At 37.0% G+C, this 72,089-nt stretch overlaps 4 protein-coding genes across 5 annotated transcripts in view; 2 read left to right on the forward strand and 2 right to left on the reverse strand.

Annotated features, from left to right (window-relative positions):
- The window catches only part of LOC110442945 (signal peptidase complex subunit 1-like), a 10,726-nt gene extending 3,160 nt beyond the window's left edge, over positions 1-7,566 (forward strand). The window contains exons 3-4 of the mRNA XM_021486836.1: positions 1,107-1,193; positions 4,377-7,566. Of these exons, the coding sequence (XP_021342511.1) occupies positions 1,107-1,193; positions 4,377-4,511 (222 nt within the window). The 3' untranslated portion in view covers positions 4,512-7,566. The remainder of the gene's footprint in view (positions 1-1,106; positions 1,194-4,376) is intronic.
- Positions 7,567-9,389: 1,823 nt separating this feature from the next.
- LOC110442944 lies at positions 9,390-26,562 on the reverse strand. Of its 2 annotated transcripts, XR_002462056.1 has the most exons (5): positions 26,488-26,562; positions 21,965-22,519; positions 17,321-17,437; positions 10,223-16,938; positions 9,390-10,182 (listed from the first exon to the last, which is right to left on the reverse strand). XR_002462056.1 is itself a non-coding variant. In XM_021486835.1 (4 exons), exons 2-4 carry the CDS (start codon positions 22,451-22,453, stop codon positions 16,399-16,401), a joined length of 1,146 nt encoding a protein of 381 aa, XP_021342510.1. In that variant the 5' UTR covers positions 22,454-22,519; positions 26,488-26,562; the 3' UTR covers positions 9,390-16,398. The 2 variants fall into 2 exon arrangements, 1 of the variants encoding a protein (XP_021342510.1); XM_021486835.1 differs by having other exon boundaries at positions 9,390-16,938.
- Positions 26,563-36,653: 10,091 nt separating this feature from the next.
- LOC110442946 (tetratricopeptide repeat protein 36 homolog) lies at positions 36,654-50,957 on the reverse strand. Its single transcript, XM_021486837.1, has 4 exons — positions 50,807-50,957; positions 44,051-44,236; positions 41,617-41,718; positions 36,654-37,164 (listed from the first exon to the last, which is right to left on the reverse strand). Exons 1-4 carry the CDS (start codon positions 50,922-50,924, stop codon positions 37,010-37,012), a joined length of 561 nt encoding a protein of 186 aa, XP_021342512.1. The 5' UTR covers positions 50,925-50,957; the 3' UTR covers positions 36,654-37,009.
- Positions 50,958-66,310: 15,353 nt separating this feature from the next.
- The window catches only part of LOC110442952, a 14,768-nt gene continuing 8,989 nt past the window's right edge, over positions 66,311-72,089 (forward strand). Inside the window, exons 1-4 of the mRNA XM_021486846.1 lie at positions 66,311-66,824; positions 70,112-70,251; positions 71,388-71,685; positions 71,929-72,089. The exon at positions 71,929-72,089 is cut by the window's right edge and continues 7 nt beyond it. Of these exons, the coding sequence (XP_021342521.1) occupies positions 66,375-66,824; positions 70,112-70,251; positions 71,388-71,685; positions 71,929-72,089 (1,049 nt within the window). The 5' untranslated portion in view covers positions 66,311-66,374. The remainder of the gene's footprint in view (positions 66,825-70,111; positions 70,252-71,387; positions 71,686-71,928) is intronic.

The following is a 72,089-nucleotide window of genomic DNA, read 5'->3' on the forward strand; positions in this document are numbered from 1 at the left end:
AGGGACTGAAACTCTGCAGACTGTTAAAAAGATTAAAAGTAAATAGGATACCTATAAATTGCCCAATGCTCAATACATTGAAATACATATAATATGCCTCATTGGATTCGACAGCATTCTGTAAAACTTAAATAAACTATTGGTACATCATAGTTTTGTTTTGGGTCGTAGATAAACTATTGGTACATCATAGATTTGTTTTGGGTCGTAGATAAACTATTGGTACATCATAGATTTGTTTTGGGTCGTAGATAAACTATTGGTACATCATAGATTTGTTTTGGGTCGTAGATAAACTATTGGTACATCATAGATTTGTTTTGGGTCGTAGATAAACTATTGGTACATCATAGATTTGTTTTGGGTCGTAGATAAACTATTGGTACATCATAGATTTGTTTTGGGTCGTAGATAAACTATTGGTACATCATAGATTTGTTTTGGGTCGTAGATAAACTATTGGTACATCATAGATTTGTTTTGGGTCGTAGATAAACTATTGGTACATCATAGATTTGTTTTGGGTCGTAGATAAACTATTGGTACATCATAGATTTGTTTTGGGTCGTAGATAAACTATTGGTACATCATAGATTTGTTTTGGGTCGTAGATAAACTATTGGTACATCATAGATTTGTTTTGGGTCGTAGATAAACTATTGGTACATCATAGATTTGTTTTGGGTCGTAGATAAACTATTGGAACATCATAGATTTGTTTTGGGTCGTAGTTAATCAGGATAATGAATTCATCTAGAACAAAGAATAGACAATATTTTTTGAAAATTCATTTACGGCCCTAAATCAAAGATGCAGATGCCTACCGTGTACTAATCCGTTCACACTTTCCTTTTTGAAATTATCTCTGAATCAGGAAGTCTGAGGTTTCCTAAATTTTCCCTGGTGGATTGACTGTTGTAATATAGGTTTAAGAAGTTCCTAAGATCAAGGGAAATTAAAATGGGGAAAAAATCACCTAGTCTTTAAAAATAGCTTAGCTTACACATAAAAATAACAATCCATGTGAATGCTACAGGCTTTTTGGGCAATTGTTGTAATATCATATTAAGTTATTAACAAATAAAAGCTACATTGTTTTTTTACAGGTGGTTGGCTTCATTTGGGGATATATCTGCCAGCAGTTTTCACAGACCATGTACATTCTCATAGCAGGGTTTGTTATCTCCTGTTTTGTAAGTATGGTTCTATGTCACAATTCAGAGAACTGTATAGCGCTTTAAATTTTCGAGGACAATATTTCACGGGTTTCGTATTCAGTACATATTTGTGGGGGTTAAATCTCGCTGTGCACTCAAATCCCATATGTCTGGCAAACCTCGAAATGCAGGTTAACTGTTTGAAAATACTGATCCCAACGTTGTCATCTGCCAGTGACTTCACTCAAAAGAAAATCAAATGTGTATGTACCTTTGTAGCCTAGAGTAAACTGCAATCAATTAATCACCTACCGTGTACACAAAGATATGGTGTGCCCACTTATAGGTTAGTGTTGTTTTTACATGGACTGCCCAGTTGTCCGGTGATAAATCTGATTTTAGTTCATTTAAGCTTGCATAACAGCATTGGTTATAAGTATTTTTAACATGTTGTGATAAGGTCCGTAAAAGTGGTTAACATTTTCGATAATTTCGGTGGTGTTTAGAATTTGCGGCAGTCGTTTGGGCATATGATTGGTTGAATATGCATGTTTACAGAATTTGTGAACATTTGGTACGTAGCTAGGTGTAAAATGGGCCTTGGAACGCTACTGTCACGCTATTGGCATCATTTGCGACTGTGAGGGTAGGTTTGGGGACTTTTGTAAAACGAGATCTTTTATTCCACTGATCTGATACTCTACATTCCAGTCAAAGGACTTCCAGTCAGAGGTCCTTTGACTGGTGAACTTAGAGTATTGGAGTGGAATAAAAAACTTGTTTTAATTAAGATTGCTTTTGTAATTGCCCTATTTACAATCAGCATTTGTGTCTGTTGTGATTTGAAGCTATTTGGATTGTTTTTTGGTACATATACTACCGTAAAAACCCATGTAATTTGCGCACCTGTCTGAATAAAAAAAAAATATATATATTTCTATGAATTTTTTTTCATTGATGTAAAATGATATTTAAAACCAAGAAGAACTACGTAAAATGTGTATTTTGTTGCTTGTTTTCTTTGAATTATCTGATCACACATGACACACACGTGTGCGCATATCGGCATACATCAATTCATTTTAGCAATATTTTACATAAAACATTTACTTGCTTACAAAAACATATCAATTCATAAGTAATTCGATGTTTAATAACCGCTAGTGCATATCTCCTGGTGAAAGACATAATTAGATACCTTTTATTGATCATAATTACGATCAGTGAGAAGGGCTCATCATGGCGGCTTGGGTTACGTCACTTCAAACCAGGTCATGTCACAGATCAGTTTGGCCACGGAATTCAAATTCATTTTCATTTATTGACTTTGAGCTTTACAGCTCATCAGTATGTACACAATACATATAAATACAGTGGCAGACACTGCAATAACGCAGTGGAGAATGGACAAAAAATGCATGTAGTTACATATATTTTAACATTATATCATGCTATTCCTCAACTGGGTGGCATCATATATATATTTACTTAACATAGTTAATTCTTTAACGTTCGTTGTGCTTAATAATTGAATCAGCTTGAAGACAGATGGTTTTTTCTAGTAGTACAATTTTATACGTCTTTCTCTTAAAACTTGATAAAATGGACAAATGAACAAAAAATGGTATTCGTCTTCAATATCTTCAGAGTTACAAATTCTGCATATACGTTCATTTCTTACAATGTCTCGATATCTCCCGGTTTCAACATACAGCGTATGCGCTGATAAACGTAACCTAGTTAGAGCAATTCTATTTCGCTTTGGAATATATTTACATAAATATTGTTGTAATGTTAAATTATCAACTAAATGTCTATACAAAAAACATTTCGAGGAATTCTCTAATAATTCAAACAATTCTTGCCGTGCGTTATCAAAGATTCTCTGTTTAATAATTATTAGATTATCTAAGTCCGTGGTTTGGCGATATTTTTTACAAATTACAATGCAGTAATTAGCTAACACTATCTCTGTGATTACCCGTTAACAATAGCTCTACTAATTGAAATGATTTGCAGTCGCGATCGACGGACCGTCTGGTTGTTTTTTCACTCGCCAACACGTGGCGTAAATTACGAAGCCCTGCATTGTCATAACAATAGACTGATTTGACTGATAAGGGATTATAGAAAATATGTTTATACTAGAAGCGTGGACAATCAATACATCCTCTTCTAATCTACTCCAAGGAAAAAAATAGTTAACGCAGACTATTTTTACGATGCTCCATTTGATAAATATTGAAATAATTCACGAGGTTATTATCAATCACGTGTTTACGTAATTTTAGACGCGAGATCAACATGAAAGTGAGCCGTAAAAAAACCATGCTATACGTTTACGCATAGGCGATTTTAAAAAACCTTACAGAACTTACATGGAACGGAGCTTAAATTGAACAACTACATTTTCGTAATAGTATGGGGAAACGCACCGAGATGTCGAAAAGTAATGTCGTAAGTTGATCGGCGATTCTCTGGCATAGGAATTGGGCTAAACTTTTTTTGTTAACGGTTACCTATTTAATAATACTTTTCACATAAACTCACATAACAACACATTATGTATCTTTTATTAATGTTTGACATAAATAAATTTGTTGACCGTCATTTGTCTAAGAGTTCCGGGTATAATAAATAAGGGAAATAATCCAAGATGGCGATCTCCCAGAATCGTCGATCTTTTCCTGAAAAAACTTGAAATTTTCTATACCTGTGTATTTTACGCACCCCCCACTTTGGGTATTAAATTTCTGAAAAAAAAGTGCGCAAATTACATGGGTTTTTACGGTAATAATATGCACAAACTTTCAAGGATATTATACCTTATAAAATCATGTTGAATTTATTTTCAAGGTTCCATAGCAACCAAAAATGATTGTACGCAACGAAAAAATAATGTTATGAAATTATATGACTTACTTTTTCCATTCATCAGTTCATCAATGTTTGTGTATAGTAGGTGGTTTTGTATTTATGACTAGCTCTGCCATCTATTGATAAAGCTGAAGTGGAATTAAATTAATTTCATATGTAACTGGATATTTCCCATGTATACATAAAGACAGCATTTATGATAAACACTTAAAGATACTGTTCTTTCACATTGAACACAATGGGGGTGGGGCGGTCCAGTTTAAATTTAATCAACAAAGCTCAAGATATTTAACATTTTTTGTATTTTTATATGAATTGAAAATTCTGTTCTACATTTCACAGTTGACTCTGCCACCCTGGCCTGTGTACAGAAGGAAACCACTGAAGTGGCTTAAAGTTAAACAGGAACCAGAATCAGATTCTACAAATAATGCCACGCCAAGTTCTGGATCATCGCACAAACGACGAGGGAAATAGACTCAATTCATAGAAACCAATAATTTGCATCACAGTTATGTAATTTATTTTTTCGAAATCTGAAATCTAAATTGAAAAAAATTGTCTGTGGTAAAGTATACTTGATATGTGTTCATTTGATGTTGGTTCGGTATAAAAGTTAATTCAGAGAGAGAAAAAAACAGAATTAAACAAAGTGAAAAATCTGGCCTGTATACATAGATTTGACGATGTGTCAATTTCATGCTGGGTTTTTTAAAGATGTGAAACAGTATTACATATACTATTTCTACAAATCATATTGATAGGGCCAACCTCAATCAGTTTTTGAGAAATTCAGGAAACAGAAAATCAATCAATTAACCCTTTAACCACTATAGACCGTAATGGACTTACCCAGACCAATGCATGGTAGAGTTTATTAAAGTTACATAGGGGTGAAAGGGTTAAAACCACCTCATAACGTTTCAATATTTACTTGTTGTGCCTCAACACACAATCATATACAATATACATGTGACTATTGACTTAACATCAGTTACTTACAAATTAAAAGATAAATAAAACCTTTGCTGCAAATATTAATGCTATATTTCCTGGTGTGTAAAGTGGGAGGTGTAGCAGTCAACATGTCTGTAAGTGTCACTACCATATAGAAACAAAAGTTTGAAAATTGCAGCATGGTTGTATATTAAACTTTATGATTTTAAATCTATCATAAAATGAAGTGTTACCATCAGTTCGGATCATAGGGATATCATCTGCTTATATAAATTATTATTCAATATGAAGGGTGTTGTAAATTTTCAGTGAAAATCGCTTATTTTTTGTGGGCTTGTTTATTTCATGGTGTATCTTGTGATCTCTCACTGTCTTCAGGAAATGAAAAAATCCTAATATAACACTTGTTGATATATTTGAACCAATGTTCAAGATGTAATATTTGTATTAACCACAGAAAAAATTGCTTATAAATGAATGTGAAAATAAATTGTACTGAAGATTTTTTCTACATTTACTCTTGGAATATAAGGGACCGCAGGTCGGCTGTGTCTTCATCAGATATGGTTGTGGCGACTGCGATGTGGTCAATGTCCAAAGTATCTCGGCGTCGTTACAGCTCTAACATTGCTGAAGTATCTTACTATGTACTAATTGTACAGACTTTGTGAAGTGTATCTGTGGGTATGTAATGATGAGAGAGCACCCGATTGTTTATAATACCAGTCCTGTACTCATATCTTAGTTTGAAAGGGTAAAGTCTCTCTGTATTCTTATGATTGTAATAGTCAGCAATTGTAGATTCACACATCATTGTAATCTATACGGATTTATATATGAAATCATGTGCTGATCAACGTTCTGGTATTTCTGATATTTGGAGTGATTAGTGTTATTGAAGAACCGTTTGACAGTTTGGTAACATATTGTGTGACAGACGTATGGCAGTGGATGATACCTGTGCAAATTTATTCAAATCCTGATTAGTTGAACTACAATTTAATGCAACGTTTAATATTCAAAAATGTAAATTTGAAACTTAAAACAGAAGTTGTATGTTTACAGATTAATAATATAATAAAAAACAGAATATTTGTAAAAAAACAACATATTTATCAAAAACCACATTTTGAAAACATGGGTTAACATCTCCTGAAGCTTTGCCTGATGTGAACAACCAGTCCCTAATGATATATGATAGTATAGTTTTCATTTCATTCTAAATCATCCTCGAAATCCCAGCGGTTACTTTCACTTACATTCTCAGCACACATGTATAATGCTATAATCAAAGGCTCTGTACACACCTTGTGAATGATATAAGTGGACTAGCTTGATCTTTTCATGAACATCAGAAGGTTTGACTGCTGTGTAATGGTAAACTTGACTGACGTTGTACGGGTGTCTCAGTGTAATGGTAAACTTGACTGACGTTGTACGGGTGTCACCGTGTAATGGTAAACTTGACTGACGTTGTACGGGTGTCACAGTGTAATGGTAAACTTGACTGACGTTGTATGGGTGTCACAGTGTAATGGTAAACTTGACTGAAGTTGTACGGGTGTCTCAGTGTAGTGGTAAACTTGACTGATGTTGTACGGGTGTCGCAGTGTAATGGTAAATTTGACCGACGTTGTACGGGTGTCACAGTGTAATGGTAGATTTGACTGACGTTGTACGGGTGTCACAGTGTAATGGTAGATTTGACTTACGTTGTACGGGTGTCGCAGTGTAATGGTAATCTTGACTGACATTGTACGGGTGTCGAAGTGTAATGGTAAATTTGACGTACGTTGTACGGGTGTCACAGTGTAATGGTAGATTTGACTGACGTTGTACGCGTGTCACAGTGTAATGGTAGATTTGACTTACGTTGTACGGGTGTCACAGTGTAATGGTAGATTTGACTGACGTTGTACGGGTGTCGCAGTGTAATGGTAGATTTGACGTACGTTGTACGGGTGTCACAGTGTAATGGTAAACTTGACTGACGTTGTACGGGTGTCACAGTGTAGTGGTAAATTTGACCGACGTTGTACGGGTGTCACCGTTTAATGGTAAATTTGACTGACGTTGTACGGGTGTCACAGTGTAGTGGTAAATTTGACTGACATTGTACGAGTGTCGCTCCTTTGTAGCCTTCAAATGACAGGTATCAGCCTAGCAATAGGTTATCTTTAAACCTGAAACAAATCAAATAGCTAGCCACAGAGAACATAAGTGAGCGTAGCCATCAGGAAATTTGAGGATGATGCTAAAAGTACATACCTTGTATTGAAACCTCCACTTCTGTATGGTTTACTTATCAAACCTTTATTGGCTATTTGGCTGTTTGGTGCATTGTTCACATGGTTCAGAAGATACGTTTTAGTGTATTAATGTTTAAACATCTGCTCAAGCAGAACCAGTACATATTTTATTTCAACACCATAGAATTTTTGAAACATAGCTTTGTTTTAAAAACTTCATCAGCTTTATTACATGATTGCATGGTTGGGATAAACAGGAAATGTGATCATGAAGAGACATACAAGTTTTGTGGGGAAAAATTGAATAAAAAGATGAAAAGTTTCTATTAATGTCTTTGATTATTTGTTTTGTTTGTTTTGCCAGGCTACACTACTCACAATACAACTAGACTTACCCAAAGGATGAAGGGACTTCTGTTTTGTAGTCACTCAATTAATGTCGGTGTTGGTAAAAGTTTTGGTGATGATGATTATAACAAAATGCCCAGAGGGCCTGTATCGCTTACCTGGATATTTATATGTAATCATGGTAATTTATTCTCATAAAATACAGTTTGGCAAATAAGTTCCCAGGGACAGGGACAGTCCCTGGAAATAATCCTGATAGCAAAGGCATATCCTAATTTTCATGCTCAGAAATTGTATATATCCTCAGACTAGGGATCTCAAATATTTCCATGTTATGGCTGAGTTACTAAGTCTCTAAGGGCAGAAGCAGACCCCAAGGCCAATATTTGTAGCATGATTGTGTCCATATTTTATGCCCAGCAACTTGAAAATATGATTATGGAGTGGGGATCTCTACAGTTTCAAAGTTATGACATAGGGACCAAGTCTTCAAGGGTAATGGGCCGGATCCCAGATCCATCCTGGTGGCATATATGTATTCCTCTTTCTATACTCCGCAATTGTATATGTGGTTATGGGATTGGAATCTCAACTATTTCAAAGTTATGTCCCAGGAATTAAGTCTCTAGGTATTGGGCCAGTTTCCAGAGTCAATTCTGATATCATGACTGTGTTTAGCTCTTTAAGCACAGCAATGATATACATGTATATGGTATAGGGTCGATATCTCAACTGTTTCAAATTTATGGTCCATGATTTAAGTCCCTAGGGGTGTAGACAGGCCCTCGAGTCAATTCTGAGAATGGTTCCAATACAACCTGGTTGATTATAAACCACCTCTAAGTCCCAGAGATGAAGCCACACCAAAAAATGACTTCTCAAGAACCATTAAAGTGATTGTCTCAATACTTGGTTCAAATGTTACTGAAGAGGTCCTCACTAACAGACCAAGCATTGTTACTCTTTGTACCGATCTAAGGATTCAAGATGGCCATTTTGGCCTCTAATTAGCCAAAACATGTTTGCTTCTTCTCAAGAACCACTGAAACGGACTCCAAACTTGGAACATGTGTTCCTTGTGACATCCTGACCAAATATTGTAACTTTTCATTCAAATTCAAAAATCAGAACAGCCACCCCAGCCTCTGGTCTTAAAAATACCTTTTTATGCCAAGCCGAAAATCCAAGATGGCCGTCATGGTCTATGATTGCTAAGATGTTTTCAAATATCTTTTCCAGAAAACTGAAGTGATGGACTCCAAATTAAACTCAGTACAAATTTTCCTTTCACCCCTGTTAGTATCCAACTTTTTGTATGGAACTGATAATCTAAGATTACCACTCTGGTCATTGATTCGTCGAGAAATTGTCCACTTCTTCTCAAAAATGACCAGAGCAATCTATTCCCAAATTGGTACAGATGTGGCTCCAAAGGCCAAATCTACTTGTTTTTTGAGACCAGCCTGAAAATCCTAAGATGGCCACCTTGGCCTCTGGTTGGCTGCGACATAAATATTTTTGACTTCAATTCAAGAAGGGTAGCAGAGATACACTGTAAACTATATATACTGGGGTTTCTGTAGGAGATCCCAGATCAATTTTATCATGCATTTTTCGTGTTGATGCAAATGAAGAATGGCCATCCTGGCATCTTCTGATTTGCCAATAAATACTTATTCTCTAGTTACATAATCTGTGATTGACTTCAAACTTGGTCCTAAAGCATAAAGCCCATGAAACTCGTCCAAGTGTTAATTAGGTTTAATTAACTTTCAAACCAACTTAAATCAGACAACATATCAATAAGACAGAGACAATCAGTATTTTATTTTAAACCACATTTCCATAGAAATGTACATCAATTCTCAACAAGTGGCATACAATTTTAGAAATTATTACGACAATAAGATACTGTATCAACAGATAACCTTCTCATTATTTGGAATTGGTACATGGGAGCTCAAAGAAAACCGTAGAAGCCAGATCAACTCCTCATTATCACCAGACTGGCATTGTAGTATATCTGTTATTTTCCTGTCATCTAAAAGATTATATTATCATAACAAAGAAAATTGTTTTCTTAGATGAAAATAAGTATGGACGTTTGTGCTTCAAGAATGTCACAAAAAAGACAGAAATTCTATAAGTTGATTTACCATCTGGAATGAATGAATGAGCTTCCACTGTCTGAATCATTGTTCATATACTTTCACTTTTAACTGAAGAAATTTGTGAACAGTTTGTTTAACTTGTTATGAAATCCCTGTAACCTTTACGATTAATGTTTTGTTTAATATCAACTCAATCATAAACCATACTAATATACTGCAATTCAAAACAAATCTGAAGCAATGAAAATGTACAGTAAAGATAAAAAGTTTGTTACAAATGAAAGTAAGAAATGAATTATAAAACAGTTTTTATACTGAAGCATGAACATGTATATACAGTTTGTTTCACAAATCTGAAACATGTACAATAAATACACACTTTGTGTTACATCATATTTGATTAAAAGCTTGGAAACATTATCACTTGTCAATATAATGACCTTTTTATGACTTTATGACAGGACAGTAATGGATTACACTGACCTATGACCTTTATGACAGGACAGTAATGGAGTACACTGACCTATGACCTTTATGACAGGACAGTAATGGAGTACACTGACCTATGACCTTTATGTGAACTTTGACAGGACAGTAAATGAGTACACTGACCCATGACCTTTATGTGAACTTCGACAGGACAGTAATGGAGTACACTGACCCATGACCTTTATGTGAACTTTGACAGGACAGTAATGGAGTACACTGACCTATGACCTTTATGTTAACTTTGACAGGACAGTGAATGAGTACACTGACCTATGACCTTCATGTGAACTTTGACAGGACAGTAATGGAGTACACTGACCTATGACCTTTATATTAACTTTGGCAGGACATGATTTCATTTACCTGGTAACAGGCAATTGTGGAATCGTGTTTAAACTATCAATCGAGAATAAAATACTTGACATATGAATCTAATTGTTTGTCAAATGTAACGACAAAGAAATATGCAAGGAAAATACTGCCTTACTGGCAATCTAGCTTTTCCACCAATAAGGTATAACCCTGGGACACCTTCACTAGTTCAGCAACAGTTAGCATGGTCAGAGGCTTGATGGATGCCCACTCGCACATTCCACAAATAACTTGTTAGTTATTTACAAGCACCTTGGTAACTCCATCTATTAAAAAAACATTGAAATTATAAAACTCACCGACTTGTCTAGAATGAAGACCAACTACCACAGTTTGGAGAACGTCTACAAAAAAGGTAAAATCTAAGAAAATAAAAATATGAGCAAAAAAAATCTAAACAGGAAATTTAAAACAAAAGTCTACTAAAATACCCGGCCTTTAAGTTGTCTGTATACTTGTTTATACATAAGCAGAAAAAGCAGGCAGGAAAATTGCTTGAAACATAATGTCACTGTTGCATTTGAGCAGAATTTTTTGTAGTTTAATTAACGGGCCCCTGTACTTTTGCTGTCCTTAAAAAGCTTGATGAATGATTTATTTATTGATTTTTCTGTAATATATATATATATACAATAGGGACAAATGGGAGATAACCCAATAGTGCATTATACTGAACCAATTATGATAATGTTTGATATATATGTTAGACTGTAAAATTAATCAATCATGGTATATAACTCATTAGCAAAGTATAAAAATTAAGGGAGAATTAATGTATCTGCATTAGGGGAGCTAACTCAGTAAAATAATTGTATGAAGCAGCAATTTATCTCAATCAGGGGAGATAATCCAGTAAAACAATTGTATGAAGCAGCAATTTATCTCAAGTAGGGGAGACAACTCAGAAAAATAATTGTATGGAGAAGTAAATTGAATAATGACCTCACCACCATCAAGTTTGTAAGCAATTTTCGAGAATACTTGCCTAGTGCTTAACATCTGAAACTTCGGGATTGAAAAAAAATATGGAATACATGCAGTCATTGTTAAAGTTTCTTCTATTGTTTGCTATTATTATGAACAAAAAAAGCATGTAATGATGTATTCCTAACTCTACATGGTTCACTAGGGATACCCATGCAGGATCCCACATACAAAATAGGGGCACCCAGTGATCTCTTGTTTGTAAACTACCATTCTCTAAATTCTAACAAAAAAGCAAATAATTTGAGTTAAAAATGTTCCGTGCCTTGGTGATATTTGTACTGAAATGTGACATCATCTCTTCAACAAAAATAAAAATCCGAATCAGAATTTCCATATCCCCAATACCTAACATGACTAATTTTTTTTTACATAAAGGGAGATAACTTGTTTAATATCATGTGGTAATATAGCAATCACAGTCTATGACACGAACCTTACATACATAATCTTCTGATTATTTCATTGTGGAAGATGATCAATGAATTGACAACAAGTTTTATGAAACACCACAGGACCACACTGTTAGTTAATTAAACACCATAGGAACTAAATACCGTAAAGTTGTTAAATTTTGCTGGTTTAAAAGTTCCTGATTTTGTGTCCAGAACTTATTCATGGGGGTTTAATCTCGCAAATCATAATTTCTGTAAGTCTACTTTGGAACTCCTCGCAAAGAGTTCCAAGTGCTTGTTACTACTAGCAACGAACAACACGAGGATCTCAAAATATTAACGAGGCTTCCAATTTCGTGAATTTAACACATTTGAAAAATATGCAAATTTAAAACCCTTATAAATATTAGCAACTATACAGTATTGCTATAATAAGCACCATAGGGTCCTATATGTTAGTTTGGACATTCTCTTTTACAAAATAACAGATAAAGTAACAATGATATATTAAATGTATGATTTCTATAGATTTCTGAATAAAACAGTATTCAGTTTAAATTTTAAATCATGATGGTAACAGCAAAACATTCAAAAGATACTGAACAGAAATTGCTATATCTCATATTAGCAAATTCTGCAGTAATCTTTAAACATCATATCCTCGACACCATACATACATACATTCTTGAATTTCAGGGGTTAGGCTTACTTACATGCTCTGCAATCCTGGAATATGTCATGACGATATCAGATGCTTTGTATGTGGCACCTTGTTGATGATACAAGAAGGTTAGTTAATCATCAGATGTACATTAAAGGATTTCACAGCAACATAATGCTAAAATTGACCCACTTTGAAGCTTCTGAAATATTCAAAGGACAAATAACATTGTGGTGATTGGCGAGATTTTGTTACCTGAAACCAACCAAATAGCTAGCCACATGTCTCCGATCTGGTCACAAGATATCCCAGGGGGCCCCAGAATGTAAGTGAGCTTAACCTCTGGAATATCAAGGATATGTGAGCTACTGATGCAATCAAGCCGGATATCTTGGATGGCTACATGAACAAGTCAACATGGCTTCAAATTACACTGTTTATAATCAATATTACCAAATATTAGATAATCAATGCTGAAAATTATACTTATAAACAATTCCTTTTAAAATCTGATAGTCTTGGTCTAGGTCACCAAAGACAACTGTGAATGGTTAAGAAACACTGGAATTATTTGGGGTATTACAATCACCTAGGAAACTATGTCATAATATGCCATGATATGTTTGCTTTACAGATAAATTATGTTAAGGGGAGATAACTTGTGGACACAATTTACAATACAGACTACTTTAGTACTGTACTAAGATCATTTTCAGAACACCCACACACAGTAACAATACTTACAGCATACATTGCTTTATGGTAGGTTTTGTTTGAGTGTAAACATGTCATTGGTATAATCATAACTACTGTTTGTAAAATATGCTTTTTATGGGCCTTTAGTTGAAAGTCAATATTTTGTATACTTCACTTAACTTTAGATCATCATATACTACCAAAACCATATTTGACCAATAGCAATCTAGAACTACATAATTACAAGCAGAGGTGAATCTTAAAACAGCTTTCTAGGAAAGATGTGAGTGTGTCTGTGTTGTAGGGGGATGGAGGGGGGGGGGGGGTTCCAATATTGTGCTGCTGATACATAAGAAGTGCAAAACAAAGGTTCAAAACTTCCCTCCACTCATGATCTGCCGAGGAGTTGCATTATAATGAACCTGCTAAGGAAGTCACTTTTGAAACCACTTTTATTGTTAAAGTGTTGGTTTCTCTGAACAGCTTCTACTGTAAAAACATGTGCTGATATCACAGTCTTCATGGACATTTTTCATTCAAAACAAACTTTTATTTTTGATAAAGTCTAATTTTACCACTAAACATGGCACCCACACCTCTATATTTACAACAAAAACCAGTGAGGAAGCCTTGTGTATAATGGCGAGAAAGGGGCGTTGATGTGTAAAACATAACGTGTTATTCAAGTATACTAAATAAACATCAGACGAATACATGCAAAGCCTAGATAAAAACCAAATAAGCTTTGGACAGTAACGATGAGTAATGCCTTTATTTATAACACACATAAAATAAATATGGGACGAATACACTTATGTAACACATTTGTGTAACACACCAGCACACATGCTAAACAATTGGTCAAAAGAGCCTGAAATCGCTCACCTGGCTATTTTGGAAATCAAGTTAATACAATTATATGAGGACATGAGTTTGGGAGGTCAGCTCCAGGAATGTTAAGGTCATTATAAGTTTTGATCCCCATGGGCTAAGGACACTACCCATGCTGCCACAACAATTTAGGTAAAAATTGTCCATTAGTTTGGGAAGAGATGCCATTTAAAGTAAATATTTCAAAACTACATCTTTTGCCTTAGCCCTCAGGAGGGTCAATCCCTTCATTTGTGAAACTTTAGATCCAAATGGGGATAAGCATGCTTACACTACCATTTGGTTTAAATCTGCTCAGTAGTTTTGGAGATGTAGTCATTTAAAGCAGATAAGAAAATGTGACCTTTTGCAGGGGTATACAATTGCCTATTTAGAGTACTTTAGAACTGCAGGAATATTTAGAAAATAATTCTAGCCCACCTACTGTTATAGTAAATATTGAAACTGTCACAAGTCCTGACATAGAATCTATCTGCCTGAGGCAGAGGGTTAATGGAATTGTTACCCTACCTTTACCCCCTCCATTTGTATCAATTCAGAGCCCCATGGGCTAAGCATGCTACCACTAAACTCTGGTTGAAATCCACTAGTGAGTACAAATGTACTTTGAAAAAAGATGTCAATTTTTGTTTATCAGCCGATCCGGTGACTTTTGACCCCACCCCTCTACCCAATGGATGGTCAACCCTTCTAATTGTATTACTTTACATCAAAATTTGGTTAAAATCTTCTCAGTAGTTCATGCAAAAATTTGAAGCACAACAGATGACAAACGGACAAAGCACCATTACATAAACTCACCCGATACCTTCTACAAACTCACCAAATAAATAATGGACAAATCTTAATTATCAACCTGTCTTTTATCATTATTTCAACAAGTGAAAACTCTTATTTTAGCGATGCATATCTTTCCCTCCTAAGCAGAACACGATAAAATGAACTGATGATTAAAAGAAATTCCTACTACGACTAAAAACAAATATGAAAACTGAAACATTTTCAATAAAAAAAATAAAGACAAAATACCATGTGAGATTTTTTATGAAATACATTTAACTAATGCAATTTAAGAGTTCATCTCAGTGCTCAAACTGATGTATAGCACTTAATTGTCATTTAATAATGGGGTTTTTTCATCTTTTTTATGGAAATAAATTTCTTCAATACATCCAAAATCAACAAAAAGCAGAAGTAAGAAAATCCAAGTCTATCTTTATATGAACACAGTTAATTCCTTTAAATGTAAATCTCATTTTTTCTTCTACTTTTTATTAAGAAAATTTGCAAAACAATTACTAACAATTTTGTTTTGTTTCATTCCAGTAAACATGATTCAATGACGATTTTTTTATGAAATTTAATGAGAATAATCAATGATGTAATTACCATTTTCAATTAAGGAAACTATAACAATGAATATCAACATAATAGGCTACAAACAAAGTGTGCGTTGTATGGGAGTTTCAATAATTGCATTGTTTTTCTTTCCTGATACTGTAAATAGTATGTTGTGTCCCCTATCTTACCATTATACTGATACAGACCGAGTTACCCGATACTGTACATTGTATGTTGTGTGCCCTATCTTACCATTATCCTGATACAGACAGAGTTACCTGATACTGTACATTGCATGTTGTGTGCCCTATCTTACCATTATACTGATCCAGACCGAGTTACCCGATACTGTACATTCTATGTTGTGTGCCCTATCTTACCATTATACTGATACAGACCGAGTTACCTGATACTGTACATTGTATGTTGTGTGCCCTATCTTACCATTATCCTGATACAGACCGATATACCTAAACGAGTTTTATTGATCTGATTGAATCAAAATACAAATTGTGTGATAATTCTTACCCATATACCTGTTTCCTCTACTCTACATGAGAAGTCTAAACCACAGGCATTAGCCTAACTTGTCTGTGAATAAACATATAGTTATAGGTGTATTGACAGACAAGCTAGTGTCAGTGGTTTTACCTGTCTGCTGGACTTAAAATTCCCTATTTGTTCTTTAAGATTAGTACTTTTCCCATTTTATGCCCAATTTTTTTTATAATTTGATAGGGTCTGCTTCAATTAGCATATTGTGAAAAGTAAAGCACAAACATCCTAGATATAATACATAACACCTGGCAATAAAATTAATTCACAGCTTGTTCCAACTTTTACCATTACATTGTGTTCTGTGGGTACTGACTAGCTAATCTGAGTGAGTTTGTCCCGGGTAACATATCGTGGAGAAGTTGAATTCCCATTCTGTTCCGTCACCAAAACACCAAAGATTTCCTCTTCCACTTCGTACGGCGACTCAGAAAAGTCAAACATTAATCCCAGAATAACATTAAGGGCGGCCATGTCATATTTATGACAGCCCATGTACCTAAAACGAGGTTTAAGATCATAATTACAGCCAAAATTCTGAGCACCTGTGGGATTTATGCATTCTTCTGTTAACGCACATTTAACCCATGGTAACATCAAATCTTGTCGTATTTTCTCTGTGTTGTAAATAATCAACTGGTTGGCTTTTGCTGCCCTTAAAAAGAAGTAATTATTCTGCTTGGTTTTGAAATATTTGAACATCTTTGGGTGGATAAGAGCAGAGGCAGGTTCCTGGATGGTCCAGGCCGCGATTCCCTCCTTTTGTGCCTGAGCTAATACCTTATTGAGCTTGCTGGTGGTGAAGTGTTCGGGCGGCTCCAGCCATATCACAGCTCCATATTCCTTAAGTGTCTCCTAAAACATCAATTCAATGACAGCTACACATTCTTCTAGCTAATTTGGAAAAGGCACTTTTAAACTTCTTTATTTTTAAAAAGTACATTTTTGCATTATTTAACAGTAAACATGGTATAAATATAGATTGTACATATATTCCAAGTTACAGGTTCAACAATAACACTAGTCTGTTAGTCCTGGACAAGTAAAAAATATGAAGGACTAGTAAATGTTTCCTGCAGACGTGTTAATTTTTTTCACATCCTCTCCCTCAAAGAAATCTATAATTTGTCATTTTAGCCTAGGTAAATGAAAGTTAGAGATGTTTTGGATAGCCACTGTCTTAGCCAAAGGACACCATTTATAATAGAGTTCAGACAGCACCTGTTTATTTACTCACCTGTACAGCCAAGGGCCGATAACTCTTGGTATCCAGGTATCTAACGTGTGATGGAAATTTATCAAACGGAAACACTTTTAGGCTACATGTCCTCGTCTTGTTGCAGAACTTAACCATCTGTACAGATACGGATGAAAATAATATGAAAATTGTATTGTAAATATGGATATTAACACTTTATGCAAAGAATCAACAACTATTCAAGACATATTCTGAAAGATCAGAATAATGTGATTGATGAATTGCCTGACAATACTGTTTACCAGGAATAAACCATATTCGCCCCATGTCAATGTTGTCTTTCACCTTTAATTACTATGTAATTATGTTGTTTACTACTAGTGCAATATTCGATTCACTGTAATGATAAATTTGACCTAGACAAAAAAGGCGAAAATTAAACAGCAGCCAAATTTCTTCCCTACACAGTAATCTCCCCTACACAGTAATCTCCCTTACACAGTAATCTCCCCTACACAGTAATCTCCCTTACACAGTAATCTCCTCTACACAGTAATCCCCCCCCCCCTACACAGTAATCTCCCCTTCACAGTAATCACCCCTACACAGTAATCTCCCTTACACAGTAATCTCCTCTACACAGTAATCCCCCCCCCCCCTACACAGTAATCTCCCCTACAAAGTAATCTCCCCTACACAGTAATCTCCCCTACACAGTAATAAGACCGTGTGTCATCCATCACATAGTCATCAATAGTTCCACTCTAGGTTATATTCAACATTTTAACAAGGTTGTATATCATACAGGTTTCCATTAGGTTTTGAACATTTTGCTATTCTGTGTCGGTAATAAAGCTAAGCCATTCAAATGAGCATTTTCTCAGGTAACCATGTAAGTAAAATCTAACAAAGCATGTAACTATGTAGCCAAAGCTACCTTTACATAGAAAGATACAGAGACCAGGTATTAACAGCATTTAACCCAATTCCCAGATGAGACATAAAGATAAAAAAGGGAAGTAACTCTTCTGTTTGTGATAATGAAAAAATGTTCTGAATTTTTAAGTTATCATGAACATAATTATCAAAATTTAAAAAAGCCTTATGCACAAGACTTAGCCTTACTATTTTGAACATTTAAAGTAAAGGTCAATGAACAGTTCAAAAATAAGACAAAGTATTTTGAGAAATCAATCATTCCTTGTACTTAAAAAAGTGGCCTCCCATCCCACCCGACACACAGTCATAAGTGAAACAAGAGGCCCAATGGGCCTGCATCGCTCACCTGGTATTAATCTCACAATTGTAATCTTAAAAGAGGACTAAAATACAGCTTCAGGCAGAATATCAGTGTTTGATTCATAAGAACCTATTAAAAGATTTAAACATATGACGCCTGTGACCTTGAATGTAGAACAAGGACATTAGGTTGAAAGTGGGTCAAGGTCATTCATTTGAACAAACTTGGGAGTTCTTCATCCCAGCATGCTACAGGCCCAATTTCAGTACCCTGGGCCTTTTTTTGACCCCTGTGACCTTGAAAGTGGGTCAAGGTCATTCATTTAAACAAACTTGGTAGCCCTTCATCCCAGCATGCTACAGGCCCAACTTCAGTACCCTGTGTCTTTTGGTTATTGAGAAGAAGTCGTTTGAAGATTTTACGACATTTGACCCCTGTGACCTTGAAAGTGGGTCAAAGTCAATTAATTGTACAAACTTGGTAGATGTTTATCCCAGCATGCTACAGGCCCAATTTCAGTACCCTGGGCCTTTTGGTTATTCAGAAGAAGTTGTTTACCTTCAGGCCAGGTGAGCTAAAAAGGTCTGTCACTCCTTTCAATATTATAGTGAAAAATCTAAATGACAATCTATATAATATATCTAAGTCTAATCATGCCTCCTCCTGGAAGGTGTTTTAAAAAATATGTTGGAAATATTGGCAAGAATGGACACAACCTCCCTCAACTTCCAAGACACCAAGCTTAAGAAAGACATAGGAAGTTTTGTGAGAAAAGATTTCCTTGAAATTCTAAAACCTATAGGATCACTCAACTGTTAACAATCAACATCACAAATATGGGATAGAATTATTGTTTTGTTTTGGCTCCTTTAACCATATGGTGTATATGGGGATGTCACTGTCACCAGTAATTATGGTGCATGTATGTACATCTCTCACCGTTTGCAAAAGACAGCTACGTACAATGAACATACCTGTTGAGACAGCTACGTACAATGAACATACCTGTTGAGACAGCTACGTACAATGAACATACCTGTTGAGACAGCTACGTACAATGAACATACCTGTTGAGACAGCTACGTACAATGAACATACCTGTTGAGACAGCTACGTACAATGAACATACCTGTTGAGACAGCTACGTACAATGAACATACCTGTTGAGACAGCTACGTACAATGAACATACCTGTTGAGACAGCTACGTACAATGAACATACCTGTTGAGATAGCTACGCACAATAACATACCTGTTGAGATAGCTACGTACAATAACATACCTGTAGAGATAGCTACGTACAATAACATACCTGTAGAGATAGCTACGTACAATGAACATACCTGTTGAGATAGCTACGTACAATAACATACCTGTTGAGATAGCTACGTACAATAACATACCTGTTGAGATAGCTACGTACAATAACATACCTGTTGAGATAGCTACGTACAATAACATACCTGTTGAGATAGCTACGTACAATAACATACCTGTTGAGATAGCTACGTACAATAACATACCTGTTGAGATAGCTACGTACAATAACATACCTGTTGAGATAGCTACGTACAATAACATACCTGTTGAGATAGCTACGTACAATAACATACCTGTTGAGATAGCTACGTACAATAACATACCTGTTGAGATAGCTACGTACAATAACATACCTGTTGAGATAGCTACGTACAATAACATACCTGTTGAGATAGCTACGTACAATAACATACCTGTTGAGATAGCTACGTACAATAACATACCTGTTGAGATAGCTACGTACAATAACATACCTGTTGAGATAGCTACGTACAATAACATACCTGTTGAGATAGCTACGTACAATAACATACCTGTTGAGATAGCTACGTACAATAACATACCTGTTGAGATAGCTACGTACAATAACATACCTGTTGAGATAGCTACGTACAATAACATACCTGTTGAGATAGCTACGTACAATAACATACCTGTTGAGATAGCTACGTACAATAACATACCTGTTGAGATAGCTACGTACAATAACATACCTGTTGAGATAGCTACGTACAATAACATACCTGTTGAGATAGCTACGTACAATAACATACCTGTTGAGATAGCTACGTACAATAACATACCTGTTGAGATAGCTACGTACAATAACATACCTGTTGAGATAGCTACGTACAATAACATACCTGTTGAGATAGCTACGTACAATAACATACCTGTTGAGATAGCTACGTACAATAACATACCTGTTGAGATAGCTACGTACAATAACATACCTGTTGAGATAGCTACGTACAATAACATACCTGTTGAGATAGCTACGTACAATAACATACCTGTTGAGATAGCTACGTACAATAACATACCTGTTGAGATAGCTACGTACAATAACATACCTGTTGAGATAGCTACGTACAATAACATACCTGTTGAGATAGCTACGTACAATAACATACCTGTTGAGATAGCTACGTACAATAACATACCTGTTGAGATAGCTACGTACAATAACATACCTGTTGAGATAGCTACGTACAATAACATACCTGTTGAGATAGCTACGTACAATAACATACCTGTTGAGATAGCTACGTACAATAACATACCTGTTGAGATAGCTACGTACAATAACATACCTGTTGAGATAGCTACGTACAATAACATACCTGTTGAGATAGCTACGTACAATAACATACCTGTTGAGATAGCTACGTACAATAACATACCTGTTGAGATAGCTACGTACAATAACATACCTGTTGAGATAGCTACGTACAATAACATACCTGTTGAGATAGCTACGTACAATAACATACCTGTTGAGATAGCTACGTACAATAACATACCTGTTGAGATAGCTACGTACAATAACATACCTGTTGAGATAGCTACGTACAATAACATACCTGTTGAGATAGCTACGTACAATAACATACCTGTTGAGATAGCTACGTACAATAACATACCTGTTGAGATAGCTACGTACAATAACATACCTGTTGAGATAGCTACGTACAATAACATACCTGTTGAGATAGCTACGTACAATAACATACCTGTTGAGATAGCTACGTACAATAACATACCTGTTGAGATAGCTACGTACAATAACATACCTGTTGAGATAGCTACGTACAATAACATACCTGTTGAGATAGCTACGTACAATAACATACCTGTTGAGATAGCTACGTACAATAACATACCTGTTGAGATAGCTACGTACAATAACATACCTGTTGAGATAGCTACGTACAATAACATACCTGTTGAGATAGCTACGTACAATAACATACCTGTTGAGATAGCTACGTACAATAACATACCTGTTGAGATAGCTACGTACAATAACATACCTGTTGAGATAGCTACGTACAATAACATACCTGTTGAGATAGCTACGTACAATAACATACCTGTTGAGATAGCTAAGTACAATAACATACCTGTTGAGATTCTGTCGTACTGATTCCCAGATCATAGATAAGAATTTTTTGTTGAGGAAGAATCTTTTGGGTAGATTTAACAAACTTGAGAGCTTCTTCATAGTGGCCTGGCAATGCTGAGGTCCCAATGATCGGCGTCTCCTTCATCTCACTGCTAACAACCTTAGCCTCCTTGTCGTAAAATCCAAGTCGTTCCAGGTACACATGATCCACTTTTAATTCCTCTTCATTAGAAGTCCTTATGTTAGTTGGGATGTTTTTGATGTTGTTGATTTGTTTGTGGGTCTGCGTGACGATGGTATGCAGGTTTGGGGAGGGATTGGACAGGAGCCATATAGAAGTGGAAGTAGCAGCAATGAATAGGAGACATATATAGAAATTTTTGGTCTTCATTTGGTCGCTAAAACTAAAACTTTTCCACTTTGGAAGCACTTCACTAAGAAATTGAGTCGCTCGCTTGATGAATGGGGTTTTCGAATTCACCATCATCTACCCCATGCTGTCCAATAAAGTCTCATTTTGTCACTGTGAAACTAAACACCAACCTTTGTTGATCTAAATAGAAGAAAAAAAATTAAAAAAAATGTACAAACTGATAATAGAAGCTTAATAAAACGTGTACAAACTGATAATAGAAGCTTGATATACAACGTGTACAAACTGATAATAGAAGCTTGACACAACGTGTATAAACTGATAATAGAAGGTTGATACAACGTGTAAAAACTGATAATAGAAGCTTGACACAACGTGTACAAAATGATAATAGAAGATTGATACAACTTGTATAAACTGATAATAGAAGCTTGACACAACGTGTACAAACTGATAATAGAAGCTTGACACAACGTGTATAAACTGATAATAGAAGATTGATACAACGTGTAAAAACTGATAATAGAAGCTTGATACAACGTGTAAAAACTGATAATAGAAGCTTGACACAACGTGTACAAACTGATAATAGAAACTTGTTACAACGTGTATAAACTGATAATAGAAGCTTGACACAACGTGTAAAAACTGATAATAGAAGATTGATACAACTTGTTTAAACTGATAATAGAAGCTTGACACAACGTTTACAAACTGATAATAGAAGATTGATACAACGTGTATAAACTGATAATAGAAGCTTGACACTACGTGTACAAACTGATAATAGAAGCTTGACACAAAGTGTACAAACTGATAATAAAAGATTGATACAACTTGTATAAACTGATAATAGAAGCTTGACACTACGTGTACAAACTGATAATAGAAGCTTGACATAACGTGTACAAACTGATAATAGAAGCTTGTTACAACGTGTATAAACTGATAATAGAAGCTTTACACAACGTGTACAAACTGATAATAGAAGCTTTATACAACGTGTATAAACTGATAATAGAAGATTGATACAGCGTGTAAAAACTGATAATAGAAGCTTGATACAACGTGTATAAACTGATAATAGAAGATTGACACAACGTGTACAAACTGATAATAGAAGCTTGACACAACGTGTATAAACTGATAACAGAAGCTTGACACAACGTTTATAAACTGATAATAGAAGCTTGACACAACGTGTACAAACTGATAAAAGAAGCTTGAAACAACATGTCCAATTGATAATACAAGATTGATACAACGTGTACAACCTGATAATAGAAGCTTGACACAACATGTACAAACTGATAATAGAAGCTTGACACAACGTGTACAAACTGATAATATAAGCTTGACACAACATGTCCAATTGATAATAGAAGATTGATACAACGTGTACAACCTGATAATAGAAGCTTGACACAACGTGTACAAACTGATAATAGAAGATTGACACAATGTGTACAAACTGATAATAGAAGATTGATACAACGTGTACAAACTGATAATAGAAGCTTGACACAACGTGTACAAAATGATAATAGAAGCTTGACACAACATGAACAAATTGATAATAGAAGCTTCACACAACGTGTATAAACTGATAATAGAAGCTTGAAACAACGTGTACAAACTGATAATATAAGCTTGATACAACTTGTATAAACTGATAATAGAAGCTTGACACAACTTGTATAAACTGATAATAGAAGCTTTGCACAACGTGTACAAACTGATAATAGAAACTTGAAACAACGTGTATAAACTGATAATAGAAGCTTTGCACAACGTGTACAAACTGATAATATAAGCTTGACACAACATGTCCAATTGATAATACAAGATTGATACAACGTGTACAACCTGATAATAGAAGCTTGAAACAACGTGTACAAACTGATAATAGAAACTTGAAACAACGTGTATAAACTGATAATAGAAGATTGATACAACGTGTATAAACTGATAATAGAAGATTGACACAACGTGTATAAACTGATAATAGAAGATTGACACAACGTGTATAAACTGATAATAGAAGATTGATACAACGTGTACAAACTGATAATAGAAGCTTGATACAACGTGTATAAGAACAAATACATTATAAACAAGACATGTTCAATTAGGCAGATTTCAGTGTGTTAAGAGCGTACCATCATCTCCACATTTTCAACCTTAGATTTAATTTGTATTTGTTAAACCATTAAACCATGCTGTATGATGGCTAAATAATCTTGTACCCAGCTGATACAAGCTATCTTTTACCTTAAAGAATATAATATTTAAAGGGAAAAATGGGCTGTTCTTTTCTTAAAATATAAATAAATAAATATACAACATTTGATATAGCGCCCTATCTAGCTAACATAAGCCACTCTAAAGCGCGTTACAGTACATAGATATACAATTTAATACAGTCAATACAATTAGCATATATATTAATCAATACAATATTGAGGAATTCGCAGGAGCTGCCTTATCAGGCGCTAACTACTTGTCCTATGCCACCTGGCTAATATCTCCCTATGTGTGTATGCCTGTGTGTGTGTGTGCTGGGAATGTATTGTGTTCTGATTGTAGTGGGATCGTGCTTCCAACGGTATCATTTATACTTGCCACCTCACTTGAATGCTACAGCACAGATACTGCAACACCCACCCCAGACCATTTTATACTCCACCTGGGTTGTTGGAGTTGTGTGGGCAGGAGAAAAACACTTTTTCTAATATTCCATGCGTACGGCGACTTCGGGGATCGAACCCCGGCCGCCTGCTTGGAAAGCCAGAGCTTCAACCACTCGACCAATCCGCCCATCTCTTAGATATAAAGTTGTTTCTATTCAAGCCATATTGAATCACTGTAACTTAAAAACTTCCTCAACATAATTGTAGGTTTATGTACATGCATTACAACCAGAAAGAGTTATGTCATTGTCACAATTTGTGTGATGTTTCAATGACCAGTATGGTTCATACCCCGTCGCCTTCATCAGACCAAAGACCAGAGAAGCATATGTAAGGTGTAAATTATGTATGAGTTGGCAATATAAAATCAAAGTCAATTTGGATATGCAATAAACGTATTTACACTTAGTTGTTATAACTGTATGAAATGATTAATCATGCCAACAATTTGATTTAGCTACACTTTGCTTAATAGCTGTTCATAGATGTGCGATAGTTTATGAACCCCTCATCTCGGTTCAGAACTTGCCCACTGCCCAACCTTAGAGTGCAAGCCTAGCTTATGGAATTGATACAATATACTAGAGAAGAAGAATTCCATTCATCGTTTTATTTGTTTTCATTTTTGAGTATTCTCCCCTCTTTAAACAAGATGAAACAACCGAAAGGAGTTTTTCCTATTGTAATTTCCCTTATCAAGTTTTACATGCCTTGTGGTGAATAAAACGGAAATTTTCCACAACAATGAGATTTTTCAAAAATTGTAAAATTATTCCAGATCCAGGAACGAAATATTTCAGATTTTAAGTTTTATAAAATAACAAGGAAAAGGTTGAATTATACACAAATTAACAACTAACAAATTTAATATGCAACTAATGAATTTCTTATTTATGTTAAAATTATTCCCAGCGGAATCAACTGCAACTTTTAAATGAAAATCATGTACAAGGTAGGAAAACATTCCAGGACTTGTTTTAATTACAAATGTAGCTTACATGTACTCGTTATTTGAAGTAAAACCTACATTTTACAGGTTACACATAATAAATCACATCTTTCTCAATGCAAACTACAAAAAAAGAACTGGACCGCACCCCCGCTATTCAAGACATACGTCATGTCTAATAGTAATCTGATAATCGTAGCTATATAGCTATCACACTATCCTGGTTGATATTATTTGACTTGAAAGTTGAATCATATCACACTATTAACAAAGTCGAATTGGCGTTCCGATCTCCATTCATTAGTTCAAGTATTGTTCAAAGTCAAACATTTTTGCGATGATCATGTCTAAATGTCATCAAGATCGTCATTGAAAATCACGTTTTGTGATGTTATTTGACACCAATTTTACAATTGTGTCGATGACTTCGGAAAAAAATGTGTAAATAGCAGAAGGTCTTTAAAATTTAACTTAAGCTGTATACAGATAAGCTAACAGCAGACACATACCATAAAACTTTGATCGACTCGACGAAACACATCACGTCAGTGGTGGCGGACATCTTGCCGGTGTCAAGGGAATTTGTTACTTCCGTCTTTTCGCCGACCATAAATTAAGGATGCATGTACGTAATATATAATTCGTTAAGGTTAAGAAAACATAATGTTAAATTGTAGTTGATATCAAAGGCTATTATCTATATAAATACTTTTTAAAACAATAATTAATAAGCATTTTTCCCCCATTATTTTATTGTTTTTTTTTCTTGGAGCTATTTGTGTAGTTGGTCAAGGTCAAATTAATGTATTTTAAGTTCTATATATATAATCTAATTCCGTGGTTATATACTCCACAGAGACCAAAATGGCTGTAATGCGGAGGGGGTTGAGAACGCATGCGATACTTAGCTTCGTTTAATCCCAGTTGGTAGGGATTGATGCTTTAAATGCCTCTATTGCTTGCGCCCCGACTGTGATGTCGTCCAGGTGGTTCCAATCTGTGGCTGTTCACATAAAGAATGAGCTTCTTTATGTTCCGTGTTGAATTTTGGTATTATGACTGCTCTGTTATTATTCCTGATTGAATTTGGAATTGGTCTTGATGTCTCGCAGTCCTGGAATATACGCTGTCTTGTTTTCCATTTTTCACGTTGGAAATTTTAATAAAGTCTTTGCTAGGCATTGATATGGAATTTGCTCCTCTACAATTTTATAATAGAATGTTAGTCTCTGTTGTTTTCGTCTTGATGCTAGTGGTGGAAGTTGTAGCTCATTGAGTAGTTTGGTCATGAATCCCTCTTCCCTTGTTCTGTAAGCCTTCTGGATGAAATGTGCCCCTCTCCGTTGGATGCTTTCCAATTTGTTAATGCTCGTCTTTATGTAGTACGGGTCCCAGATTATTGCTACATATTCCAAGATGGATCTGACAAGAGCAATGTATGCTGTCTTTCTATATTCTCTGGGACAGTGTTGTAGATTGCGTCGTAGAAATCCTAAGGGTAGAACTGGCTTAAGTTAAGCTTATTTACCGATACCGAATGTGACGTTACTTGGATCATTAACGTATCTCATATCTATACTTATAGAGGGGTTCCTGATGTTTTCACCGATGCATTTTTAGTCTATTTTTAAAAGTGTTAACAGTGGGGGCTAAAATCAAATATTCTTACAATTCGCAAAGCAAAATTAAAAAAAAAGTTCTTTCGAATATCTAATGTTATGGAAATACTTTCGTTGGAAGTCCTGTCTTTGTGATTGATCTTTCCACATTTAAATAAAATCTGTTGCATAATTATCGTAAATATTGCATGGTTGTTACATATCTTCTGATGTCGCTAATTACTTTGTAGATTAATTTAGATATAATCTGAAGACGCGTCTTGATCACTGTCGCATGATGTGTCACTTTTCGTTTGAACTGGCTATGTATTCTCTACATTATTCCCATTTACTAATTCTGGGTGACTTTAATTTTAAGGAAATAAACTGGGAACTTGGATCAACAACCACAAGGGAAAATCATCCAGCCATTTCTTGAAACAACCAGGGACGGCTTCGTCTATCAACATGTTAACACCTAACTAGATACTGCGAAGGACAAATCCCAAATATTTTGGACCTTATCTTCACAAAGGAGGAGGAAATGATTGATGACATTAGCTATCTACCATCATTAGGTAAAAGTGACCATTTGACCTAATTTTTTGATATGTGTACTTATAACGCCACCACACCATCACAAGAGGGAGTAGATATCAAACAGTATAACTAACCAAGATCTGAGTAACTGGAATTTTGAAAGCTTTGGATAAACTTTCTGTCTTCATGTAGTTATCATGTAGTTGTCATGTAGTTATCATGTAGTGTCAACGTCGACGTAAGCTGATCCAACTTCTTGAGACGCATCTATATACTGTTCTCTAATCACGTTCGGTTGTGAGTAACAGGTTGGTACACATTTTTGGTGACGATGACGCCAGTGATTGTTTAACCGAGCTTTAAAACTATTTAAGGAGGGGGCCTCTACAACTATATTTGGTAGAGAGTTCCACACGTCCACGACCCTACTGCTGTACATGTTCCTCGTTACATTGAGCCTCATCCTTCTCTTGAAGAGTTTTTTGGAATTTCCTCTTGTTGTAGCCAATGTTGCCATTTTAATAATGTTGTCCTTATCCAGAATGTCAATGCGATACAAGATTTTGTAAGTTTGTATGACATCTCCTCTCAATCGTCGGAACTCTAGACTGGGGAGGCCCAACATACAAAGTCTCTCACTGTATGATTTTCCTTTTAGGAACGGTAGGCGTCTTGTTGCCCTGCGTTGGACATTTTCGATGGCAATTTGATCCTTTTTGAGCATTGGAGACCATATGCAGGTGGCATATTCCAAGTGTGGTCGCACTAAACTTTTATACAATTGAATAAACATGTCTTTGTTTATAAATGTAAATGACCATCTTCTTATCAATAGAAATAAACAGCGTAACAGTGTGGAATATATCTTAACCGAAAAAAAACCAGAACAAAACTTATCTCAACATCAAGGCGAAACAAGCGATCAAAAGAAAGAAGCGCCTGTGGAACAAATACCTTCATTGTAAAACAGATCAAAATTTCTTTAACTACACAGTGGCTAGGAACTACGTAGTATCAAGGATAAGGAACACTAGATACCAGTTTGAGAAGGACCTAGCTGCTAAAATCAAATCGAATCCAAAACGTTTTTGGAAATATGTCCGGTCTAAAACTAAAGCGGCAACTGTCACCAGTAGATTGTTAAATCAGGAAGGTCAATTTACCGAAACGGATGAGGAAACGGCTGAAGTCTTCAACAATTTTTTGCCAGCGTGTTTGTTCAAGACTCGAACGCACCAATTCCATATCTATCGCCAACAGTTTTACAAGAACATTTAACTGACATCACTTTTTCCGAGTCTGTTGTACTCATGGCAATTAAGGAGACAAATCCAAATAAAACACAGGAACCTGATAACATCCATCCACAACGTATAGCCAGGACTGCAAACTCCATTAAAAAGCCTTTGACGGTACTATACAACACATCGTCCAATGAAGGAAAGCTACCTAACCAATGGAAAACTGTGATTGTAAGGCCAATATTTAAAAAGGATCAAAAAAGGAACCAGGGAACCATCGACCAATAAGCTTTACTTCAGTTCCGTGGAAAATTCTCCAACGGTTCATAAGAAATGAAATATAAGATCATATGATCATTTTTCAAAACACTAGCATGGCTTTAGACCTGGACGATCATGTACTATTCAGCTCCTAGAAGTCCTTGAAGATTGGACACAAACCTTAGATCAAGGTAAACATATCGACGTGATATACTTGGATTTTGCCAAAGCATCTCGAAAAGGTCTCTCATCGTCTGCTACTATATAAATTCAAGTACTATGGCATACAAGGGAAAGAATTTTCTAAGTGACATGAAACAAGAAGTGGTAGTAAATGGAAAAATATCAAAAAGTAGGTCAGTCACCAGTGGGCTAGCTAGCTACCTCGGGGTAGTGTTCTAGGACCAATTTTATTTTTGATATATGCCAATGACATGTCTGAAGTAATCGATTGTACCATCAAACTCTTTGCGGACGATACAAAATTATACTCAAAATTCTCCAACAACGAAGATCGTAAACTTTTCAGGACAACATAGACAACATGTGTAAGTGGACCAACGACTGGTTGATGAAATTAAACACCAATAAGTGTAAGCACATGGAAATTGGAAAATTCAGGGGAAGTAACCACATCTACAATCTACATTTTCCAGATAATACAACTGAAATAGAGAAAGTCGAAAACGAGAAGGATCTTGGCGTCACCATAGACAATAAACTGAGATTTTCAGACCATGTGTTAACATAGCAGTTACAAAGGCTAACACAATCCTGGGTACTATCTTCCGTACTTTCACTTATATGGACGCAGTAATGTTTACACTATTGTACAAATCGCTCGTCAGACCACATTTAGAGTATGGAACACCTATATGGTCCCCAATCTTCATCAAAGACAAAATCTCCATTGAAAATGTACAAAGAAGGGCTACAAAACGGACTACTTACGCTCGAATATAGAAGGGAGAGAGCAGACCTCATCGAAATCTACAAAATCCTAAATAACATCAAAAATGTAGACAATGAAAATATGCGTAAACCGGCATCAAATATGGGGACAAGGGAGCATCCAAAAAGCTGTTCAATAAACCGTTTCGTCTTGAAGTAAATAAAAATGTCTTCAGTATTAGAAAAATAACAATATGGACCAGTCTACCGGAAGTGATTGCTACAGCAATGAACCTTAACAGCTTTAAAACATCATTGAACAACCATAACATTACCAACAGGTCCAAATTCCGGACCTCTATTTACAATTAATACCATGGACACCACATGTGTTTTATATGTGAACTAACAAATGCGAACTTTATATAGTAAGATATATTACACGCGTGTGACCATATATAGAGAACTGTTAGTCAAGTATATAATGTGTGAGTAACATAATCTATATACCGCCACAACTCATCTATGTGTGAGTAACATAATCTATACCGCCACAACTCATCTATGTGTGAGTAACATAATCTATACCGCCACAACTCATCTATGTGTGAGTAACATAATCTATACCGCCACAACTCATCTATGTGTGAGTAACATAATCTATACCGCCACAACTCATCTATGTGTGAGTAACATAATCTATACCGCCACAACTCATCTATGTGTGAGTAACATAATCTATACCGCCACAACTCATCTATGTGTGAGTAACATAATCTATACCGCCACAACTCATCTATGTGTGAGTAACATAATCTATACCGCCACAACTCATCTATGTGTGAGTAACATAATCTATACCGCCACAACTCATCTATGTGTGAGTAACATAATCTATACCGCCACAACTCATCTATGTGTGAGTAACATAATCTATACCGCCACAACTCATCTATGTGTGAGTAACATAATCTATACCGCCACAACTCATCTATGTGTGAGTAACATAATCTATACCGCCACAACTCATCTATGTGTGAGTAACATAATCTATACCGCCACAACTCATCTATGTGTGAGTAACATAATCTATACCGCCACAACTCATCTATGTGTGAGTAACATAATCTATACCGCCACAACTCATCTATGTGTGAGTAACATAATCTATACCGCCACAACTCATCTATGTGTGAGTAACATAATCTATACCGCCACAACTCATCTATGTGTGAGTAACATAATCTATACCGCCACAACTCATCTATGTGTGAGTAACATAATCTATACCGCCACAACTCATCTATGTGTGAGTAACATAATCTATACCGCCACAACTCATCTATGTGTGAGTAACATAATCTATACCGCCACAACTCATCTATGTGTGAGTAACATAATCTATACCGCCACAACTCATCTATGTGTGAGTAACATAATCTATACCGCCACAACTCATCTATGTGTGAGTAACATAATCTATACCGCCACAACTCATCTATGTGTGAGTAACATAATCTATACCGCCACAACTCATCTATGTGTGAGTAACATAATCTATACCGCCACAACTCATCTATGTGTGAGTAACATAATCTATACCGCCACAACTCATCTATGTGTGAGTAACATAATCTATATACCGCCACAACTCATCTATGTGTAAATAATGGACGTTTTATCAGTTTATGCGCAACCGGATGAAAATTATCAAATAGGTAAATGATATTGAATCAAGACATCTCCAAAAGCTTAAAAGCTAATACCATCTGATATTAGTGAAGCTCCTCCCCTTTACCGAGTACAAAACTAGATTCTGGTCTGCCAATGAAAATGCAACCGCACTGTACCTGTCAACAAGAAATGACACCGTGGTAAATAAACAAGAAATAAAAAGGGCTTTATTCAGCAAAATTGTTGCAAAAATTAAAAATAAACAGAATTCACCCTTACGAAACTTTGATTTTCATTTTGTAACAGGGAATTATATTAATCTAATTAAGTCCGTGTTGTGATAGAAAGTCACGTGACAATGAAACCTTGTGTTTTTCTATAGGGATGTTAATGTTGTAGGTTTAATATCAGAAGTAACATCATTTTTACATGTACAACAATCTCAATGTTGACCATTTCTCCTTCGGGTTCTGTAAATTTTAAGTCCTTAATTACTACCATAGGAGTCTGGAAAACGGCTGATGACGGGTATCTCCTGCTCTTCAGTTAACCGCCGGTCGATAAACACATGATGGAAAACATTCCATAATTGAAAGTCGTCCATGTTGTCAGATGCATCGTGTGCAAAGCTGGCCTTTGGTTTGGGATGCAGTCAGACATAGGTTGTGATGTTTTAGAGACAAGAGGCCCAGTATCGCTCACCTGAATATTTAAGCAATATTATTATAAGATTCTGTGCTTTTTGGTTCTTCTTCAGAAGTTGTTGGACATATTTTTCCCTGTGACCTTGTAAGTAGGTCAATGTCATTTTTCCTTCTCAAACTTTGTTAGCTCTATCCCAAAAAGCTACCAGCCAAATCTTATGAATCCATTCCTTTTGGTTCTTCAGAACAAATCCTTTGAAACGTTGTTGACCTCTGTGACCTTTAAAGAAGTTGAGGTCATTTTCATTTGCAAACTTTGGTGAGCTCTATCCCAGGAAGTGACCAGCCAAATATTATAAATGTATGTCTTTTGATTATTAAGTAAAAGTCGTTTGAAGTGTTTGACACATTTGACACATGTGACCTTGAAAGTAGGTCAAGGTCGTTTTCATTCCAAAACTTTGTTGGGCTCCATCCCAGGAAGCCACATCCAAATATGAAGATTCTATACTGTTTAGTTCAGAAGAAGAAGTGATTTGAAGCGTTCGACATATTTGACAACTGTGACCTTGAGAGTAGGTCAAGGTCATTTTCATTCTTAAACTTTGTCGGGCTCCATTCTAGGAAGCCATCAGCTAAATATGAAGATTTCATACTGTTTAGTTCTTCAGAAGTGGTTTGAAGCGTTTGACATATTTGACCGCTGTGACCTTGAAAGGTCAAAGAAATTTTCATTCTCAAACTTTGTTGGACTCTATCCCAGGAAGCCACCTGTCAAATATAAAAACTCTATACCTTTCAGTTCTTCAGAAGAAGTCGTTTGAAGAGTTTGACACATTTGACCCCTTGTGATCTTGAAAGTAGGTCAAGGTCATTTTCATTATCAAACTTTGTCGGGCTATATCCCAGGAAGCCACCTGTCAAATATAAACACTCTATACCTTTCTGTTCTTCAGAAGAAGTTGTTTGAAGAGTTTGACACATTTGACCCCTGTGACCTTGAAAGAAGGTCAAGGTCATTTTTATTCTCAAACTTTGTTAGTTCTATCCCAAAAAGCTACCAGCCAAATCTTATGAATCCATTCCTTTTGGTTCTTCAGAACAAATCCTTTGAAATGTTGTTGACCTCTGTGACCTTTAAAGTAGGTTGAGGTCATTTTCATTTGCAAACTTTGGTGAGCTCTATCCCAGGAAGTGACCAGCCAAATATTATAAATGTATGTCTTTTGATAATTCAGTAAAAGTCGTTTGAAGTGTTTGACACATTTGACACCTGTGACCTTGAAAGTAGGTCAAGGTCGTTTTCATTCCAAACCTTTTTTGGCCTCTATCTCAGGAAGCCAACAGCCAAATATGAATGTTCTATACATTTTGGTTCTTCAGGAGAAATCGTTTGAAGTGTTTGACACATTTGACCCCTGTGACCTTGAAAGTAGGTCAAAGTCATTTTCATTCCAAATTTTATTTTATGTATCGTACAAGTTAAGCAAGTAAGGTAATTTATTTGAATAAACTTTGTCTGTATGTTATCCTACCAAGCTGCAGTTAAAATGTAACTTCTTAAAGCCTTAATGACCTTTACCAGATCTTGTTTAAAGATTTTGAGGAAAGTGACCTACAGTGTAATCATAACATTTAAAAAAACATATGAATACCCCTTCATCCTAGCATGCTGCAAGCTAAATATCACCACCCCTGGCTTCTTGGTGAAGACATTTGACTCCTGGGACATTGGAATTTGGTCAAGGTCATCCATTTGAAAACAAATGATAGACCTTCACCTTAGCATGCGCATACCAAACATGATTTAGCATGTTTAATATGAAATTACCATTTTTAGAGATTTAAATTTTCGGTGTTATTCAGAACATGCTCTGTATCAGCAAATCAACTTTGACATGAATCCATAAACAGTCCCAATGTTACCATTGAAGAAAGATTAATGGTCAGAATATTAAATTCAGATACAAGATTTAATTGCTTCAATAAAGGGCCCACAGGGTTAGGGCCCACAGGGAGCATAGTTTACAAATACTGCAACAGTTACAAACACAAATCAGTTCAAACAAGATGTTCTCCAAGTTCCTTTTATTAATGCCACTTAATGCAAGATTGAAACAAAACAGAATATACATTATAAGAGCAATGTTGTAAAATGAGATGTAATAAAAACAACTTTGTTCTTATCCATTGTGCCCCCCTACCAATTAGAAATCCCCTTAAGGATCCCTGTACCACTGCAGAAAACTTAATTAAGTGTTGGAAACTTCTTTTTCTTGCATGACCATAGCTTTGATAAATCATTTCTGTAATGGTCTTTTATGAGAGATAAGAAAGATGCATAAAATATAATCAAAAACAATGTAAAAAAATCAGTGGAGCTGAACGGGATTCAACCCCTGGACTGCAGATTTGTATACCGTCTCTCTAACCGATTGAGCTACATGGTGGACAGAAGTGTCCTAGCCCAACTGTGCTACAGTTATAACCAGAGGGAAGTGGGATTACCGTGTATAGGAAAATACACAGTGCAGTGGGCAAGGAACCCTTTACTGGTAGCTTCAGAGTGTATACCCATTACCAGTTCTTGTGAAAAACAATCAATCACCCATATCCTCTACAATCTACTCCTCCCAATCAGTAAATATGTCCACCAGTAAAAAAATACAACACCATATTACAGTGCAACTACTTCATTAGTTCTGATAGTCTTGTTCCTCTGTTTACATATACAATGTACGTGGCGAGATTCTGTCTCCGAGCGGTTATTTTGCCCGTTAAGAGTTATATTAAAATTTATATACAGCTCTGTATTAGAATTTTCAAGGTACAATAACAATATTTTCAGCTATAACAATCTTATCATTTCACACATTTATATATGACCACCTGGCTAATTAACAACTGATAACAAGAGGTTCATTGGACCTGTATCGCTCACCTGGTTTTATATTTAAATCATTACAACTTAATGCATTAGTACATCTTTATATGAAATTTCCTCAAAACCAGACAAGATCTATGTTCTAACTCAACTGGGACCACAATATCTGACTTTCAACTAATCAGAGGCCTCCATTGAGTTGCCATGTTAACAGATTTTGAAATAAGTAATATGATATATTACAGGGTGTAATTAGACAATACTTTAATTGCCATTCAACTATAAGCTTTTATAAACCTAGAAACCAATTTTTAACAATTTATGAAAACTACACCATTGAATATGATAATCTAGCTGTACCATTTCTTATGACTGCAGGTGTCAAATCAACCTCATTCAATTAAGAAATGTTTGTTCTTCCTCAATAATGTTTTTGACCAAATTTTGTACAACCACTCAGGCAATTAGGGGGTATTAGCGTCTTAAAGCAAAATATTAGATAATTTTCCTCTTTGGGGCCTGGTCTTTCTAGCCCCAGGGGTCGAACCAGTCTCATTTTTTTAGGATATGATTGCCCTCCCCCAATGAAGTTTCAGAGCAAATTAGGTTGAAATCTTCTCTGGCGTTTAGGAGGAGATGCGTTTTAAAGCAAATTTAGCTAAGTTCCCCTTCAGGACCCCGCCCCCCCTGGCCTCAGGGATCAAACCAACCTCATTTATTTAAGAAATGATTGCCCTCGCCTAGTGATGCTTCAGACTAAATTTGGTTGAAATCCTCTCTGGCGTTTAGGAGGAGATGCGTTTTAAAGCAAATTTAGCTAAGTTCCCGTTCAGGGCCCCGCCCCCCCTGGCCTCAGGGATCAAACTAACCTCATTTATTTAAGAAATTATTGCCCTTCCCTAAATTTGGTTTAAATCCTCTTTGGCGTTTAGGAGGAGATAGGTTTAAAAGAAAAAGTTGACGACGGACGGACGACGACATAGGCAAGGCATAAGCTCACTATGGTCCTTTGGACCAGGCGAGCTAAAAACATAAGGCATAAAAGCAAACAAATTTGTTATGAATACAGTAACTTACTCAAAGGGAAACATGCATAGAAAAATAATTTTCCAAATTCTTCTGAATGTTGATTATTCTTTTTGTAAATTCTGTATCTGTATCCACATACCAACAATATAGAAATCATGTTATATGCATGTACTAACATTTAAAATATCTCAGTTGCCTTGTTTTTAACAACTGTCATTCACAATGCATATTTATGCAAAACACACCAGCCACAAGTTAATCTGATCCTTTCACGTTTCTCCCGTTTTGACTTTGCGCATGACCTCCGACAACATCTGATTACAGAGAGCAGCGTATGGGTTCATGGCTACCACTTGTTGTTTAGCAAACTGTCCTCCTAGTGCTCCGGCTCTCTTGAAATCTTCTAACGCCTTTTCCTCCTCCCCTGTAACCCAAATACAGGTATCAAACTAGTGGCAGTTCATCCCTGTAACCCAGATACAGGTATCAAACTAGTGGCAGTTCTCCCCTATAACCCAAATACAGGTATCGAACTAGTGGCAGTTCTCCGCTGTAACCCAAATACAGGTATCAAACTAGTGGCGGTTCATCCCTGTAACCCAGATACAGGTATCAAACCAGTGGCAGTTCTCCCATGTAAGCTACCACTTGTTGTTTAGCAAACTGTCCTCCTAGTGCTCCGGCTCTCTTGAAATCTTCAAACGCCTTTTCCTCCTCCCCTGTAACCCAAATACAGGTATCAAACCAGTGGCAGTTCTCCCCTGTAACCCAAATACAGGTGCTCCGGCTCTCTTGAAATCTTCTAACGCCTTTTCCTCCACCCCTGTAACCCAAATACAGGTATCAAACTAGGGGCAGTTCTCCCATGTAACCCAGATACAGGTATCAAACTAGTGGCAGGTCTCCCCTGTAACCCAAATAAAGGTATCAGACTAGTGGCAGTTCTCCCCTGTAACCCAAATAAAGGTATCAAACTAGTGGCAGTTCTCTTCTGTAACCCAGATACAGGTATCAAACTAGTGGCAGGTCTCCCCTGTAACCCAAATAAAGGTATCAGACTAGTGGCAGTTCTCCCCTGTAACCCAAATCCAGGTATCGAACTAGTGGCAGTTCTCCTCTGTACCCCAAATACAGGTATCAAACTAGTGGCAGTTCATCCCTGTAACCCAGATACAGGTATCAAACTAGTGGCAGGTCTCCCCTGTAACCCAAATAAAGGTATCAGACTAGTGGCAGTTCTCCCCTGTAACCCAAATCCAGGTATCGAACTAGTGGCAGTTCTCCTCTGTACCCCAAATACAGGTATCAAACTAGTGGCAGTTCATCCCTGTAACCCAGATACAGGTATCAAACCAGTGGCAGTTCTCCCATGTAAGCTACCACTTGTTGTTTAGCAAACTGTCCTCCTAGTGCTCCGGCTCTCTTGAAATCTTCTAACGCCTTTTCCTCCTCCCCTTTAACCCAAATACAGGTATCAAACTAGTGGCAGTTTTCCCCTGTAACCCAAATACAGGTATCAAACTAGGGGCAGTTCTACCCTGTAACCCAGATATAGGTATCAAACAAGTGGCAGGTCTCCCCTGTAACCCAGATACAGGTATCAAACCAGTGGCAGTTCTCCCCTGTAACCCAAATACAGGTCTCGAACTAGTGGCAGTTCTCCTCTGTAACCCAAATAAAGTTATCAAACTAGTGGCAGTTCTCCCCTGTAACCCAAATCCAGGTATCGAACTAGTGGCAGTTCTCCTCTGTAACCCAAATACAGGTATCAAACTCGTGGTAACCCAAATACAGGTATCGAACTAGTGGCAGTTCTCCTCTGTAACCCAAATACAGGTATCAAACTCGTGGTAACCCAAATACAGGTATCGAACTAGTGGCATTTCTCCCCTGTAACCCAGATACAGGTATCAAACCAGTGGCAGTTCTCCCCTGTAACCCAAATACAGGTATCGAACTAGTGGCAGTTCTCCTCTGTACCCCAAATACAGGTATCAAACTAGTGGCAGTTTTCCCCTGTAACCCAAATACAGGTATCAAACTATTGCTAGTGGCAGTTCTCCCCTGTAAACCAAATACAGGCATCAAACTAGTGGCAGTTCTCCTCTGTAACCCAGATACAGGTATCAAACTCGCGGCAGTTCTCCTCTGTAACCCAAATACAGGTATCAACCTAGTGGCAGTTCTCCCCTGTAACCCAGATATAGGTATCAAACAGGTGGCAGCTCTCCCCTGTAACCCAGATACAGGAATCAAACTAGTGGCAGTTCTCCCCTGTAACCTAGTGGCAGTTCTCCCCTGTAACCCAGATATCGGTATCAAACAAGTGGCAGCTCTCCCCTGTAACCCAACAGGTATCGAACTAGTGGCAGTTCTCCTCTGTACCCCAAATACAGGTATCAAACTAGTGGCAGTTCATCCCTGTAACCCAGATACAGGTATCAAACTAGTGGCAGTTCTCCCCTGTAACCCAGATACAGGTATCAAACTAGGTGCAGTTCTCCTCTGTAACCCAGATACAGGTATCAAACTAGCGGCAGTTCTCCTCTGTAACCCAAATACAGGTATCAAACTAGTGGCAGTTCTCCCCTGTAACCCAGATATAGGTATCAAACAAGTGGCAGCTCTCCCCTGTAACCCAGATACAGGTATCAAACTAGTGGCAGTTCTCCTCTGTAACCCAGATACAGGTATCAAACTAGTGGTAGTTCTCCCATGTAACCCAGATACAGGTATCAAACTAGTGGCAGTTCTCCTCTGTAACCCAAATACAGGTATCAAACTAGTGGCAGTTCTCTTCTGTAACCCAAATACAGGTATCAAACTAATGGCAGTTCTCCTCTGTAACCCAAATACAGGTATTAAACTAGTGGCAGTTCTCTGCTGTAACCCAAATACAGTTATCAAACTAGTGGCAGGTCTCCCCTGTAACCCAAATAAAGGAATCAACCTAGTGGCAGTTCTCCTCTGTATCCCAAATACAGGTATCAAATTAGAGACAGTTCTCTTCTGTAACTCAAATACAGGTATCAAATTAGAGACAGTTCTCTTCTGTAACCCAGCTACAGGTATCAAACTAGCGCCAGTTCCCCCCTGTAACCCAGATACAGGAATCAAACTAGTGGCAGTTTTTTTTTGTAACCCAAATACAGGAGAGAAATAGGGGAGAATAGAATTATTTTGGGACTTACTCCACGTTGGTTTATACCAGGGAAATGGTATCAAACTAGTGGCAGCTCTCTTCTGTAACCCAAATACAGATATCAAACTAGTGGCAGTTTTTTTTTGTAACCCAAATACAGGAGAGAAATAGGGGAGAATAGAATTATTTTGGGACTTACTCCACGTTGGTTTATACCAGGGAAATGGTATCAAACTAGTGGCAGTTTTTTTTTGTAACCCAAATACAGGAATCAAACTAGTGGCAGTTCTTCCCTGTAACCCAGATACAGGTATCAAACAAGTGGCAGTTCTCCCCTGTAGCCCAGATACAGGTATCAAACTAATGGCAGTTCTCCTCTGTAACCCCAATACAGGTATCAAACTGGTGGCAGTTCTCTCCTGTAACCCAAATACAAGTATCAAACTAGTGGCAGGTCTCCCCTGTAACCCAAATACAGTTATCAAACTAGTGGCAGATCTCCCCTGTAACCCAAATAAAGGAATCAACCTAGTGGCAGTTCTCCTCTGTAACCCCAATACAGGTATCAAACTAACGGCAGATCTACACTGTAACCGAAATACAGGAATCAAACTAATGGCAGTTCTCCCCTGTACCCCAAATACAGGTATCAACCTAGTGGCAGTTATCCCCTGTAACCCAAATACAAGTATCAAACTAGTGGCAGTTCTCCCCTGTAACCCAAATACAGGTGAGAAATAGGGGAGAATAGCATTATTTTGGGACTTACTCCACGTTGGTTTATACCAGGGAAATAATCATTGGATTTAACTTGTGCGCGTACATTGTCATGGGATTTACACCTTATTCTGATGGAGATATATTAGTGGAGTGACGTGAGATTGAGTGTTTGATTCCGAGTGGACTTTGTGTGAAACTACCTGATATCATCGATGTGTAAATAAAATTATGTGAACTTGATATAGTTTGTTTGAGTTATCCCTGCCGTAGTCGACTTCCATCCCGGACTTATAGACATAGCTACCCCACCCCGGGATCCGGGGAGGAAACGCTTCACATGTACTGCAAAATTGGAAATCATTGTGATGTTAACTTTTTTTTTTCCAATTTTAGTGTTGAGTAAATTATTGCAAAATATCTACATATGAATACAAATAGATATGGTTTATATATTAATTATTGATACACATACAACAAATATAGAATATGTTGATTTCATAACCATTGAAAACAGGAAAATTTCCATACCAAGATCAGCTTAAAGAGTCGCAACAACACCATTGTCTACACACAAGGATTTCCTCTTTTACGGTATTCAGACTGTCTACTGACACACAGGTGAACAATTCTTTATCATACCAATGAATTCAGGTATAGAGGTTTTTATTACCTGAGTTTTTTCAAACAACAAGTACTAACAGGAATGGTTACAAATGTCCCCAAAACTATTTTTGTGAAAGTAATTGATGTGTCGCAGACTATCTCCCAAGAATCACTTCCACAATGTATGAGGAAAGTTTGCCCTACAGAACATAAGTTACCTTATAACCACAACTGTGTCAGCCAATCAGAGGCCACAGTGGCCATTTTTGTTATTTAGTTTCTGTTAAAAAAGTAAAGAGTGACATTGGAAAACTTACGACACTACTGATCATCTCTTTATTTGGGGACGTACTATACAGATGCATTGTGCTGTGAACTTTAATTAATTGATATCATCATGAAGTGACATACCTTCTAGTTTGAATATGAGTCCTCGCTGCGTAAAGGCCTGGCAAGCAGCAGACCCCTGTCCTTCACTGAGCTCTATAGCCGTGTGCAAGTCCTGGAGGGCACCTACAACATAACTATACGGTGCTACAGCAGTGCCTACATAAATAACGACTGCTTGCCAGGCAAAATCTAACTCAAGTTACTTGTTAGTTAATTTTAAGTAGAAAACTTACAAAGTTTTCCTAACTTACAGTTTTGCTGTTGTGGAAAATTTATGAATAAAATTTTGATTTAGAAAAAGAATAATTCAATAAGATTGGACTTTTTTTTTTATTATTTTATATGTCTGGAAAACTTTTTATACATACAAAACCAGACTTCATGATATATACTAAAAACAACCTCTTAATAAATCACAGAACTGATCTTGAAACTGAAGACATGGAACTTGTCATCCTAGAAATTAACACTTCTAACAAAAAAATACTTCTCTGCTGCCTTTATAGACCTCCTAATACAAAAATAGATTACTGGAATAAACTTGATAACATTTTGGATACTCTTTCTAATACTCATCTTAATATCATTATTACTGGTGACATAAATGTTGACCTTATAACAATGAAACCTAATTCACATCTTGCAAGGTTAATTACTAAATATCACTTAACAAACTTAATACAATCACCGACACGTATTACAAACACTACTGCTACGCTAATTGATGTATTTATTATTGATAATGTTAACATTTTTAACTCAACACAAGTACTTTCCATTCTGTGTAGTGATCACTGCCCCATTCTTGCTAACATTTGTTTTAAAACACTAAAAGTAAACCATTCAAGAAACCTATATATAAGTTCAATGAAGCTAATTGGGATGCTATTAATAATGAACTACTTAGTAATGATTGGGATTCCATAGTTAATAACACTACTAGCATTAATGAAATATATTCCACTGTTATAAACAAAATAAACTCTGCTACTAACTCCCATATACCTCATAAAACAATTACTATCCATCCTGATGACAAACCTTGGATGACTGGTGAAATTCAGCATAAATTGAGACATAAGAATAGTTTACATAGAATAGCTAAAAATAAAAATAGGGAACAAGATTGGGCAAAATTTAGAACTTATCGCAATGACACTATAACACTTATTCGGCAGTCCAAAGAAAATTACTTTAAGAAACTACAAAATTGTCTTGCTGACAAATCAGTGCATCCAAGAAAATGGTGGCAGATAGCGAAATCTATAGGAAAATGACTAACACTAGCACTAATTCTTATCCTCTGAAATATAACCATAAGATTGTAATCCATCCACAAGATAAAGCTGAAGCACTAAATAACTTCTTTACCACCATTGCCTCTGATATTACTGATAACTAACCTACCTGACTTACCTCCCTTATGTCCATTTGAATTTTCTAATTTCAACATAACTGAACAAGATATAACTGACCAATTTGACATTCTTAATAAAAACAAACCAGCTGGTCCTGATGATATTTTACCTATGATTGTGAAGAACATTTCTTCTTCTTTAGTGTACCCACTAAACTATCATGATCTATTAGAGAAATACCCGATGTACTAAAAACTGCTAATGTTACTGCTCTCTATAAAGGTAAAGGAGATATCAGTGATCTCAATAATTATAGACCTATTGCCATTACATCCATTTTATCAAAATGTTAGAAAAATATATTTTTAATATACGTTTAATTATATTTCAAGTCACAATATGTTAAGTGTATATCAGTCAGGATTTCAACCCAAAGACTCAACTACTAATCAACTAGCTGATATCTATAATTTTATAAGTAGTAATTTAGACCAAGGTAAAGATTTGCGTTATATCAATGTTTCATCACAAGTGGGTTACATCAATGTTTCATCACAAGTGGGTTATATATCAATGTTTCATCACAAGTGGGTGATATCAATGTTTCATCACAAGTGGGTTATACTAATGTTTCATCACAAGTGGGTTATATCAATGTTTCATCACAAGTGGGTTATATATCAATGTTTCATCACAAGTGGGTTATACTAATGTTACATCATCATATAAATACATTGTCTTGTCTGCATCTATGACCCTCAAATAAATACAATAATCAAACTTTGATGTTTCAAACTTTGTGGGACCAGCAGGTAAAATTTAAAACATCAAGACTTGATTGTAGTTTGAAACAGAGAGAAGGTGGACTTGTAAAAGTTTGATTCCTAAAAGGAATATCAGTAGTGTTATATAACGGAAAAAAAATCTGGACTTTGCTGTAAGTTTGACACATCAAGTCTATGTTCAATTCATTGAAGTTTGACTGTAATTAATCTTGTCTAGTGTATTATAATAGACAACAAAACTATGCCCCACCTCATCTGTTGTATCTTATGCCTTGTTCTGTATGTAAACCTTTATTGGCTTATATCACTGACCTTGTACATCTCCTTTAAGTCTGAGTGCCTGGGCCCTGTTATTATATCCTGACCCTCGGGTGGGACACACCTGTATGGCGAGCCCAAACTTGCTCAGGGCCAGCTCCAGATCCCCAGCCTCTGCAGCAGTAACACCATCTGCCTCATACTGCTTCGCTTCTTTTACTTCATCAGTCTCTACTTCCTCTGAAATAGTTTGCAGTCAGGAATTTCATGTACATATGCATCTTTTCATTTTAATTCAAACTATTTTGGTGTATCCTGAAAATAGTACACAGCTCAGTAAAAGTTTTGTATTTTAGTTGGTACAATAGGGTTACAAATTCTGTATACCCAGGTAATGTGTTTCTTGTGCCTTTGTTTTACTTACTGTATACATCTCATAACATATCAGTACAACACTCAAAGCTATGTGGGTTGACTTAACTAAAGGTTAAACATTTCAAGCTGGTACCATGAGAACAATAGATGATACAATCTTATGGTATTGTTTTAATTATCATTGATGAGAGCAAACAAGCCAGGCCACCTCTATTGAGTTTGACAAAGTAATGTGTACCTTGCACTTTGGACAGCTGGAAAAGTCATTCTAGATGTTTTCACTAACGAATGCTGTATATGACGCAAACACTTATTTTTCTGATTATCTTATTCAAGTTACCACTGTTTGCACTGTCTTTCTGGTCATTTGATAGCCGCGGCTAGTGGGACTGCCTTTTGTTGATTTCTTCAATAATGTGCTTGGGTTTGCGCATTATTTATATTATTTCTAAAAATTTCTCATTGTCCTATTTACATACATACACTTGTTCACATTTTGTTTTTGTTCTTATCTTATCAGTTATTTGATGTACTGCACTGTTAGATTAGCGAGTATCCCCTCTAAATCTACGGCATTTCTCCAATTTCAATTCTAGTTCTGGTGTTCTAGTCATCCTAGCTCGATTTTCCTCTGGCCCTGACACCAGACTTACACATTTTGACATCTATCTGTCAAAATGTCTAAGTCTAGTGTCAGGGCCAGAGGAAACTCAGGCTATGGCCATGGTCATCCATCATTGTTTCTTGTTAGGATGCTATTTCTAGTTTTGGGATTAGCGGATATATGGCATATAATTGTAGTGGAGATATCGTATGTGTTATGAAATGATATAAAATTTTAATTTCTGCCATGCCACTAATGGTGGTGGTGGGAGGGAGGGGGGGGAGGGGTCGGGGTCATATATCATGGTAAAATAGGGGAAATCAAATTTCCTCATTCCTTTTTTTCAAACCCCCAAGCGGTGTGAAGCGCCGTCGGGGTTTGATCTGTAAACACTTTGTCCACTTCCGGTGCTTCCCCATGCGTGAATGCCTTCTGGGAAATTGAGGCCGCATACTGTCTACAAAAATATGGTGGTAAACCTTACGGTATCGGTATTCAGTAGTTTTCTAGTGAAATATCATGAATTCTCCATCTGATAAACACATATGTTTATTGCAGTTAAGATAAACGAAATATTATATATTCGCAAGTAAAAATGTCCCTCTTAATATTGTCCAATCTGAACGGTACATTATATTCTCTGCGTAAAATTACCAGATAATACTAGCAAACGGCAAAATTGCAATGAAAACCCATTCAAAATGGCGCTCTGTATTGTTGTCAAGCGTGACGTCATTATAACCTGGCGTTAAAAACTACGTTACACATTCCCGCGCTTTTCTGATGAAGCAATATTTGCGCCTCATGACGTGAAATATGTAAAAACTAGAAAATTTCATGGTTTTCCCGTTTAATACGATATATTTATTTCATTTGTATAAAACGAATGTGATAACAGCCAAAAAACCAACGTTGGGACAAAATGTGTCTTCGTCTCGAGAAGTAACAATTATTATTCAAACGGGCAGGGGCTACGATTGACGCTTTAACCTAAAAGACGGTTGATCTTGAAGTTGATGTTTTATCCAAAATAGTCAAATAGGTACATTGACGAAAGAAATATTTGCAAAAATCGCTGCAATTTGAAAGGATAAAAGATATTTTTATGTAAATCATCTTCATGTCCCGGCTTTTCTCTCTCAGAAGATGGTGTTATTACCAAATCGTTGACATTTAACGTTAGGCCTAAACGTGCAGTTGAAACTGTACATTTGCGTGCTGTGGGACAATTATTAATTGACAAAAGTGCAAAATGTAAGGATTGTTGTGTCGACGGTCTGTTGACATTGTGTCATCCGGGCTTCTACGGTAAGTAAGACGCCAGGGACCCCGTGCTGCTTGAGTGAGTATTCCCTGACCCCAACTCTCTTCCTTCCAGGACTCCAGACTATACGGACGGCTTATTGTGCTCTGCATATTGTAGACATTGTAACCCCTTAGTCCTACAGTGTGCTCTACTTATAGTAGTGACAGTTTCTCGGTGACCTCGCATATTGTTGGGTACCGTGCCAGATACATATTTACTAGTATGGTGAGCTATATTACTTGACCTGACCTGTCCAGCGACATTATGATATAGTCAACCATGTGACGGCTTGCAAGACCAAGACAGAAGGTAATTATTACTTCATTGGTGTCAGAAGTGCTAGGATAGCATTGCCTTTTAGTGTGGAATTTATTCGCGCTGTATTTCTGATAATTCAACAGCTTTGAGTCAGAATTTTTCTGATTTTTACCTGTTGTAGTAGTCACGTGGTCACGCGGTTTTCATTCCGATATTTGTATCAGATATCCGGAAATTACGGCAGTTATTTTGGAAAGAGAGGGAAAAAACTGACAACATTTTAAAAGAACATTAATTAATAAAAACAACATGGCCCAACACTGTTTGATAAATATCAACACTGCAACAGAAATGGAAATGAGGCAACTTCCAGGCATAGGGCCTAGGAGGGCTGCCAGAATTATGGAAATTCGGGAACAATTTGGGTTCATTTCAATGCCCCAGTTTACATCAGTTTTTGGTGGGAGGAGGATGGACAGGGACCTAATAAATCTTATAGATTTTGAGGACAATATCCCTGTGCCGGACAGCCAACATTCTGAGTCACAGAATTTAAGAGATCTGCTAGGACATGTACCATCAGATATGGGTGCTACCACACCCCAACAAGGGACAGATGACCTAGCAGCCCCACCAGTAAGGGAACGGCAGATGTTACGTTCAGTACCGGGTGAACCCCCATATACAGCCCGAATACGGACCCCTACCCGTGTTGCCTCACCCCATGTTGCCCAACCCGTTGCACACACCACTAAACCTGGTGCAGGTAAGGAGGCTGATACCTATTGCCCTGATGTGGACAACAGCACTGACCCATGGTCATCAACAAATCTACAGGGTAAGCAGCCAAGACCTGCACGAGAACAGAACCCATACATGGCTGATTTCCCCCAGGTTCCATACCAAAATTTATCAAGGGACGAGGGAGCCAGGTATAAGGTTCTGTCTAAACATGGTGTTAAACAGGAGATGGTGGAGCACAGCACAGCTGAATCTGGATATTCGTATGTATCAGGTTCCTCCAGGATGCATGAAATGTATCAAGAGCTGATACGTATGCGAAGCAGTTTAGCCGTTGAGGACAAGTACCAGCCCAGTTGTCCATCAAGTCCAACTGTTTACCAGGACATGCCAGTGAGAAGTCCGAGGAACCTTGACAAAGGCAAGCACCGACACTATACATCAAGTCAGTGCTCCAGGTCGTCAAGGTCACCGGATATGGTTCCTACTCATAGGAAACATACAGAGGCTCCTGGTACACAGATGGTATCATCTAGGCATAGAGACCACCAAAGGTCACAGGACAACACTGATGGCCGAGGTTTGGTATCGGACCGGACACGAGGGAAACCTTATGAGGGAAAACACAGGGGTAGCCATCATAAATACAGAACCCCTTCAAGGTCACCCTCGCCCTCGGAGTCATTATATGACTCGAGGTCAAAATCTAGGTCGAGGCCATCAGGGAGGTATGCTGGGAGGTCCTCAAGGACACCATCAAGGGACAGACATGGCCGTAGACACAGTCCTTATAGGACAGGATACAGCTCTTATAGGGCTAAATCTCATCACGGTCATAGAAACAGGAAGGATAGGTCGCATGCCCGACGTCGACATGGACAACGTCATCATGATAGTGAGGGGAGAGGTAGGTCAAGGTTTTACTTTGATTCCTCTGATTCCTCCAGTGACGGCGACTACTCTGAGGACTACCATGAAGGGGAAATCCGATGAAATTACCCAAAAATCTGAAGTTTGATGGTAAAACTAATTGGCTGTCATTCAAGCAGAAGTTTGACAGCTACAGACACGTCCTCGAATGGTCACACAGTCAGTGTCGGGATTATCTTGGATGGGCATTAGAAGGAAAGGCGTTGGACTACTTCACCCTAGTCACAAAGATGGGAAGCTGCCATTCTTTCCGGGAAATCATGCGTAAGCTGGAGACTTGTTTTTGCGCCAAAGAATTAACAGAGACGGCCAGGATACAATTTCAGCAGGCCAATCAAAGCCAAGACGAGCCCTTAGATGAATGGGCAGATAGAGTCATGACTCTAGCCACTCCAGCTTTCCGCCACCTACCGGAAAAATATGGCTGTACTGAAGCTATTGCGAAGTACTGTCAAGGAGCCACAGACAAGGAAGCAGGTAAACATGCCTGTCTGGGCCATCCAAGATCAATGGAGGATGCGACTAATCTGATGAAACACTTTCAGTATGTCAGTCAAGCTGTGGACAATAAAAAGGGTAAGCGCAAAGATCAAGATGTTACTGGAAACGTCAATGCAGTATCTGCGAGCGACTCCAGAATGGAAGAGATGATAGAGAAGGCTGTCAACAAGCTTGCAGAGAAACTGGGCTGAACGAAAGTACAAGACAGCCAGTGATAAACCCGCTTACAACAAAGATCAGAAGTCCATGGTTTGAGGTAGAATGCTGTAGCCGCATGGTAAGTATAAACCAGTTAGCCATGTCAGAACGTGACACCGAGACAGTAGCTAACTGGCCAGTTCAATAATTGGAAGGATGTAGGGAGGTTTCTCGGCTGGGGGAATTACCACCGGACTATCGTGAAAAGTTTTGCCGAGTTATCTCAACCCTTGTATAGTCTTACTGGAAAAAACAAGTTCCATTGGGGAGATGTGCAGCAGAACGCCTTTGAATCATTACGCAAGGTGTTGACTTTCAAGTTTAAGAGGGGGAGGAGAAGGTTATTGCTTATAGTAGTTTCTCTCTAACCCCAGAGCAGAAGAAATAGTGCACTCCCCGAAGGAGTTTCTCAGTATGGTGAGATTTACAAGACAGTTTACCGTTAGGACAGACCACTCTAGTTTAACTTGTCTACTACGGTTTAAAGACCCACAGGAACAGTTGGCACGGTGGATGGTCCATCCTATGTTGCCGGGATCAGACCCGAGAAGTTACCCTGTGGAGGCTGTAGTTATTGTCAGCATGCAGACAAATAAGGGGACGAGTTTGCTATAGAAGTGGAGGACATTAAGAACCTGACGGACAGTTCTCCTTGCGTGGACCAGAGTTTCCAGTCCTGTAGGATTGTTGTGGCCACATTGAAACGTAACCCGCAAGGCCAGAAGGGGGAAATCCTAGGGAGTGTCCTGAGCTTATAGGTCAGGTGAACTGCCGTAAGGAGCCCTCTGTGGACAGTATACTTAACCCTCATGCCAGGGGTCGATTTTCCGTGAGTGGTTTAAGTTCTCTTGTATACCCTCAGGGTATGCATGCCAGTTAGACCCAATCCTCTCAGTTTGAAGGTCAACCGGCTTGGGAAAACATCAGGATAGCACAGTTTCCCAGGTCACTCTTGGCTACGGACACCCTGATTGTGGTAGCCATGACAGCCGGCCGACAACTGAGCCAGTACTGGAGGCTTTGTCTCCAGACAGTTTGTCCACTTTATCAGTGGAAGTGAGAGTTAATGAATCAAGTTCTGATGTTGAGTTCCAGGACAGTCAGTTTCACGTGAAAAGGTGTACCGTTCAGGATCAGATACCTGACGGACGGTACGGAACCTGAGCAAGGGGAATTACATCTTGCTTCTCCTGAAACTGAATATTACTGGTTGAACCGGCAGTTGTTTCTAATTCCATGTTTCATGGAGCAGCAACCAGTAATAGAACATGTTGTTAAAAACACAGGCTTATAGTTTGTGGGAACTTTGATTAAGGATCGGGATATTCGCCAATTCAAGACCTCCCAGAACAAAGGACTTTCATTATAAGGTTGGGAGGAATGTTGTGTCGACGGTCTGTTGACATTACGTCATCCGGGCTTCTACGGTAAGTAAGACGCCAGGGACCCCGTGCTGCTTGAGTGAGTATTCCCTGACCCCAACTCTCTTCCTTCCAGGACTCCAGACTGTACGGACGGCTTATTGTGCTCTGCATATTGTAGACATTGTAACCCCTTAGTCCTACAGTGTGCTCTACTTATAGTAGTGACAGTTTCTCGGTGACCTCGCATATTGTTGGGTACCGTGCCAGATACATATATGGTGAGCTATATTACTTGACCTGACCTGTCCAGCGACATTATGATATAGTCAACCATGTGACGGCTTGCAAGACCAAGACAGAAGGTAATTATTACTTCAGGATATTGAGCGTGAACGGAATACTCTGAACGACAAAATAATGCCATTAACAATTTATATAATTATAAATAGATAGATTCAAGGATGCAGGATTTGTTCCCTCGTGTTTGATGGACTGTCAGTAACCAGTTAAGCTGCATTTTCTTGTTATGTTACCTGAACATGGGGCAACTTCATCGGCAGTTTCTTCAACTACATCGCCATATGGGAGGTTTGGATTAAATATTCTATTTAAAACGGCGTTGTCGTGTGTTGAAATCGTGCCCGAGGTCATTGTAGCTACTTTCTTTTTCAATTTAAGCGTCTCCTGGACAATATCAAACGTTTTTGTGATGTCAAAATAGGGCGAGTACAAAACCCGGAATGCACTCAGACGTGATGAGATTTTTGATGAATTTTCGTATTTATTAGACGATATCTCCCTTAATATATAACTGTGTTTTATTCAGAGACAAGCATAGGAAAGACAATTGTATATTCGTTACAATGGTATAAGAATGATTAGCAATATTTAAAATCAGATGCAAAAGTGGTGGCCGGAATGAATCACTATGAAATAAAAATGGCAATATTTTCAAATATTTTCGTTAATAATAATAATAATAATATTGATTCAGGTAAAAGGCAGACATTACACGTATATCACATTTTACAAACTGGACATAAATATATATTATCACATATGTTATTTATAGGTTATTTATTCCATATAACTAGTAATCAATCAGAGTGTTAAAAACTGGATTGGATTCGATCAATGACCCATAATGCCACATTGTGGCTTAATTCCAATAGGGTCCCTTAGATATAAATAAATCAATTCAATTCACAAAATAATTACATAATTATATAATACCTATTGATAATTTGATAAGAGTCTAAGACACAATCTTTTGTGAAAAAAAATAATATGTTACAAATAACCTATATTGTCTCGTATCTGATCTTGATGCCATGGCATTCTGGAGAGCAGGTGATCGGGAGACTTATACAATAAGACACTTGTGCCATAGGCTAAAATCAACAAAATAGTGCTGGTAATTGAAAGATATAAGATATGAAGTGATTATCCATATATTTGTACTTTAACAATTAAGTAGTATTAACTTAACATGCTACTTGCCAAAGGCCTGGTGGTTGGGCCAATCCCTACCGACCAAACTCTCCGACTGCTTATACATTGTACAGTAATTGATTGCCATGTACCGGTATATAACTTAAATAAGATGTTCAGATTACATATTTGCATAGCTTAATTACATAAAAAAATGGAATTCATTCATTCATATCTTTATTCCTCCAAACATGAAGAGTTATATGAAATACATATTTTAAATAAACATTAGATATATGAACATTAAAACAATTACAAAATAAAGTATTATGACTGAAAAAAATAAGCTGGTTGAATGATTCAAACTCATATTTAACGATTGCATAGCCTTCAACCAGTATAGCTTGAAGTGCAGTCATTTATTTTCGCTAAACCAACCAAAACTGCATGTTCCAGCAGGATGTTGTTCCCGTAGATAAACTAGAAATGTTTGGGGTTTTTTATGCAAGAAAGTTAGGTGGGGTCGACACTTCGACATCGAGAGCTTTCCTCCCTTCTCGAATATACCGAAAGTCGATCTAAATCCCTAAAACATGTAAAATTACTCTGAACACCTTAGTTTAAGTCTAGGCATACTCAGGTCCCTGTGGTACAGACCACCGTTACAAAAAGATAACAACGTTATATCGTCAGATTAAGTTTGACAAGTTACATTAACGTCTTGAATAATAAATCAATACTTTGCAGCGCACAAGTCATTTAACAAATCATTAATAAATACTGTATATAACCAAGGGGAGATAGTGCTACATTGACGCGTACCTTGGCAGACTTTACCAATCGGAAACGAAGCCTTGGGGCAAAACAACACTAATCATATAAACAAGCAATTGATTTAAAGCCGATGCTGGCGAGTTTAAAGAATACGCAGTCAAGTGCTTTAGCAGCATCTAGGAAGCAAGCAAACAATTTACTGTTATTGTCACAAGCATACGAAACAGACTCGTGGACTAAGTAAGAAGTCATCGTACTACTGACATTCTTTTGAAAACCGTTTTGTTACGGATTAACCTTAAAGAGAGATTTGTTGAATCTAGTAACACGAGAAGTAATTTTTCAAATACTTTTAAAATAACAGATAGTAAGAAAATGGCACGATAACTATTGGGATCACCCTTAGGTTTGTTTTGACCTTTATACAGTGTACACATCAGCCCTTTTGTAAGCAGAGGTTGAACATACTTTAACCCGTGGAATGGTGTCATGTATTATAATGGTTCAGTTGTAGCCGGTCGTGGCTTAAAGGTTCTTGTCCAACAATGATCAACACTTTCTTTCATTTCAATATCATTTATTCTCTGGTCGGAAGACCCTCTTTAAATGGAAGAGGGTCTTTGATCCAAGGGAGACAACCTGTACAGCGTATCTGGACTTTAGGGTTAGTCAAAAAGATCAAAACAATGCAAGTTTAGAATTCCGTCTACACAGGCTGAAAACTTGCACAGGTGTGAATAAAATTTAACACAAGCGCGACTCGCTGCGCAGCCGCGCACTGACCACTAACTGGTCACTATAAAGAGTTTTTAAAATACATTAACCCCTGACCCCAGTCGAACAGGTGAACGTCTAAACTAAAAATAGATCACTGTCATATATATATATATATATATAAATATGACAAGTGCTCGTATACAAGTTGCACTTATTAAGTATTGATAAAAACAACTAAATGATATGAACAATACATTGTCAATAATGACACTGTTACACAGTTATACATGCAGTTTGTTATACGTAGTTCGAGTAATACTATCTGATTCACAAACATGCTTAACACAATATATCACCAAGCCTATGTATGTTAAACATTCAAGTGACTGAGATTAAAAGAAAACATATTACGCCATCATCGTGTTAGTTGTAGTTATGTAACATTGTGTCAGAATCGGTCTGAATCTACGCAAATATAAGACATCAGTCTTAAAATAACATAGGACAAAGTTTCTAGAACTATTTGTGCATCCAAAATGGAAGCGCTTGTGTGCTCAACACCGATGATAGACTGGCACAGCCAGGATATGGAATTTTCATGGAAAAGTTTCAGGCAACACGTGGATTGTATGTTCTCGGGACCGCTGTTGGCGAAAACAGAACCCGAAAAATGTGTCTACCTAATGATCTGGTCAGGAGAAAAGGGCAGAAACATGTTCACAACGTGGAACCTCACTGAGGATCAAAAGAAAGAACTTAAGTATTATTACGAACGTTTTGAACAATATGTGAAACCAAGGTCAAATGTGATTTATAACAGATATAAATTCCAAAGTAAAACACAGGGTGAAAATGAAACATTTGAACAGTTCACGACGCAATTACAAATTGCAGTGAGAGATTGTAACTATGATAAGTCGGATGAAATGGTCCGTGATCGGATTGTTATCGGTGTGAGAAATTCGAAAATCAGAGAAAAACCATTAACATTGGAAACGATCTAACACTTGTAAAAACTTTCGACATAGCAAGAACACACGAACTGTCGCATGCCCAGGCAAAGTCAATGGCCGGGGAAGATGCGAAAATAAATGCACTCGCCAAAGCCAAACAGCATCAGTTTAAAGACAGTGGTGCCGGTAAAGCTTACCGTAATAAACCGAACAAATTCAAACGCCCAGTGAAAGCGAAGGAAAAGACTTGTTCAAGGTGTGGATATTCACACGCCGGAAGTGGTTTACATGAAAACTGTCCAGCTTTTGGAAAAACTTGTATGCAATGCCACGGGAAAAATCACTTTGCCAAATTATGCAAAACGAAGAAAAGTGTACATGCGATAGATGGTGAAAATAAGATGAGGAGTTCTATGTTGGATACTTAGGCGCGGAGATAAACTCTGTTGAAACTGAATGGTGTGAAAACGTTACAGTGGAAGGTAAATCGCTGTTCTTCCAGTTAGACACGGGAGCCATGTGCAACGTAATCAGTCTAAAGACGTTAAAAAAGATTCGTGCAGTTCGCAAGCTGAAATCAAGATCAGGGATACCTCTCCGTTCGTATTTAGGACACATCATCAAACCGAAAGGTACGGCAGCCCTTAAGTGCAAATACAAGGAAAATGTCAAGAACTTAACATTTCATGAGGTTGATCGCGACGTCAAACCAATTATTGGAGCTAAGTCATGCAAGGAATTGGAGCTAGTTCAGCGTATAAACAATGTGGATAAAGCTGCAAAAAAGGACAAATGTCTTCCTGCCGATCTAGAACAATTTTCTGACGTGTTTGAAGGTTTAGGGTGCCTACCAGAAATACACAAAATACAAGTGGATCCGACTGTTAAACCTGTCGTTCTTGCTCCACGAAAAATTCCTTTAGCGATAAAAGACAAGGTAAAAGCCGAGCTCGATCGCATGGAGAAAGAAGGCGTTATTGTCCAGCAGTCTGACCCGACGCCGTGGGTGAACTCTGGTGACTGTCGTAAAACCCAATGGGAAGATACGCGTATGTGTAGACCCACGGGATCTAAACAAAGCAATCCTTCGTGAACATTACCCCGTGAAAACCGTCGAAGATGTAATTTTGGAAATTTCAGATGCCAAGATATTTTCGAAACTTGACGCCACACCCGGGTTTTGGCAAATCCGCCTGGATGAAGAAAGTCCAAGGTTGTCTACATTTAATAGTCCTTTTGGGAGATACCGAATTACCCGCTTCCCATTTGGAATAAAGTCTGCACCGGAAGTATATCAGAGAGCCATATCGGAAACGGTACAAGATATCAAGGGAAGTGATTCGATAGTGGACGATATACTGATCTGGGGAGCCAACATGGCCGAGCATGATGAAAGGCTTGTACGTGTTCTCGAACGTGTGCGCGAGTACAATGTGACACTGAGCAAGGAAAAGTGTAAATTCCGGAAGGACAGCGTAACTAACGTTGGACATGAACTCTCCAATAAAGGTGTCAAACCAGACCCAGAAAAGGTACGAGCAGTACAGAAAATGGACCCGCCGAAAAGTAAAGAGGAACTAATGACATTCCTCGGGTTTCTGCAGTACTTGGGAAAGTTTCTTCCTAGTTTGTCTGATAAATCTTCGCCATTACGTCAACCGCTACAAAAGGACATAGCATGGCACTGGGAAGAGGAACACACATCGTGTTTTGAAACACTGAAGGATCTCGTTACCAAAGTACTTGTGCTGCGTTACTATGACAAAACTAAGGAACTTGTACTTACAGTAAACGCTCGCTCAAATGGACTTGGTGCAGCGTTAGTCCAGGAAGAACAGCATATTGCGTTTGCCTCGAGGGCATTGACGACTTGTCAGTCAAATTATGTCCAGATAGAGAAGGACGCATTGGCAATTGCGTTCGGTAGCACGAAATTCCATCAGTATGTTTTCGGCAGGCATGTGATCGTGGAGAGTAAGACGTCACTTACAAACCCGTAAAATTAATGTTCTTGGCGAACACATTAAGTCGTGCCTTTCTCAAAGAGTCGGACGAGAACTTGGTTCCGGATATTGCGGTTAATGAGGTACACTTGTTGTCGTACTTACCGGTGTCGCCTACAAAGTTCCAAGAATTTCGCAAAGCTACAGCTGATGATATGGAATTACAGCAACTACAGAAAATGGTTCTGGAAGGTTGGCAGGAAAGGATGGAACAAATATCATTGAGTATTAGACAATACTGGGATATTCGCGACGAGATATCATGTGTAGATGGCTTGATATTTAAAGGCCACAAACTTGTTGTTCCTAAAACCCTACGACCGGAAATGTTGAAAAACATGCACAGTTCGCATCTTGGAATCGTCAAATGCAAGTCACGAGCAAGGGATAGGTTATTCTGACCAGGCATGTCTTCTGAAGTGGAAGATATAGTCTCGAAATGTTCAGTCGGTGCACAGCACTCGAACCGGAATCCCAAAGAACCGCTGGTTGAAACCGAAATTCCTACTAGGCCATGGTCAATTGTGTCGGCAGACCTTTTTTGAGTATAAGGGACAAAACTACCTCTTATCCGTTGACCATTGCTCGAAATGGCCAGAACTGACGAAACTCGACAACATGAGCAGTAACGATTCTATTCAGTATTTGAAGAGTCAGTGTTCCAGATATGGAATTATGGACAAATTAATTACGGACAATGGACCGCAATTCGCAAGCTCGGAAATCAACGAATTCGCAAAACAGTATGGATTCCAACATGAAACCTCGAGCCCCCATTTTCCACAATCTAACGGTCAAGCCGAACGCTGCGTACAAACGGTGAATAATCTACTTCGCAAAGCTAATGATCCATGCAAAGCCTTGTTGGATTACCGAAACACAGCTATTGAGGAAATTAAACTTTCTCCCGCGCAAATGGTTCTTGGCAGACGTTTAAAGTCTGATTTGCCAACCACCGCACCCCTTTTAACTCGGGATGTCACGTGCTCAAACTACCTTAAAACGCGCATGAGGACAATGTCATTATGCAGAAAGCAAAGGAAAACCAATGGATTCCAGCAAAAAATTCGCAACAACATCACAACCCAAGATCGTACATCGTCAAAACAAACGACGGAAGGAAATACAGGAGAAACCGCAAACACCTTCGTCCTACCAAGGCGGAACTTCCCATTGATTTGGATCACGACGATGAGCCGTTCATTCCGACAACCGAAATGCAACCACGAGAAACGTTTGTAACGGCTGATAAACAACAAAACGCAAGTTAAAACACAATTCAGAAACATCTGAATCCGCCGTCGATCTCTGAACAGTCAACGCCGCAAAAAACCAGATCAGGGCGAGTAATTGTGCCGAATAGGAAATACCGTGATTATGTCGCTTGAAGTGTTGCGAAGTCAAGTGGCGAATTATTGTACTATATAAAATGTGCAAAATGTGTTAAATATTATAACAAAAGTGCAAATTCTGGGAAATATCAACAAATGCGAAATATCAACAAGTGCGAAATGTGTTAAATACCAAAAATGTCATCCTCACAACAGTGATATAAGTTGAATGTGTTCAAAGTTCAATATCTGAAAATTGCACTCCCAGAATGATTGATTCTGATATTCTTTATGGAAATTTAACGTGTTTACTTTACGCTGTGCCAATTGAATTAAGCTACAAAACGTTTATGCGAAACACAAATAGTGTTTATCGACTGTTAAAGTTCATTTTCAAAGTTCAATATCATGTTAATTGTTCATGATAGGACTGTTTAAGAATACAGGACTGTAAAGGAGTTAGGATACTTGAAGTTCATCGGACTCGGTAAAAAATAATTTACCAGTTTTATATCAGTGCTTATCACACTTACACTTCATATTATTCTCTTTATTAAATGAATAACATTTTCATGTTTTACTTAAGGGGAAGGATGTCATGTATTTTAATGGTTCAGTTATACATGCAGTTTGTTATACGTAGTTCGAGTAATACTGTCGGATTCACAAACATGCTTAACACAATATATCACCAAGCCTACGTAGGTTAAACATTCAAGTGACCGAGATTAAAAGAAAATATATTACGCCATCGTCGTGTTAGTTGTCGTTATGTAACAAAACACAACACATAAATAGTTGTATAAGGTGTCGTTAGCATATATCAAGTGTTCATAAACAATATGATCATACCCAGATGCCTTGCCCTCAGGGAGCTTTTTGCAGATGCACTTGATTTTTTTTTTTTTTTTTTTTTTTTNTCGTTTTCCGAGTTTTGATTACACAGAATACCTGTAACAGATTAATCGATTATTGCTTTAAATTGAGCATCAAAATCTTAACTGGAGGACTCGGAATAAATATTTACAAAATACTTTCCCAAGTGGGGGGCTGGCGAGAAATATATCAAATAATAAATATAACTTCACCATTACATTTCATTGCAGCTCAAGCAAATACCGAAGTGTTAGTACAACGTTTTCTAACAAGAGACCAGAACGTCTTTTGAATAACATCAACACAGCTGTCAATTTCGTTGTTTAAGTCTTCAATGTGATCCTCTGATACCTGTCTATGTCTGTTCCTAAATAAGCGCATCTTTACAGTTTCGAAATGTGACCGAGTCCGTGTCACGCGGTCGACCTTGAGAGACCCAAACCTGACGACACCTCCACATGTTTCGATGAAGAACTTTGAATTTGTTGTTCCTATAGCGTTTTAAAAGTTTGCAAAATTTACGTTTCGACAAGGTACATTCTGATGATTTCAGTAAACATGTCACAAGCTCGCATGAGTATTTATCAACTTCATCTTTAGTATCAAAATTCAGTAAGGTATTCAAAGAGGAACCGTTGATACGTGCAATAAGATCGTCCCGGTAGTTGTCAACATTTTTGGAGGCTCCCAGGCGATCCACTTTTCACCAGGGACCGAATCAGGAAAAACCAGTTCATATACCAACGGCCTATGGTTTGACAGGTCAAGATAATCGCCATCCAAAATGGAAAATTCACTCAGGATGTCTACTTTAGAAGAGTTGATGATAATATGATATATTATTGAAGATGGACCATCCTTGGAATGAACATATGAATGGAATGGACCAGGCTGCAGGTTAACAGCGCATACAAATGTAAACGGTCTAGGAAATTTTGAAAAAACCTGGCGCGTTGGTCTTGATAACCGGGACTACGCGAGCCATGTAAGCGGACCTTGAAATCCCCCATGGCAATTACATAAGTCTCCTGTGCCACCTCAGAGCGACACCTCCTTTTCGAGATCGATGATCAGCTAGCGGATGCAAGGAAAAGACTGCAATTGTGAGGGAATTATAGTTCTGGTGAATACTGTTAAATAGATGAAATTTCCTTCGAAAAGCCAGTGTTCCGCTAAGACACAATCTGTTATAGAAATAGATTTTTTTTTACAAATAACCTATATTGTCTCTTATCTGATACCATGCATTCTGGAGAGCAGGTGATCGGACACCTAACAAACTCCACGTTATGCCATACACCAGATATATAAGGAGACTTATACAATTAGACACTTGTGCCATAGGCTAAAATCAATAAAATAGTGCTGGTAATTGAATGATATAAGATATGATGGTTTATCCATATATTTATTCTTTAACAATTAAATAGTATTAACTTAAAATGTTACTTGCCAAAGGGCTGGTGGTTGGGCCAATCCCTACCAACCAAACTCTCCGACTGCTTATACACTGTGAAGTACTTGATTGGCATGTACCGGTATATAACTTATATCAATAAAAAAATCATTTGAAATAAATTAGATAGTCAGAATATATATATATGCATAGCTTACATTAAAAAAAAAATGGAATGTAAATAGGATTTAAGTCATAAGTATAATGTCTTTAAATAATTCAATTGACAGATTGTAACAAGTATATTTAAATTAATTGCTACCTGTAGAAGAGGGCTGGTGGTTGGGCCAATCCCTACCGACTTAACTCTCAAACTCCATATAAAGTAACAGTATAGTTTAATTTAATAACAGCGTGTATGATAATAAATGAATAAAGAAATAATAGAGTATATCACTGAAGTATCACCAATACCCTTTCACAAAATCACATTTTTGTTCAGATCTGAACTTTGATGTAAAAATGTTGTTTGACCAGAATTTTTTGAACCTGTGTAAGTTGTTGGTAGCCATGTTTTTTTCTGCTAATGCATTCCAATCTTTTATTGCATTGTAAGAGAAAAACGTGGATTCTACCCAACTTATATTAAGTATATAAAAGTTATACTGGCTTGATCTTGTATACTTCTTGTCGTTCCTTTCAAAACCTTCCTTCGTATACGCTGGACATTTTTCATGAAAATTAATAAATAAAACACGGTTTAATCTCAGTTGGGCCACTTTATTGCGTACATTCAACATATTTAAATTTTCCAGTTCAACAAAAGTTATTCTTTTCCTCCAATCTAAATCCAAGATAAAACGAGCAACCTTGAGATGCCATATAGCATTCCAAGTATTATAGCAATCAAATTAAACACATGCCTGATGGCAAAGCCACACGTTTAGATGGTATATCAGTCAAACTGTGTAGGAGAAGTTTTGTATCTCCACTTACCTTTTTATTCAATATGTCAATATCCAAAGGTGTCTTTCCCTCAGAATAGAAAAGAACAAAGGTCACTCCGATTTTTAGAGCGGGTGACCCCACATCTGTAAACAATTATAGACCGGTCTCTGTACTGGTAGGTCTAAGTAAAATATAAGAAAGGCATGTGCATAATACGTTTACGACCAAACCATTCAACAGAGACCGCTCTGGTAAATGTGGTAGATAAATGGCTAAACAATATTGACGAAGGGTATCTTACTGGTGGTGTTTTTATTGACCTTCGTAAGGCTTTCGATACAGTTAACCATAGTGTTCTTTTGCATAAGCCTAATGCATATGGTTTATCAACTTCAGCCTTAATTTCTCTCAAATCGTACCACACTGGGAGGACACAAGGTGTAAGTTTCTCCGGTGTACTGTCAGACTTTCTCCCAATTGATATTGGGGATCTATTGTAGGGCCACTACTGTTCATTTTTAATATCCTGAGTGTATATTATCCTGAGTGTATATTATCCTGAGTGTATATTTTTATCCTGAGTGTATATTATTATCCGGAGTGTATAATATCCTGAGTGTATATTATTCTGAGTGGATATTATCCTGAGTGTATATTATCCTGAGTGTAAATTATCCTGAGTGTACAATATCCTGAGTGTAAATTATCCTGAGTGTAAATTATCCTGAGTGTACAATATCCTGAGTGTAAATTATCCTGAGTGTACAATATCCTGAGTGTAAATTATCCTGAGTGTAGATTATCCTGAGTGTATATTATCCTGAGTGTATAATATATTATCCTGAGTGTATAATAACCTGAGTGTATATTATCCTGAGTGTATAATATCCTGAGTGTATAGTATCCTGAGTGTATAGTATCCTGAGTGTATATTATCCTGAGTGTATATTATCCTGAGTGTATAATATATTATCCTGAGTGTATAATATCCTGAGTGTATAATATAATATCCTGAGTGTATATTATTATCCTGAGTGTATAATATATTATCCTGAGTTTATAATATCCTGAGTGTATATTATCCTGAGTGTATATTATTATCCTGAGTGTATATTATTATCCTGAGTGTATATTATTATCCTGAGTGTATATTATCCTGAGTGTATACTATCCTGGGTGTATAATATCCTGAGTGTATAATATCCTGAGTGTATATTATTCTGAGTGTATATCATCCTGGGTGTGTAATATTCTGAGTGTATATTATCCTGAGTGTATATTATTATCCTGAGTGTATAATATCCTGAGTGTATATTATCCTGAGTGTATAATATCATCCTGAGTGTATATTATCCTGAGTGTATATCATCCTGAGTGTATATTATCCTGAGTGGTTCGAGACATGAATCGTGAAGGCGTGTGACCGTCTGGGAAGCTGGTTGGAGGTCTGAGTAGTGAAGGCGTGTGACCGTCTGGGTAGCTGGTTCGAGGCACGAGTAGTGAAGGCATTTGAACGTCTGGTAGCTGATTCGAGGCCTCAGTAGTGAAGGCGTGTGACCGTCTGGGTAGCTGGTTCGAGGCACGAGTAGTGAAGGCGTGTGACCGTCTGGGTAGCTGGTTCGAGGCCTGAGTAGTGAAGGCGTGTGACCGTCTGGATAGCTGTTCCAAGCCTGAGTAGTGAAGGCATGTGTCCGTCTGGGTAGCTGGTTCGAGGCCTCAATAGTGAAGGCATGTGAACGTCTGGGTTGCTGGTTCGAGGCCTGAGTAATAAATGCGTGTGAACGTCTGGGTAGCTGGTTCGAGACCTGAGTAGTGAAGGCGTGTGACCGTCTGGGTAGCTGGATCGAGGTCTGAGTAGTGTAGGCGTGTGAACGTCTGGGTAGCTGATCGAGGCCTGAGATTGATGGATAGATGGTTATCTTTGATTAAATTGTAAATACCTATGTCATGCCTTGTGTTCTGGCGTATTCTGATATGAAAAATAATACCGAAGAAGGAATGCCCGGTATATTTAGCGTAATAACGTCGCTGTACTTCAGTTAACTAAATTGTTGCACCTCAGATATATAAGTGTACCTCAGATATATAAGTGTACCTCAAATATATAAGTGTAACTCAGATAAATAAGTGTACCTGAGATATATAAGTGTACCTCATATATATAAGTGTACCTCAGATATATAAGTGTACCTCAGATATATAAGTGTACTTCAGATATATTAGTGTACCTCAGATATATAAGTGTACCTTATATATATAAGTGTACCTCAGATAAATAAGTGTACCTCAGATATATAAGTGTAATTCAGATATATAAGTGTACCTCAGATATATAAGTGTACAGATATATAAGTGTACCTCAGATATATAAGTGTACCTCATATATATATATATATATAAGTGCACCTCAGCTATATAAGTGTATCTCAGATATATAAGTGTTCCCCATATATATATATATATATATAAGTGTACCTCAGATATATAAGTGTACTTCAGATATATAAGTGTACCTCAGATATATTAGTGTACCTCAGATATATAAGTGTACCTCATATATATAAGTGTACCTGAGATATATAAGTGTACCTCAGATATATAAGTGTAACTCAGATAAATAAGTGTACTTCAGATATAAAAGTGTACTTCAGGTATAAAAGTGTACCTCAGATATATAAGTGTACCTCAGATAAATAAGTGTACCTCAGATATATAAGTATACCTCAAATATATAAGTGTACCTCGGATATATAAGTTTACCTGAGATATAAAAGAGTAACTCAGATAAATAAGTGTAACTTTAATAAATAAGAGTACTTCAGATATATAAGTGTACCTCAGATAAATAAGTGCAACTCCAATAAATAAGTGTACTTCAGATATATAAGTGTACCTCAGATATATAAGTGTACCTGAGATATATAAGTGTAACTCAAATAAATAAGTATACCTCAAATATATAAGTGTACCTCAGATAAATAAGTGTAACTCAAATAAACAAGTGTACTTCAGATATATAAGTGTACCTCAGATATATAAGTGTACTACAGATATATAAGTGTACCTCAGATATATAAGTGTACCTCAGATAAATAAGTTTACCTCAGATATATAAGTGTACCTGAGATATATAAGTGTACCTGAGATATATAAGTGTAACTCAGATAAATAAGTGTAACTCAAATAAATAAGTGTACTTCAGATATAAAAGTTTACTTCAGATATAAAAGTGTACCTCAGATATATAAGTGTACTTCAGATATATAAGTGTACCTCAGATATATTAGTGTACCTGAGATATATAAGTGTAACTCAGATATATAAGTGTACCTCAGATATATAAGTGTACCTCAGATAAATAAGTTTACCTCAGATATATAAGTGTACCTGAGATATATAAGTGTACCTGAGATATATAAGTGTAACTCAGATAAATAAGTGTAACTCAAATAAATAAGTGTACTTCAGATATAAAAGTTTACTTCAGATATAAAAGTGTACCTCAGATATATAAGTGTACTTCAGATATATAAGTGTACCTCAGATATATTAGTGTACCTGAGATATATAAGTGTAACTCAGATATATAAGTGTACCTCAGATATATAAGTGTATCTCAGATATATAAGTGTACCTCAGATATATAAGTGTACCTCAGATAATTAAGTGTACATCAGATATATAAGTGTACCTGAGATATATAAGTGTACCTGAGATATATAAGTGTACCTGAGATATATAAGTGTAACTCAGATAAATAAGTGTAACTCAAATAAACAAGTGTACTTCAGATATAAAAGTGTACTTCAGATATATAAGTGTACCTCAGATATATAAGTATACCTCGGATGTATAAGTGTACCTGAGATATATAAGTGTAACTCAAATAAATAAGTGTACTACAGATATATAAGTGTACCTCAGATATATAAGTGTACCTGAGATATATAAGTGTAACTCAGATATATAAGTGTACCTCAGATAAATAAGTGTACCTCAGATATATAAGTGTACCTCAGATAAATAAGTGTACCTCAGATATATAAGTATATCTCAAATATATAAGTGTACCTCGGATATATAAGTGTTACTCAAATAAATACGTATACTTCAGATATATAAGTGTACCTCGGATAAATAAGTGTAACTCAAATAAATAAGTGTACTACAGATATATAAGTGTACCTCAGATAAATAAGTGTACCTCAGGTATATAAGTGTACCTCAGATAAATAAGTTTACCTCAGATATATAAGATAAGTGTACCTCAGATAAATAAGTGTACCTCAGATATATAAGTATATCTCAAATATATAAGTGTACCTCGGATATATAAGTGTTACTCAAATAAATACGTATACTTCAGATATATAAGTGTACCTCGGATAAATAAGTGTAACCCAAATAAATAAGTGTACTACAGATATATAAGTGTACCTCAGATATATAAGTATACCTCGGATGTATAAGTGTACCTGAGATATATAAGTGTAACTCAAATAAATAAGTGTACTACACATATATAAGTGTACCTCAGATACATAAGTGTACCTCATATATTTATGTATCTGAGGTACACTTATATATCTGTAGTACACTTATTTAATAAATAAGTGTACTACAGATATATAAGTGTACACTTATTTATCTGAGGTACACTTATATATCTGTAGTACACTTATTTATTAAATAAGTGTACTACAGATATATAAGTGTACCTCAGATAAATAATTGTACCTCAGGTATATAAGTGTACCTCAGATAAATCAGTTTACCTCAGATATATAAGTGTACCTGAGATATATAATTGTACCTGAGATTTATAAGTGTAACTCAAATAAATAAGTGTAACTCAAATAAATAAGTGTACTACAGATATATAAGTGTACCTCAGATACATAAGTGTACCTCATATATTTATACTTTAACTCAGATATTTATGCTGTACCTCAATTATCTATATTGTCCTTCAGATATCTCTCAGCATTGATTTCAAATGGGAACTTTATGTTTTGTTCCACCTATGATGATTTTAACTAGTCAGGTATGATCTCGTTAAACAGTTATAGAACGACAGACGTTACGTTTAAACAAGATCAATATATCAATCTTTTAACAGTTATAGTACGATAGATATCTACATCTAAACTGGTCAAGTATATATCACCTAAACAGTTACAGTATGACAAATGACTATGTTTAAACTACCCCAAACTACCCCAGCATACAATTCGTCATTCTTGTTGAAATACATAATGATTATAATGTCTAGACGGATTCAGCGTGATGGTCTGATAGCATAAAACACATCAATATTTTATAGATTTCAAAATGTTTTCTCAAACTGTTCGTTTTCAGACTTTTTGTTTACTCATACAATCAAGATTTCAACATCATCATAACATAAATGTATCATGACGTCTTAACACATAGAAAATAAAAATTCAGAAAAAGAAAGCAAAATAAAATACCAAAATAAAAAGAAATACATAGCATTATCACCAGAAGATACTGACAGGGTCGAAATCACTTATTAAATAGTTGGTTCATGATAAGGTGTCGAGACTAAGGTCTGGCCTGGTCGGCAGAAGATAAGAACACAGTATAAAATCCGGAGATATCAAAGACGTGGTCCCTGCGAATCTTGAGTGGAGAGTGGTTTGTCGTTAACCATGGAGGGCACTAAGATGTTGTTAGTTATATTAGGTTGTATTGCCGTTATAACTAGTCCTACTAGTGCTGAAGTGAACAAAACTATTACGGAACTATTCAAAATGATAAAATCGATGCAGGTACAAAGAACCGTTCCTTCAATACCGCCATTGGTCTGGGGAAAATTTCGTGGAATTTATGAAAGTGATGTCCGTCAGTATTTTCATGGAAACCCTGATATGAGCGCTTTACGTTACGAATTTAAAGTGTTTGACAATAATATGTTTGCCACTGCCTGGATTACATCATGCCTTCTTGAAGCCCATCGTTATGGAAAGGCACCAAAGCCTTCCGAAGAGCAGATTAATATGTCTGTAGAGATTCTAATGAACAATCACAACGACAAAAACGCCAATTATACTAACTCCATCATGGCGTTTTGGCCTCAGGAGTACGATGACTCATACAAAGTAAGTCACGGTTAGCAACCTTTAAGCAACATATAGGTTCGACAAGCTTTAGTGTTGACACCTAACACTTTATATTGATGTTCAGTTCATTATGTATTGCATTGGTGTCGGATATATTATATATATTAATTGATGAATGTCTATATCTCCGCTGCAAGTCGCTATTTTGCACTACCAGAAGGATTTGTATCCATAGGGCTATGGATGCAAATGGATCTGTGAATTTAGAAGCTTCTTCCGTCTTGCATTGAGTGAGGCCGTATAAAAAAGAACAAACTTCGGATGACGTTAGACTTCTATAAGACTTTCATTAACATTGACGACACAGTTACGTCAATATCGACACTTTTATTCACAAATAACCATAAGTTTACAAAAGTATTTTACTGTCTTTCCATATTGTGTATGTCCTGATATAATACATGCTAACCGATACGAATTCATACGGAATACTGAATATGTTATTTTAATATTGAATACCTGATTATTATAAATTAATGTTTGATTTCTATAATATAACATTAAGGTTTGATACGTGATAAAATTATTTGTATTACCTGAAGTATCACATTTCTGTTTTAATCCTTTAATCTTATAAAAATGTAGTTATTATACACTTGATTTGCACCAAGGTAGCGCAATGCGATAAATGTAAACAAATAGCAATGTTTTCGGAAGTATATTCATTGTCTTAGTGAAGTCATGGGATAAGGTTTTTTCTTCATAAATTTTTAATTTCTGTTTAGATGATAAGTAATTTTACTCGAAAAAATCTGCTATTTCAAAAATGTATTTATCGAAAGCACATTCTTATCTAATCCACAAGGTTGCAATAGGTAGTAAACCACTATGTTCTGTGTGTGTTCATATCGTTGTCAGCAGGTGTTCTACTTCTGATATTTATACCTTTGTTACAGCTGTCCTTCGGTAGTGCGGTGTGAGCTAGGTCACTTGTCTTTAGGTTTATTACCTTATCATACCATAATGCAGTTCATATACCTCTGTTGGTGAAATTATTACATCATTTAATGAAAACAATAGATATTCTCCTTACACTGAAAACGTCCTAAAGGTGTTTCTTAAAATAGGGAACAGCACAATGTACAAAGCTCTAAGCTAAGTTCTACAATATTTCAATATTTGAGTCGAAAATACTATTTCCTTCCTATAAATCTTATATCAATTTGTCCCCTTTCACATTGTCTGCTTGTCGACTTTAGGGGTACCATCTTTCCGGGTGAGTTGATGTTGTGGTAAATTTGGTCCTTTTGTGTTGAAGCTGTGGTGTTGATGTTGTGGTAAGTTTGGTCCTTGTTTGTTGAAGCTGTGGTGTTGCTGTTGTGATACGTTTGGTCCTTGTTTGTTGAAGCTGGGGTGTTGATGTTGTGGTACGTTTGGTCCTTGTTTGTTGAAGCTGGGGTGGTGATGTTGTGGTACGTTTGGTCCTTGTTTGTTGAAACTGTGGTGTTAATATTGTGGTAAGTTTGGTCCTTGTTTGTTGAAGCTGTGATGTTGATATTGTGGTACGTTTGGTCCTTGTTTGTTGGAGCTGTGGTGTTGATGTTGTGGTAAGTTTGGTCCTTGTTTGTTGAAGCTGTGATGTTGATATTGTGGTACGTTTGGTCCTTGTTTGTTGAAGCTGTGGAGTTGATGTTGTGATACGTTTGGTCCTTGTTTGTTGAAGCTGTGGTGTTGATATTTTGGTAAGTTTGGTCCTTGTTTGTTAAAGCTGTGGTGTTGATGTTGTGATACGTTTGGTCCTTGTTTGTTGAAGCTGTGGTGTTGATGTTGTTGTACGTTTGGTCCTTGTTTGTTGAAGCTGTGGTGTTGATGTTGTGGTACGTTTGGTCCTTGTTTGTTGAAGCTGTGGTGTTGATATTGTGGTACGTTTGGTCCTTGTTTGTTGAAACTGTGGTGTTAATATTGTGGTAAGTTTGGTCCTTGTTTGTTGAAGCTGTGGTGTTGATGTTGTGGTAAATTTGGTCCTTGTTTTTTGAGGCTGTGGTGTTGATGTTGTGGTACGTTTGGTCCTTGTTTGTTGAAGCTGTGGAGTTGATGTTGTGATACGTTTGGTCCTTGTTTGTTGAAGCTGTAGTGTTGATATTGTGGTAAGTTTTGTCCTTGTTTGTTGAAGCTGTGGTGTTGATGTTGTGGTAAGTTTTGTCCTTGTTTGTTGAAACTGTGGTGTTGATGTTGTGATAAGTTTGATCCTTGTATGTTGAAGCTGTGGTGGTGATTTTGTGGTAAGTTTGATCCTTGTTTGTTGAAGCTGTGGTGTTGATGTTGTGGTAAGTTTGGTTCTTGTTTGTTGAAGCTTAGGTGTTGATGTTGTGGTACGTTTGGTCCTTGTTTGTTAAGGCCGTGGTGTTGAATTTGTGGTAAGTCTGGTTCTTGTTCGTTGAAGCTGTGGTGTTGATGTTGTGGTAAGTTTGGTCCTTGTTTGTTGAAGCTGTGGTGGTGATGTTGTGGTAAGTTTTGTCCTTGTTTGTTGAAACTGTGGTGTTGATGTTGTTGTACGTTTGGTCCTTGTTTGTTGAAGCTGTGGTGTTGATGTTGTGGTACGTTTGGTCCTTGTTTGTTGAAGCTTAGGTGTTGATGTTGTGGTACGTTTGGTCCTTGTTTGTTAAGGCCGTGGTGTTGAATTTGTGGTAAGTCTGGTTCTTGTTTGTTGAAGCTGTGGTGTTGATGTTGTGGTAAGTTTGGTCCTTGTATGTTGAAGCTGTGGTGGTGATTTTGTGGTAAGTTTGATCCTTGTTTGTTGAGGCTGTGGTGGTAATGTTGTGGTAAGTCTGGGTCTTGTTTGATGAAGCTGTGGTGTTGATGTTGTGGTAAGTCTGGGTCTTGTTTGTTGAGGCTGTGGTGTTGATGTTGTGGTAAGTTTGGTCCTTGTTTGTTGAAGCTGTGGTGGTGATGTTGTGGTAAGTTCGGTCCTTGTTTGTTGAAGCTGTGGTGGTGATGTTGTGGTAAGTTTTGTCCTTGTTTGTTGAGGCTGTGGTGTTGATGTTGTGGTAAGTTTTGTCCTTATTTGTTGAGGCTGTTGTGCTCTCTTTGTCGTAGGCCCCGTCCTTGTGTGTTGACGCTGTGGTGTTATTCGCTCCGTTATCAAGACAGAAACAGTAAATAATTGTGTTTATGTTTAGTGACTATATAACTAGAAATCTATTAAAACATCATTTCCTTATTATATTTCTTATACAAAACAATAAGAAATAGCACAGCACTATTCAGGAATGATATGGTTTGGCTGTGAAGATGATTTACAATGCATTTGTGTCTGTCTCATTTAGGCATGGGTCAGCTCTCCCATCAACTTACTGGCCATGTTTAATGCCACTGATCTCGTCGACTGGAACGCTGTGTATAATGAGATGGAGAAGCTGGGACTGAAGGACGTCGTCGATATCATGAAAAGACTTCTGGCTTCCAAGTAAAGACACGCATGTAACGTTGATCTATGCCGTTCTGGTCTTGTAGTTAGCTGGAATTACATTCATTAAGGTTTATGTTTTACATTAAATACATATACCTAAGAAAATGGCAGTAACCGCGCTATGGGTGTCATCGTTAGAGTATGACCCAGTGGCTGCAATGATTCAGGATTTTGTTAAATAAACAGAAATGTCCACAAATGCATACACGAAAGCCTCCGATTCAAGTGATGTTTTAATAATTCAAGATGATTTCCATGAAATTAAAATCCCAAATTAATAATACAAGCTGCCTTTGTTTATTTGAGTTTTACTTAAACTTTATGAATGAGTATACCGTTATTAATTATAGTATTGACAATACATGTGCTGAATCTCACTCTTTTGTATACAGGGATTCAAGCTTGCGCATGTCTGCAAACGTTCGAATACGCATAACTAAGTCTGTTCGGTGACTAGTAAAGGGAGATAATCTACCCTGATATCGGATTTTTGTTGATAAATGGTTCATCAAGAATGCATTTGAAAGATGGGATGATGTGTTTTCCTGTTTGTTGCAATACTAAGGCTATGGGATAGATTCCAATAGGATGACAGTAGTGACATGGTGTTATGTTACAGTGAGGGGATATACTCGTCCGTGTTTGCTTATCTTTCATCAAAACATCAAAACATCAAAATCTAGTGAATATTTACTGATACCTCATAAAGCCAAACCCTTCATATCTAGTGAATACTTTATGATACTCCAAAAAGTCAAACCATTCAGATCTCTTGAACAGTTCCTCATATGTTTTGTCGATTGTTGATTAGAAGAAAAAAATCTATATATTTTGACTGTTTATGGTTTTTCATTATGTAGTTTTTTTTGAAAATTTGAAAATTGCAAATTTGAATATCAGCTGACCATTAATGACATTTATGTGACTGGCAAATTTTTAAATCACGCTCGTCTATATATCAAATTTTACCTCAATTCATGCTTTCTCAATCAAACCGATAATAATAACTGAACTTCGTTCAGTCAATGTTTATACTAATGATGCAAAGAACAATAACGCAAGCTTCATTGTAAACTATGTCATTATGTAAACATCATAAAAGAGTTTAGTTTGTGCATGTAATCTTTTTTCAGATCAGGCTACGAACGTGTGTTCCGAATACCTCCAGACTTTGACGACACATCGGTGAACCTAGGTCTGGGGTCATTGTTGAAGGAAGCCATTGGAGAATTCCCACAATCCAATGCGCTGTGGCAGTCCCGGAACTCCAATCTGTCCTCCGTATTCAGCGCGATCAAACACTACGCCTACCGGCCTCTGTCTGGGAACAAGCGTGTGGATACCATCGACACAAGGACTTACGTGTACATGCGTAAATTTCTGGAACTTGCGAAGTCAAAGAATGAAGATGTAGCATTAGTTACAACATGGGTTCGTATATGTTATATTTGTCTTATTGCAATAATAAAAACCAAAGAACCGCCTGTATCACTTGATTCACATGTCCATGATATGGACATAAAGAGATTGAAAAAGAACCAGTTTGCTTGATAACCAGTTGATAATCTGTTTACTGGCCGCATGAAAATTGATATTATCTTTAGTGTATTTCTGATAGTTCCTCTTTCATGATTTCAAAATGTACAGTCGGAGCGTGCTGTATATTGACTACAGGTACAGGACCTCGAGGACATTAAGACCCAGTACTACCGTGGTGTAGTAACCCCAGGTAACGTTAACAACGTCGACATCACTGTGGCGGCCAACGCCTTATATGGAATCACAAACAGTATTCTGACGGGACTCGTCACGGCGGAGGTCCTGGAGGATCCAGA

Source organism: Mizuhopecten yessoensis, unplaced genomic scaffold, assembly GCF_002113885.1.
Source record: "Mizuhopecten yessoensis strain PY_sf001 unplaced genomic scaffold, ASM211388v2 scaffold716313, whole genome shotgun sequence".
Classification (NCBI taxonomy): domain Eukaryota; kingdom Metazoa; phylum Mollusca; class Bivalvia; order Pectinida; family Pectinidae; genus Mizuhopecten; species Mizuhopecten yessoensis.

Bases quoted from the DNA above. Each gene is read 5' to 3' on its own strand.
- LOC110442944 (XM_021486835.1), bottom strand. From the start codon at position 22,453: ATGATGGTGAATTCGAAAACCCCATTCATCAAGCGAGCGACTCAATTT. The intron at 17,438-21,964 runs GTATGTTATTGT...GTATCTGTACAG, and splicing joins GTACGACAGAATCTCAACAG to ATGGTTAAGTTCTGCAACAA. The intron at 16,939-17,320 runs GTGAGTAAATAA...TTGATGTTTTAG, and splicing joins ATCGGCCCTTGGCTGTACAG to GAGACACTTAAGGAATATGG.
- LOC110442946 (XM_021486837.1), bottom strand. From the start codon at position 50,924: ATGACCTCGGGCACGATTTCAACACACGACAACGCCGTTTTAAATAGA. The intron at 41,719-44,050 runs GTCAGTGATATA...GTTATGTTGTAG, and splicing joins ACTTAAAGGAGATGTACAAG to GTGCCCTCCAGGACTTGCAC. The intron at 37,165-41,616 runs GTATGTCACTTC...TTTGGGTTACAG, and splicing joins ACTCATATTCAAACTAGAAG to GGGAGGAGGAAAAGGCGTTA.